The following is a 66,542-nucleotide window of genomic DNA, read 5'->3' as shown; positions in this document are numbered from 1 at the left end:
CTCCTGCTCCTCCTCCTGCTCCTCCTCCTGCTCCACCTCCTACTCCTCCTCCTGCTCCTCCTCCTGTTCCTCCTCCTGCTCCTACTCCTCCTCCTGCTCCTCCTCCTCCTGTTCCTCCTCCTCCTGCTCCTCCTCCTCCTGCTCCACCTCCTGCTCCTCCTCCTGCTCCTCCTCCTGCTGCTCCTCCTCCTGTTCCTCCTTCTCCTGTTCCTCCTCCTGCTCCTACTCCTCCTCCTGCTCCTCCTCCTCCTGTTATTCCTCCTCCTGTTCCTCCTCCTCCTGCTCCTCCTCCTGCTGCTCCTCCTCCTGTTCCTCCTGCTCCTCCTGTTCCTCCTGCTCCTCCTCCTGCTCCTCCTGCTCCTCCTGCTCCACCTCCTCCTGCTCCTCCTCCTGCTCCTCCTGCTCCTCCTCCTGCTCCTCCTCCTGCTCCACCTCCTGCTCCTCCTCCTGCTCCTCCTCCTGCTGCTCCTCCTCCTGTTCCTCCTCCTCCTGTTCCTCCTCCTGCTCCTGCTCCTCCTCCTGCTCCTCCTCCTCCTGTTCCTCCTCCTCCTGTTCCTCCTCCTGCTCCTCCTCCTGCTCCTCCTCCTCCTGCTCCTCCTCCTGCTCCTCCTCCTCCTGCTCCACCTCCTGCTCCTCCTCCTGCTCCTCCTCCTGCTGCTCCTCCTCCTGTTCCTCCTCCTCCTGTTCCTCCTCCTGCTCCTGCTCTTCCTCCTGCTCCTCCTCCTCCTGTTCCTCCTCCTCCTGTTCCTCCTCCTGCTCCTCCTCCTGCTCCTCCTCCTGTTCCTCCTCCTGCTCCTCCTCCTGCTGCTCCTCCTCCTGTTCCTCCTGCTCCTCCTCCTGCTCCTCCTGTTCCTCCTCCTCCTGCTTCACCTCCTCCTGCTCCTGCTCCTCCTCCTGCTTCTCCTGCTCCTCCTCCTCCTGCGCCTCCTGCTCCTCCTTCTGCTCCTCCTGCTCCTACTCCTGCTCCTCCTCCTCCTGCTCCTCCTCCTTCTGCTCCTCCTCCTGCTCCTCCTCTTGCTCCTCCTCCTCCTTCTCCTCCTGCTCCTCCTGCTCCTCCTCCTCCTGCTCTTCCCCCTGCTCCTCCACCTGCTCCTCCTCCTGCTCCTTCTCCTCCTGCTCCTCCTATTGCTCCTCCTGCTCCTCCTGCTCCTGCTCTTCCTCTTGCTCCTCTTCCTCCTCCTGCTCATCCTCCTGCTCCTGCTCCTCCTGCTCCTCCTCCTGCTCCTCCTCCTGCTGCTCCTCCTGCTCCTCCTCCTCCTGCTCCTCCTCCTGCTCCTCCTCCTGCTCCTCCTCCTGCTCCTCCTCCTGTTCCTCCTCCTGCTCCTCCTCCTCCTGCTCCTCCTCCTCTTGCTCCTCCTCCTGCTACTCCTCCTCCTGCTCCTCCTCCTGCTCCTCCTCCTGCTCCTCCTCCTGCTCATCCTCCTTCTGCTCCTCCTGCTCCTCCTCCTGCTCCTCCTGCTCCTCCTCCTGCTCCTCCTCCTCCTGTTCCTCCTGCTCCTCCTCCTGCTCCTCCTCCTGCTCCTCCTGCTCCTCCTCCTGCTCCTCCTCCTGCTCCTCCTCGTCCTCCTGCTCCTCCTTCTCCTGCTCCTCCTCCTCCTGCGCCTCCTGCTCCTCCTAGCTCCTCCTGCTCCTCCTGCTCAACCTCATCCTTTTGCTCCTCCTCCTGCTCCTCCTCCTGCTCAACCTCGTCCTCTTGCTCCTCCTGCTCCTCCTCCTCCTGCTCCTTCTCCTGCTCCTCCTCCTGCTCCTCCTCCTGCTCCTCCTGCTCCTCCTCCTGCTCCTGCTCCTCCTCCACCTGCTTCTCCTCCTCCTGCTCCTTCTCCTGCTCCTCCTCCTGCTCCTTCTCCTGCTCCTCCTCCTCCTGCTCCTCCTGATACTCCTCCTCCTGCTCCTCCTGCTCCTCCTCCTGCTCCTCCTCTTCCTGCTCCTCCTGCTCCTCCTTCTCCTGCTCCTCCTCCTGCTCCTCCTACTGCTCCTCCTGCTCCTCCTCCTCCTGCTCCTCCTCCTGCTCATCCTCCTGCTCCTCCTCCTGCTCCTTCTCCTGCTCCTCCTCCTGCTCCTCCTCCTGCTCCACCTCCTGCTCCTCCTGCTCCTCCTCCTGCTCCTCCTCCTGCTCCTCCTCCTCCTGCTCCTCCTGCTCCTCCTGATCCTCCTCCTGCTCCTCCTCCTAATCCTGCTCCTCTTCCTCCTGCTCCTCCTCCTGCTCCTCCTCCTGCTCCTCCTCCTGCTCCTCCTCCTGCTCCTGCTCCTCCTGCTCCTCCTCCTGCTGCTCCTGCTCCTCCTCCTGCTGCTCCTCCTCCTGTTCCTCCTGCTCCTCCTCCTGCTCCTCCTCCTGCTCCTCCTCCTGCTGCTCCTCCTGTTCCTCCTGCTCCTCCTCCTGCTCCTGCTCCTTCTCCTGCTCCTCCTCCTCCTCCTGCGCCTCCTGCTCCTCCTAGCTCCTCCTGCTCCTCCTGCTCAACCTCATCCTTTTGCTCCTCCTCCTGCTCCTCCTCCTGCTCAACCTCGTCCTCTTGCTCCTCCTGCTCCTCCTCCTCCTGCTCCTTCTCCTGCTCCTTCTTCTCCTGCTCCTCCTCCTGCTCCTCCTCCTGCTCCTCCTGCTCCTGCTCCTCCTCCTGCTCCTCCTCCACCTGCTTCTCCTCCTCCTGCTCCTTCTCCTGCTCCTGCTCCTCCTCCTGCTCCTCCTCCTCCTGCTCCTCCTGCTACTCCTCCTCCTGCTCCTCCTGCTCCTCCTCCTGCTCCTCCTCTTCCTGCTCCTCCTGCTCCTCCTTCTCCTGCTCCTCCTCCTCCTGCTCCTCCTACTGCTCCTCCTGCTCCTCCTGCTCCTCCTCCTGTTCCTCCTCCTCCTGCTCATCCTCCTGCTCCTCCTCCTGCTCCTCCTCCTGCTCCTCCTCCTGCTCCTCCTCCTCCTGCTCCTCCTCCTGCTCCACCTCCTGCTCCTCCTCCTGCTCCTCCTCCTGCTCCTCCTCGTCCTCCTGCTCCTCCTTCTCCTGCTCCTCCTCCTCCTGCGCCTCCTGCTCCTCCTAGCTCCTCCTGCTCCTCCTGCTCAACCTCATCCTTTTGCTCCTCCTCCTGCTCCTCCTCCTGCTCAACCTCGTCCTCTTGCTCCTCCTGCTCCTCCTCCTCCTGCTACTTCTCCTGCTCCTCCTCCTGCTCCTCCTCCTGCTCCTCCTGCTCCTCCTCCTGCTCCTGCTCCTCCTCCACCTGCTTCTCCTCCTCCTGCTCCTTCTCCTGCTCCTCCTCCTGCTCCTCCTCCTGCTCCTCCTCCTCCTGCTCCTCCTGATACTCCTCCTCCTGCTCCTCCTGCTCCTCCTCCTGCTCCTCCTCTTCCTGCTCCTCCTGCTCCTCCTTCTCCTGCTCCTCCTCCTGCTCCTCCTACTGCTCCTCCTGCTCCTCCTCCTCCTGCTCCTCCTCCTCCTGCTCATCCTCCTGCTCCTCCTCCTGCTCCTTCTCCTGCTCCTCCTCCTGCTCCTCCTCCTGCTCCACCTCCTGCTCCTCCTGCTCCTCCTCCTGCTCCTGCTCCTCCTCCTGCTGCTCCTCCTCCTGCTCCTCCTCCTCCTGTTCCTCCTCCTCCTGCTCCTCCTCCTCCTGCTCCTCCTCCTGCTCCTCCTCCTGCTCCGCCTCCTACTCCTCCTCCTGCTCCTCCTCCTGTTCCTCCTCCTGCTCCTACTCCTCCTCCTGCTCTTCCTCCTCCTGTTCCTCCTCCTCCTGCTCCTCCTCCTCCTGCTCCACCTCCTGCTCCTCCTCCTGCTCCTCCTCCTGCTGCTCCTCCTCCTGTTCCTCCTTCTCCTGTTCCTCCTCCTGCTCCTACTCCTCCTCCTGCTCCTCCTCCTCCTGTTCCTCCTCCTCCTGTTCCTCCTCCTCCTGCTCCTCCTCCTGCTGCTCCTCCTCCTGTTCCTCCTGCTCCTCCTGTTCCTCCTGCTCCTCCTCCTGCTCCTCCTGCTCCTCCTGCTCCACCTCTTCCTGCTCCTCCTCCTGCTCCTCCTCCTCCTGCTCCTCCTCCTGCTCCTCCTCCTGCTCCACCTCCTGCTCCTCCTCCTGCTCCTCCTCCTGCTGCTCCTCCTCCTGTTCCTCCTCCTCCTGTTCCTCCTCCTGCTCCTGCTCCTGCTCCTCCTCCTGCTCCTCCTCCTCCTGTTCCTCCTCCTCCTGTTCCTCCTCCTGCTCCTCCTCCTGCTCCTCCTCCTCCTGCTCCTCCTCCTGCTCCTCCTCCTCCTGCTCCACCTCCTGCTCCTCCTCCTGCTCCTCCTCCTGCTGCTCCTCCTCCTGTTCCTCCTCCTCCTGTTCCTCCTCCTGCTCCTGCTCTTCCTCCTGCTCCTCCTCCTCCTGTTCCTCCTCCTCCTGTTCCTCCTCCTGCTCCTCCTCCTGCTCCTCCTCCTGTTCCTCCTCCTCCTGCTCCTCCTCCTGCTGCTCCTCCTCCTGTTCCTCCTGCTCCTCCTCCTGCTCCTCCTGTTCCTCCTCCTCCTGCTTCACCTCCTCCTGCTCCTGCTCCTCCTCCTGCTTCTCCTGCTCCTCCTCCTCCTGCGCCTCCTGCTCCTCCTTCTGCTCCTCCTGCTCCTACTCCTGCTCCTCCTCCTCCTGCTCCTCCTCCTTCTGCTCCTCCTCCTGCTCCTCCTCTTGCTCCTCCTGCTCCTCCTGCTCCTCCTCCTCCTGCTCTTCCCCCTGCTCCTCCACCTGCTCCTCCTCCTGCTCCTTCTCCTCCTGCTCCTCCTCTTGCTCCTCCTGCTCCTCCTGCTCCTGCTCTTCCTCTTGCTCCTCTTCCTCCTCCTGCTCATCCTCCTGCTCCTGCTCCTCCTGCTCCTCCTCCTGCTCCTCCTCCTGCTGCTCCTCCTGCTCCTCCTGCTCCTCCTCCTGCTCCTCCTCCTGCTCCTCCTCCTGCTCCTCCTCCTGTTCCTCCTCCTGCTCCTCCTCCTCCTGCTCCTCCTCCTCTTGCTCCTCCTCCTGCTACTCCTCCTCCTGCTCCTCCTCCTGCTCCTCCTCCTGCTCATCCTCCTTCTGCTCCTCCTGCTCCTCCTCCTGCTCCTCCTGCTCCTCCTCCTGCTCCTCCTCCTCCTGTTCCTCCTGCTCCTCCTCCTGCTCCTCCTCCTGCTTCTCCTGCTCCTCCTCCTGCTCCTCCTCCTGCTCCTCCTCGTCCTCCTGCTCCTCCTTCTCCTGCTCCTCCTCCTCCTGCGCCTCCTGCTCCTCCTAGCTCCTCCTGCTCCTCCTGCTCAACCTCATCCTTTTGCTCCTCCTCCTGCTCCTCCTCCTGCTCAACCTCGTCCTCTTGCTCCTCCTGCTCCTCCTCCTCCTGCTCCTTCTCCTGCTCCTCCTCCTGCTCCTCCTCCTGCTCCTCCTGCTCCTCCTCCTGCTCCTGCTCCTCCTCCACCTGCTTCTCCTCCTCCTGCTCCTTCTCCTGCTCCTCCTTCTGCTCCTCCTCCTGCTCCTCTTCCTCCTGCTCCTCCTGATACTCCTCCTCCTGCTCCTCCTGCTCCTCCTCCTGCTCCTCCTCTTCCTGCTCCTCCTGCTCCTCCTTCTCCTGCTCCTCCTTCTGCTCCTCCTACTGCTCCTCCTGCTCCTCCTCCTCCTGCTCCTCCTCCTCCTGCTCATCCTCCTGCTCCTCCTCCTGCTCCTTCTCCTGCTCCTCCTCCTGCTCCTCCTCCTGCTCCACCTCCTGCTCCTCCTGCTCCTCCTCCTGCTCCTCCTCCTGCTCCTCCTCCTCCTGCTCCTCCTGCTCCTCCTGCTCCTCCTGATCCTCCTCCTGCTCCTCCTCCTAATCCTGCTCCTCTTCCTCCTGCTCCTCCTCCTGCTCCTCCTCCTGCTCCTCCTCCTGCTCCTCCTCCTGCTCCTGCTCCTCCTGCTCCTCCTCCAGCTGCTCCTGCTCCTCCTCCTGCTGCTCCTCCTCCTGTTCCTCCTGCTCCTCCTCCTGCTCCTCCTCCTGCTCCTCCTCCTGCTCCTCCTCCTGCTGCTCCTCCTGTTCCTCCTGCTCCTCCTCCTGCTCCTGCTCCTTCTCCTGCTCCTCCTCCTTCTCCTGCGCCTCCTGCTCCTCCTAGCTCCTCCTGCTCCTCCTGCTCAACCTCATCCTTTTGCTCCTCCTCCTGCTCCTCCTCCTGCTCAACCTCGTCCTCTTGCTCCTCCTGCTCCTCCTCCTCCTGCTCCTTCTCCTGCTCCTTCTCCTCCTGCTCCTCCTCCTGCTCCTCCTCCTGCTCCTCCTGCTCCTCCTCCTGCTCCTCCTCCTCCTCCACCTGCTTCTCCTCCTCCTGCTCCTTCTCCTGCTCCTCCTCCTGCTCCTCCTCCTGCTCCTCCTCCTCCTGCTCCTCCTGCTACTCCTCCTCCTGCTCCTCCTGCTCCTCCTCCTGCTCCTCCTCTTCCTGCTCCTCCTGCTCCTCCTTCTCCTGCTCCTCCTCCTCCTGCTCCTCCTACTGCTCCTCCTGCTCCTCCTGCTCCTCCTCCTGTTCCTCCTCCTCCTGCTCATCCTCCTGCTCCTCCTCCTGCTCCTCCTCCTGCTCCTCCTCCTGCTCCTCCTCCTCCTGCTCCTCCTCCTGCTCCACCTCCTGCTCCTCCTGGTCCTCCTCCTGCTCCTCCTCCTGCTCCTCCTCCTGCTCCTCCTCCTCCTGCTCCTCCTGCTCCTCCTGCTGCTCCTGCTCCTCCTCCTGCTCCTCCTCCTAATCCTGCTCCTCTTCCTCCTGCTCCTCCTCCTGCTCCTCCTCCTGCTCCTCCTCCTGCTCCTCCTCCTCCTCCTCCTGCTGCTCCTGCTCCTCCTCCTGCTGCTCCTCCTCCTGTTCCTCCTGCTCCTCCTCCTGCTCCTCCTCCTGCTCCTCCTCCTGCTCCTCCTCCTGCTGCTCCTCCTGTTCCTCCTGCTCCTCCTCCTGCTCCTGCTCCTCCTCCTGCTCCTCCTGCTGCTCCACCTCCTCCTGCTCCTTCTCCTGCTCCTCCTCCTGCTCCTCCTCCTGCTCCTCCTCCTGCTCCTCCTCCTCCTGCTCCTCCTGCTCCTCCTCCTGCTCCTCCTGCTGCTCCTCCTCCTGCTCCTCCTCCTGCTCCTGCTCCTCCTCCTGCTCCTCCTCCTGCTCCACCTCCTCCTGCTCCTCCTCCTGCTCCTCCTCCTCCTGCTCCTCCTCCTGCTCCTCCTCCTGCTGCTCCTCCTCCTGTTCCTCCTGCTCCTCCTCCTGCTCCTCCTCCTGCTCCTCCTCCTGCTCCTCCTCCTGCTGCTCCTCCTGTTCCTCCTGCTCCTCCTCCTGCTCCTGCTCCTTCTCCTGCTCCTCCTCCTTCTCCTGCGCCTCCTGCTCCTCCTAGCTCCTCCTGCTCCTCCTGCTCAACCTCATCCTTTTGCTCCTCCTCCTGCTCCTCCTCCTGCTCAACCTCGTCCTCTTGCTCCTCCTGCTCCTCCTCCTCCTGCTCCTTCTCCTGCTCCTTCTCCTCCTGCTCCTCCTCCTGCTCCTCCTCCTGCTCCTCCTGCTCCTCCTCCTGCTCCTCCTCCTGCTCCTCCTCCACCTGCTTCTCCTCCTCCTGCTCCTTCTCCTGCTCCTCCTCCTGCTCCTCCTCCTGCTCCTCCTCCTCCTGCTCCTCCTGCTACTCCTCCTCCTGCTCCTCCTGCTCCTCCTCCTGCTCCTCCTCTTCCTGCTCCTCCTGCTCCTCCTTCTCCTGCTCCTCCTCCTCCTGCTCCTCCTACTGCTCCTCCTGCTCCTCCTGCTCCTCCTCCTGTTCCTCCTCCTCCTGCTCATCCTCCTGCTCCTCCTCCTGCTCCTCCTCCTGCTCCTCCTCCTGCTCCTCCTCCTCCTGCTCCTCCTCCTGCTCCACCTCCTGCTCCTCCTGGTCCTCCTCCTGCTCCTCCTCCTGCTCCTCCTCCTGCTCCTCCTCCTCCTGCTCCTCCTGCTCCTCCTGCTGCTCCTGCTCCTCCTCCTGCTCCTCCTCCTAATCCTGCTCCTCTTCCTCCTGCTCCTCCTCCTGCTCCTCCTCCTGCTCCTCCTCCTGCTCCTCCTCCTGCTGCTCCTGCTCCTCCTCCTGCTGCTCCTCCTCCTGTTCCTCCTGCTCCTCCTCCTGCTCCTCCTCCTGCTCCTCCTCCTGCTCCTCCTCCTGCTGCTCCTCCTGTTCCTCCTGCTCCTCCTCCTGCTCCTGCTCCTCCTCCTGCTCCTCCTGCTGCTCCACCTCCTCCTGCTCCTTCTCCTGCTCCTCCTCCTGCTCCTCCTCCTGCTCCTCCTCCTGCTCCTCCTCCTGCGCCTCCTCCTCCTGCTCCTCCTGCTCCTCCTCCTGCTCCTCCTGCTGCTCCTCCTCCTGCTCCTCCTCCTGCTCCTGCTCCTCCTCCTGCTCCTCCTCCTCCTGCTCCACCTCCTCCTGCTCCTCCTCCTGCTCCTCCTCCTCCTGCTCCTCCTGCTCCTCCTGCTCTTCCTCCTGCTTCTCCTCATCCTGCTCCTGCTCCTCCTGCTGCTCCTCCTCCTGCTCCTCCTCCTCCTGTTCCTCCTGCTCCTCCTCCTCCTGCTCCTCCTCCTCCTGCTCCTCCTCCTCCTGCTCGTCCTCCTGCTCCGTCTCCTACTCCTCCTCCTGCTCCTCCTCCTGCTCCACCTCCTCCTGCACCTGCTCCTCCTCCTGCTCCACCTCCTCCTGCTCCTCCTCCTGCTCCTGCTTCTGCTCCTCCTGCTGCTCCTCCTCCTGCTCCTCCTCCTCCTGTTCCTCCTGCTCCTCCTCCTGCTCCTCCTCCTGCTCTGCCTCCTACTCCTCCTCCTGCTCCTCCTGCTCCACCTCCTCCTGCTCCTCCTCCTGCTCCTCCTCCTCCTGCTCCACCTCCTGCTCCTCCTCCTGCTCTTCCTCCTGCTGCTCCTCCTGTTCCTCCTCCTGTTCCTCCTCCTGCTCCTCCTCCTGCTCCTCCTCCTCCTGTTCCTCCTCCTCCTGCTCCTCCTCATGCTGCTCCTCCTCCTGTTCCTCCTGCTCCTCCTCCTGCTCCTCCTCCTCCTCCTGTTCCTCCTCCTCCTGCTCATCCTCCTCCTGCTCCACCTCCTGCTCCTCCTCCTGCTCCTCCTCCTGCTGCTCCTCCTCCTATTCCTCCTCCTCCTGTTCCTCCTCCTGCTCCTGCTCCTCCTCCTGCTCCACCTCCTCCTGCTCCTCCTCCTGCTCCTGCTCCTGCTCCTCCTCCTGCTGCTCCTCCTCCTGCTCCTCCTCCTCCTGTTCCTCCTCCTCCTGCTCCTCCTCCTCCTGCTCCTCCTCCTGCTCCTCCTCCTGCTCTGCCTCCTACTCCTCCTCCTGCTCCTCCTCCTCCTGCTCCACCTCCTCCTGCTCCTCCTCCTGCTCCTCCTCCTCCTGCTCCACCTCCTGCTCCTCCTCCTGCTCTTCCTCCTGCTGCTCCTCCTGCTCCTCCTGCTCCTCCTACTTCTGCTCCTCCTGCTCCTCCTCCTCCTGCTCCTCCTCCTGCTCCTCCTGCTCCTCCTCCTGCTCCTGCTCCTCCTCCTCCTGTTCCTCCTCCTGCTCCTCCTCCTGCTCCTCCTCCTGCTCCTCCTCCTGCTCCTGCTCCTCCTCGTCCTCCTGCTCCTCCTTCTCCTGCTCCTCCTCCTCCTGCGCCTCCTGCTCCTCCTAGCTCCTCCTGCTCCTCCTCCTGCTCAACCTCATCCTCTTGCTCCTCCTCCTGCTCCTCCTTCTGCTCAACCTCGTCCTCTTGCTCCTCTTCCTGCTCCTCCTCCTGCTCCTTCTCCTGCTCCTTCTCCTCCTGCTCCTCCTCCTGCTCCTCCTCCTGCTCTTCCTGCTCCTCCTCCTGCTCCTCCTCCTGCTCCTCCTCCACCTGCTTCTCCTCCTCCTCCTTCTCCTGCTCCTCCTCCTGCTCCTCCTCCTGCTCCTCCTCCTGCTCCTCCTGCTCCTCCTCCTCCTGCTCCTCCTGCTCCTCCTGCTCCTCCTCTTCCTGCTCCTCCTGCTCCTCCTGCTCCTCCTCCTCCTGCTCCTACTGCTCCTCCTGCTCCTCCTCCTCCTGCTCCTCCTCCTGTTCCTCCTCCTCCTGCTCATCCTCCTGCTCCTCCTTCTGCTCCTCCTCCTGCTCCTCCTCCTGCTCCTCCTCCTCCTGCTCCTCCTCCTGCTCCACCTCCTGCTCCTCCTGCTCCTCCTCCTGCTCCTCCTCCTGCTCCTCCTCCTCCTGCTCCTCCTCCTCCTGCTCCTCCTGCTCCTCCTCCTGCTCCTCCTGCTCCTCCTCCTAATCCTGCTTCTCTTCCTTCTGCTCCTCCTCCTGCTCCTCCTCCTGCTCCTCTTCCTGCTCCTCCTCCTGCTCCTCCTCCTCCTGCTCCTCCTCCTGCTGCTCCTCCTCCTGTTCCTCCAGCTCCTCCTGCTCCTCCTCCTGCTCCTCCTCCTGCTCCTCCTCCTGCTGCTCCTCCTGTTCCTCCTGCTCCTCCTCCTGCTCCTCTTCCTCCTGCTCCTCCTCCTGCTCCTCCTCCTGCTCCTCCTCCTGCTCCTCCTCCTGCTCCTCCTCCTGCTCCTCCTGCTCCTCCTCCTGCTCCTCCTCCTGCTGGTCCTCCTGTTCCTCCTGCTCCTGCTCTTGCTCCTCCTCCTGCTCCTCCTCCTGCTGCTCCTCCTGCTCCTCCTCCTGCTCCTGCTCCTCCTCCTGCTCCTCCTGCTCCACCTCCTCCTGCTCCTCCTCCTGCTCCTCCTCCTGCTCCTCCTCCTGCTCCTCCTCCTGCTGCTCGTCCTGTTCCTCCTGCTCCTCCTGCTCCTCCTCCTGCTCCTCCTCCTGCTCCTCCTCCTGCTGCTCCTCCTGTTCCTCCTGCTCCTCCTCCTGCTCCTCCTCCTGCTCCTCCTCCTCCTGCTCCACCTCCTCCTGCTCCTCCTCCTGCTCCTCCTCCTGCTCCTCCTCCTGCTCCTCCTCCTGCTCCTCCTCCTGCTCCTCCTCCTGCTCCTCCTCCTGCTCCTCCTGCTCCACCTCCTCCTGCTCCTCCTCCTGCTCCTCCTCCTGCTCCTCCTCCTGCTCCTCCTCCTGCTGCTCGTACTGTTCCTCCTGCTCCTCCTGCTCCTCCTCCTGCTCCTCCTCCTGCTCCTCCTGCTGCTCCTCCTGTTCCTCCTGCTCCTCCTCCTGCTCCTGCTCCTCCTCCTGCTCCTCCTCCTCCTGCTCCACCTCCTCCTGCTCCTCCTCCTGCTCCTCCTCCTGCTCCTCCTCCTGCTCCTCCTCCTGTTCCTCCTCCTGCTGCTCCTCCTGCTCCTCCTCCTGCTCCTGCTCCTCCTCCTGCTCCTCCTCCTGCTCCACCTCCTCCTGCTCCTCCTCCTGCTCCTCCTCCTCCTGCTCCTCCTCCTGCTCCTCCTCATCCTGCTCCTGCTCCTGCTCCTCCTGCTGCTCCTTCTCTTGCTCCTCCTCCTCCTGTTCCTCCTCCTCCTGCTCCTCCTCCTGCTCCTCCTGCTCCTCTTGCTCCGTCTCCTACTCCTCCTCCTGCTCCTCCTCCTGCTCCACCTGCTCCTGCTCCTCCTCCTGCTCCACCTCCTCCTGTTCCTCCTCCTGCTCCTGCTCCTCCTCCTGCTGCTCCTCCTCCTGCTCCTCCTCCTCCTGTTCCTCCTCCTCCTGCTCCTCCTGCTCCTCCTCCTGCTCCTCCTCCTGCTCCGCCTCCTACTCCTCCTGCTCCTCCTCCTGCTCCACCTCCTCCTGCTCCTCCTGCTCCTCCTGCTCCACCTCCTGCTCCTCCTCCTGTTCCTCCTCCTGTTCCTCCTCCTGCTCCTCCTCCTGCTCCTCCTCCTCCTGTTCCTCCTCCTCCTGCTCCTCCTCCTGCTGCTCCTCCTCCTGTTCCTCCTGCTCCTCCTCCTGCTCCTCCTCCTCCTGTTCCTCCTCCTCCTGCTCCTCCTCCTGCTCCACCTCCTCCTGCTCCTCCTGCTCTTGCTCCTCCTCCTGCTCCTTCTCCTGCTCCTACTGCACCTCCTGCTCCTCCTTCTGCTCCTCCTGCTCCTCCTGCTCCTGCTCCTCCTCCTGCTTCTCCTGCTCCTCCTGCTCTTCCTCCTGCTCCTCCTGCTCCTCCTCCTGCTCCTACTCCTCCTCCTGCTCCTCCTGCTCCTCCTCCTTCTGCTCCTCCTGCTCCTCCTCCTGCTCCTCCTCCTCCTGCTCCTCCTGCTCCTCCTCCTGCTCCTCCTCCTGCTCTTCCTCCTGCTCCTCCACCTGCTCCTCCTCCTGCTCCTTCTCCTCCTGCTCCTCCTCTTGCTCCTCCTCCTCCTGCACCTCCTCCTGCTCCTCCTCCTGCTCTTCCTCTTGCTCCTCTTCCTCCTCCTGCTCATCCTCCTGCTCCTCCTCCTGCTCCTCCTGCTCCTGCTCCTGCTCCTCATCCTCCTGCTCCTCCTCCTGCTCCTCCTCATCCTGCTCCTGCTCCTCCTGCTGCTCCTCCTCCTGTTCCTCCTCCTCCTGCTCCTCCTCCTCCTGCTCCTCCTCCTGCTCCTCCTCCTGCTCCGCCTCCTACTCCTCCTCCTGCTCCTCCTCCTGCTCCATCTCCTCCTGCTCCTCCTCCTGCTCCACCTCCTCCTGCTCCTCCTCCTGCTCCTCCTCCTGCTCCTGCTCCTCCTCCTGCTGCTCCTCCTCCTCCTCCTGTTCCTCCTCCTCCTGCTCCTCCTCCTGCTCCTCCTCCTGCTCCTCCTCCTGCTCCACCTCCTACTCCTCCTCCTGCTCCTCCTCCTCCTCCTGCTCCACCTCCTCCTGCTCCTCCTCCTGCTCCTCCTCCTGCTCCACCTCCTGCCCCTGCTCCTCCTCCTGCTGCTCCTCCTGTTCCTCCTGCTCCTGTTACTCCTCCTGCTCCTGCTCCTCCTCCTGCTCCTCCTCCTCCTGTTCCTCCTGCTCCTCCTCCTGCTGCTCCGCCTCCTGTTCCTCCTGGTCCTCCTCCTGCTCCTCCTCCTCCTCCGGCTCCACCTCCTCCTGCTCCTCCTCCTGCTCCTCCTCCTGCTCCACCTCCTGCTCCTCCTCCTGCTGCTCCTCCTGTTCCTCCTGCTCCTGTTACTCCTCCTGCTCCTGCTCCTCCTCCTGCTCCTCCTCCTGTTCCTCCTGCTCCTCCTCCTGCTCCTGCTCCTCCTCCTGCTTCTCCTGCTCCTCCTCCTGCTCTTCCTCCTGCTCCTCCTCCTCCTGCTCCTCCTCCTGCTCCTACTCCTCCTCCTGCTCCTCCTCCTCCTGCTCCTCCTCCTCCTTCTGCTCCTCCTCCTGCTCCTCCTGCTCCTCCTCCTGCTCCTCCTGCTCCTCCTGCTCTTCCTCCTGCTCCTCCACCTGCTCCTGCTCCTCCTGCTCCTTCTCCTCCTGCTCCTCCTCTTGCTCCTCCTGCTCCTCCTCCTGCTCCTCCTCCTGCTCTTCCTCTTGCTCCTCTTCCTGTCCTGCTCATCCTCCTGCTCCTCCTCCTGCTCCTGCTCCTCCTCCTGCTCCTCCTGCTCCTCCTCCTCTTCCTGCTCCTCCTCCTGCTCCTCCTCCTGTTCCTCCTCCTGCTCCTCCTGCTCCTCCTCCTCCTGCTCCTGCTCCTGCTACTCCTCCTCCTGCTCCTCCTCCTGCTCCTCCTGCTCCTCCTCCTTCTGCTCCTCCTCCTCCTGCTCCTCCTCCTGCTCCTCCTGCTCCTCCTCCTGCTCCTCCTCCTGCTCCTCCTCCTGTTCCTCCTCCTCCTGCTCCTGCTCCTCCTCCTGCTCCTCCTGCTCCTCCTCCTGCTCCTCCTCCTGCTCCTCCTCGTCCTCCTGCTCCTCCTTCTCTTGCTCCTCCTCCTCCTGCGCGTCCTCCTCCTCCTAGCTCCTCCTGCTCCTCCTCCTGCTCAACCTCATCCTCTTGCTCCTCCTCCTGCTCCTCCTCCTGCTCCTCCTCCTGCTCAACCTCGTCCTCTTGCTCCTCCTCCTGCTCCTCCTGCTCCTTCTCCTGCTCCTTCTCCTCCTGCTCCTCCTCCTGCTCCTCCTCCTGCTCCTCCTCCTGCTCCTCCTCCACCTGCTTCTCATCCTCCTGCTCCTCATCCTGCTCCTCCTCCTCCTGCTCCTCCTGCTCCTCCTCCTGCTCCTCCTCCTGCTCCTCCTCCTCCTGCTCCTCCTCTTCCTGCTCCTCCTCCTGCTCCTCCTGCTCCTCCTTCTCCTGCTCCTCCTACTGCTCCTCCTGTTCCTCCTCCTGCTCCTCCTCCTGTTCCTCCTCCTCCTGCTCATCCTCCTGCTCCTCCTCCTGCTCCTCCTCCTGCTCCTCCTCCTGCTCCTCCTGCTCCTCCTGCTCCTCCTGCTCCTCCTGCTCCTCCTCCTCCTCCTAATCCTGCTCCTCTTCCTCCTGCTCATCCTCCTGCTCCTCCTCCTGCTCCTCCTCCTGCTCCTCCTCCTCCTCCTCCTGCTCCTCATCCTGCTCCTCCTCCTGCTGCTCCTGCTCCTCCTCCTGCTCCTCCTCCTGTTCCTCCTGCTCCTTCTGCTCCTCCTCCTCCTGCTCCTCCTCCTGCTCCACCTCCTCCTGCTCCTCCTCCTGCTCCTCCTCCTGCTCCTCCTGCTCCACCTCCTCCTGCTCCTCCTGCTCCTCCTCCTGCTCCTCCTCCTGCTCCTCCTCCTGCTGCTCCTCCTGCTGTTCCTCCTGCTCCTCCTCCTCCTGCTCCTCCTCCTGCTCCTCCTCCTGCTACTCCTCCTCCTGCTCCACCTCCTCCTGCTCCTCCTGCTCCTCCTCCTGCTCCTCCTCCTGCTCCTCCTGCTCCTCCTCCTGCTCCTCCTCATCCTGCTCATCCTTCTCCTGCTCCTCCTCCTCCTGCTCCTCCTCCTGCTCCTCCTACTGCTCCTCCTCCTGCTCTTCCTCCTTCTGCTCCTTCTCCTGCTCCTCCTCCTGCTCCTGTTCCTCCTGCTCCTCCTCCTGCTCCACCTCCTCCTGCTCCTCCTTCTCCTGCTGCTCCTCCTGCTCTTCCTCCTCCTGCTCCTCCTCCTGCTCCTCCTCATCCTGCTCATCCTTCTCCTGCTCCTCCTCCTCCTGCTCCTCCTGCTCCTCCTCCTGCTCCTCCTCCTGCTCCTCCTCCTGCTACTCCTCCTCCTGCTCCACCTCCTCCTGCTCCTCCTCCTCCTGCTCCTCCTCCTGCTCCTACTCCTGCTCCTCCTGCTCCTCCTCCTGCTCCTCCTCATCCTGCTCATCCTTCTCCTGCTCCTCCTGCTCCTCCTCCTGCTCCTCCTACTGCTCCTCCTCCTGCTCTTCCTCCTCCTGCTCCTTCTCCTGCTCCTCCTCCTGCTCCTGTTCCTCCTGCTCCTCCTCCTGCTCCACCTCCTCCTGCTCCTCCTTCTCCTGCTGCTCCTCCTCCTCCTGCTCCTCCTCCTGCTCCTGTTCCTCCTGCTCCTCCTCCTACTCCTCCTGCTCCTCCTCCTGCTCCTCCTGCTGCTCCTCCTCCTGCTCCTCCTGCTCTTCCTCCTCCTGCTCCTCCTCCTGCTCCTTCTCATCCTGCTCCTCCTCCTGCTCCTCCTGCTCCTCCTCCTGCTCCTCCTGCTCCTCCTCCTGCTCCTCCTCCTCCTGCTCCTCCTCCTGCTCCTCCTCCTGCTGCTCCTCCTCCTGCTCCTCCTCATGCTCCTCCTCCTGCTCCTCCTCCTGCTCCTCCTCCTGCTCCACCTCCTGCTCCACCTGCTCCTCCTCCTGCTCCTCCTCCTGCTCCTCCTGCTCCTCCTGCTCCTCCTACTAATCCTGCTCCTCCTCCTCATGCTCCTCCTCCTCCTCTTCCTCCTCCTGCTCCTCCTCCTGCTCCTCCTCCTGCTCCTCCTGCTCCTCCTCCTGCTCCTCCTCCTGTTCCTCCTCCTGCTCCTCCTCCTGCTCCTCCTCCTGCTCCTGCTCCACCTCCTCCTGCTCCTCCTCCTGCTCCTGCTCCTCCTTCTGCTCCTCCTGCTCCACCTCCTCCTGCTCCTCCTCCTGCTCCTGCTCCTCCTGCTCCTCCTCCTGCTCCTCCTCCTGCTCCTCCTCCTCCTGCTCCTCCTCCTGCTCCTGCTCCTCCTCCTGCTCCTCTTCCTGCTCCTGCTCCACCTCCTCCTGCTCCTCCTCCTGCTCCACCTCCTCCTGCTCCTCCTCCTGCTCCTCCTCCACCTGCCCCTCCTCCTGCTCCTCCTCCTGCTCCTCCTCCTGCTCCTCCTCCTGCTCCTCCTCCTGCTCCTCCTCCTCTTGCTCCTTCTCCTCCTGCTCCTCCTCCTGCTCCTCCTGCTCCTCCTCCTGCTCCTTCTCCTCCTGCTCCTTCTCCTCCTGCTCCTCCTCCTGCTCCTGCTCCTCCTGCTCCTGCTCCTCTTCCTGCTGCTCCTCCTCCTGCTCCTCATCCTGCTCCTCCTCCTGCTCCTCCTCCTGCTCCTCCTCCTGCTCCTCCTGCTCTTCGTCCTGCTCCTCCTCCTGCTCCTCCTCCTGCTACTTTTCCTGCTCCTCCTCCTGCTCCTCCTCCTGCTCCTCCTCCTGCTCCTCCTCCTCCTGATCCTCCTCCTGCTCCTCCTGCTCCTCCTCCTGCTCCTTCTCCTCCTGCTCCTTCTCCTCCTGCTCCTTCTCCTCGTGCTCATCCTCCTGCTCCCCCTCCTGCTCCTCCTCCTGGTCCTCCTGCTCCTCCTCCTTGTCCTCCTCCTGCTCATCCTCCTCCTGCTCCTCCTCCTGCTCCTCCTCCTCCTCCTGCTCCTCCTCCTGCTCCTCCTCCTGCTCCTCCTTCTGCTCCTCCTCCTCCTGCTCCTCCTCCTCCTCCACTGTAGGGAGGTCGGGAGGCTCCTCCTCCTAAGAACTTCGTTAGATTTATTGGCTGGTTGGGTGGCCATAATAAGTTTGCGAGGTCTGAAACTCCAGGCCAAACATAAACAACTTTCCGTTATCTCCGAAAAAGTAAGATGGATTGATGGCCAAGCTGTGGAGGTCTGGCTAAATTCATAAGATGTCCATTGTTTCACAAGAGATAGCATGAATCGTATAAGAAATACATTATTAATTCTTTTACACTGGTCCATGCATACAATTAGTATATTAGTGGGCTACGTTACAGAAGGAGAAGATCAAGGGAGGAGGTGAGGAGAGGAGGGCCGGGTTGCCCGGAGCCCAGAGAGTGCCCAGAGGGGCCAGAGAGCCAGGGGCAACTCTGATGTTTATGTTGGCTGGATAGCATGTGCTCCCGTGCATGTGAGGTTGCTCTCAACAGAAGTCGTTCCTTGCACGAGAATGGCTGAAACGCTGAGTAACCACTCAGAGGTATAGTGGTTAAGCAGTGGAGATGGTATAGTGGAAAAACAGTGGAGATTTCTGAAGCAAAGTTTAAGATTTGCAGTTGTCAAATTATATTGAGCCGATCCATATGGCAAGTGAAATAAAGAAGACTTGAAGTGTGTTGCTAAAAAAATCTTGGAGCAAAGAGAGGATACATGTGTGCCTCTTGGAGAAGGAAAGGCATTGCTCAAAACTGTGCTGCAAGGTCACGTGCCATGAATCACATGAGTTTAAAAAACGTGACTGTAAACCAACAAGCTTGTGAATAATTATCATGGTGTTGGATACTGAAGGAAAACCATCGTGCTACGCATCGTCAAAGCACAACAACACCTGACATTTGAGAAGTATAATTTCATCGTTCTACACATCGTCAATACCCTACAATACCTGGAAAGTCACCAGCTGCATCAAGCATCTGACTGTTGTATTGTTCGAAAGACACTGTGTGTAACGACTTTACATCCACCGGCACAGCGGATTTCTAAACGCCTGCCATGTCACCTTCTCAACACTAGCGTCAGAGACCGTCTGATACAGACTGAAAGCTGATTTCCTTTGTTAAACTGTTTGTCTTTTCATGAATGTCATATTGTGCACTGGGTTATGCCTTATTAACCTAAATTCTGAATTTAGCTATTCATGTATATATATTACAGTATCACATATTCTTTGGACCAAGTGTCAATTGCCTATTTGATGACTGGTACACTGATTATTTTTTACAAATAAGGGACTTGTTTTATTTAAAATGTGTCTGTGTGTGTGGTTGAACACTGTAACAAATCCATGCGTTACATGTGTAGTGTTGCAGTGCCGACCGGGGCAAGGCCTATGATACAATCAGTAGACCAGGGCTCTGGATTGTTATTCGTGTTTTCAGAGTTCCTTACCCTCTGCTCACAATGACTAAGAACCTTCACCATGGTGGGCAGGCCCGGATAAAGTTGCGTGCCCGGGAGTCAGAGCAATTTCCTGTTTACAGTGGGGTGTGACAGGGATCTACAGTGAGGGAAAAAAGTATTTGATTCCCTGCTGATTTGTACGTTTGCCCACTGACAAATAAATCATCAGTCTATAATTTTAATGGTAGGTTTATTTGAACAGTGAGAGAGATAATAACAACAAAATCCAGAAAAACGCATGTCAAAACTGTTATAAATTGATTTGCATTTTAATGAGGGAAGTGAGTATTCGACCCCCTCTCAATCAGAAAGATTTCTGGCTTTCAGATGTATTTTATACAGGTAATGAGCTGAGATTAGGAGCACACTCTTAAAGGGAGTGCTCCTAATCTCAGCTTGTTACCTGTATAAAAAAACACCTGTCCACAGAAGCAATCAATCAATCAGATTCCAAACTCTAAACCATGGCCAAGACCAAAGAGCTCTCCAAGGATGTCAGGGACAAGATTGTAGACCTACACAAGGCTGGAATGGGCTACAAGACCATTGCCAAGCAGCTTGGTGCGAAGGTGACGACAGTTGGTGTGATTATTCGCAAATGGAAGAAACACAAAAGAACTGTCAATCTCCCTCGGCCTGGGGCTCCATGCAAGATCTCACCTCGTGGAGTTGCAATGATCATGAGAACGGTGAGGAATCAGCCCAGAACTACACGGGAGGACCTTGTCAATGATCTCAAGGCAGCTGGGACCATAGTCACCAAGAAAACAATTGGTAACACACTACGCCGTGAAGGACTGAAATCCTGCAGCGCCCGCAAGGTCCCCCTGCTCAAGAAAGCTCATATACATGCCCGCCTGAAGTTTGCCAATGAACATCTGAATGATTCAGAGGACAACTGGTTGAAAGTGTTGTGGTCAGGTGAGACCAAAATGGAGCTCTTTGGCATCAACTCAACTCACCGTGTTTGGAGGAGGAGGAATGCTGCCTATGACCCCAAGAACACCATCCCCACCGTCAAACATGGAGGTGGAAACATTATGCTTTGGGGGTGTTTTTCTGCCAAGGGGACAGGACAACTTCACCGCATCAAAAGGACGATGGACGGGGCCATGTACCATCAAATCTTGGGTGAGAACCTCCTTCCCTCAGCCAGGGCATTGAAAATGGGTCGTGGATGGGTATTCCAGCATGACAATGACCCAAAACACACGGCCAAGGCAACAAGGGAGTGGCTCAAGAAGAAGCACATTAAGGTCCTGGAGTGGCCTAGCCAGTCTCCAGACCTTAATCCCATAGAAAATCTGTGGAGGGAGCTGAAGGTTCGAGTTGCCAAACGTCAGCCTCGAAACCTTAATGACTTGGAGAAGATCTGCAAAGAGGAGTGGGACAAAATCCCTCCTGAGATGTGTGCAAACCTGGTGGTCCAACTACAAGAAACGTCTGACCTCTGTGATTGCCAACAAGGCTTTTGCCACCAAGTACTAAGTCATGTTTTGCAGAGGGATCAAATACTTATTTCCCTGATTAAAATGCAACTCAATTTATAACATTTTTGACATGCGTTTTTCTGGATTTTGTTGTTGTTATTCTGTCTCTCACTGTTCAAATAAACCTACCATTAAAATTATAGACTGATCATTTCTTCGTCACTGGGCAAACGTACAAAATCAGCAGGGGATCAAATACTTTTTTCCCTCACTGTATGTGAGGAGTCTGTGGGTCGCAACATCGCGTACGGCTGGAAGTAGGACATTCCAGACTAAGAGGGTTCATGATGGCAATGTCAACGACACTGAACCAGCCAGCACAACTCACTGCCAATAACACATATCCACATAATTCACTCTTAAGCAATTGTTCAATCAATTAATTGAATCACTACAATTAAAACCAAAGAATCTCCCAGAACAAACACTTCGCACTCTCCTCCGTCAGCCACCTGCATCGACAATAGAAACGCATCAGTCCAGCAGTGGATAAAACCTGGCGTTGGAGGTATGGGGGGGGCGGCTTACACTTGCGGTGGACAGCAGGGGGATGGCTGGATGCAGTAGCCATCGCAGATCAAGCAGTAGAACTTGTCATCGACTGCCATTCGCCAGGGTAATGGGCCTCTCCTACACCCACACACATCACACTGAGCGGCACACACGTCACACCGAGGAGCACACACGTCAAACCAAGGAGCACGCACATCACACATCCAGCGGCACGCACGTCACACACCGAGGAGCACGCATGTCACACACCGAGCAGGTTGCACAGGTCTCCTTTATCAAGACAAACGTGGAGCAGATTACAACTACAACTCTACGCCTGTCACAATGCCCCCCTCTCCCCCCCCCCCCAGTTTATGTGGGGCCGCGGGCCTCGCTCCCCCCCTTCGCGTCAGCCCCCCCTAATAAATGGTCCGGTTGCATTGTGAATGCACCACTCGAATGACGTGCAGTCCCGTGGCGCACTGTAACGGGCTCGTGATTTACTCACTAAAATTAAATGTAAAAAAATAAAAACGATCCCAAGACATTATTTAAAATAAAGTATGGCCATCGTGTGTCAGCATCACAGGCGAAAATTGGCATGTAAAAAAAAACTTCACTCCAAATCACTCAATTGGGATTGCTCGCAGCAAACAGCACCTGACCTGCTTGCAGGTTAGGTGCTGAATAACCGTGTGTCACACAGAGAACAGTTGCCACTGAGGGTGCCCTTTTCAAATGCTTGAGATGAGATTTGATTATCGCGTGTAACTATGCACACTTAAAATTTTGTATAAACGAACTATTATCGTTTCAGGTGGCAGGGTAGTGCAGCGGTGATCTTTGACCCTCGCAACAAGAAGGGCCTTGGTTTATTATCCGACTGGCACTTTAAGGAGTTTTCTACGTTCTCCCCTTTATTCTGTATAGGTTATCCAGTTTGCTCACGTAGCTAGAAAACACACTATCACAATGTAACTGGGTATTGGCCAAGCATCCCAATGCTAAAGTTACCTGCAAATTACTTCACTGGGATGACACTCGGCAGCAGAGCTGGATGATGGCATTGCTGGGGCCCTATGCCATTGTCAAGCTTAAGAGGCCCCTTCTATGAATGCCTGGATATTTTTGTCAGCAGAATGAAAATAACTGCTTTGGAGAGTCTTTTTTTCTTACCGATCTTAATTTTTTTAAACAATTATGTTAAAACTCGAAACCTCGTGTCCATTTCTTGTTTCGTATTTAGAGCCCCCCCCCCCCCTCTCTTAATGCGAGGCCCTAAGCTGTAAGTGTAGCCGGTGTGAGCTCGCCTGTGATGAATCACACGTATAATTGTGCACTCTTATTTTCTATGGGTGGCCAGGAGAATTTATTATTATTCAAGTGAATGCAATGGTGATCAGGGGATTGGACCCAGAGCCCCACGTACACAGTAGAGTACAAGGGAACGCCCACAGTACAGATTTGAGCTGACCTCCAGATTGAGAAATTGAACTGTGTTCTGACTTGGAGGGTGTTTCTGAACGCGATTGTGACCGACCCGTCCCGAAGGGAGGAGAGGGGACAGGGTGGATCGGCTGCATGAGCTTACTCTTTGGCACTGCACAGCACAACATCGCCTCCCTACTGCAAAAAACTCGGCAGGACCCTCCTGAAAATAAAAGTCTTCGGAATCAGTGAGGCCTGTCCTTCGGAGGACAGGCGTAGTCTTGGTCGTCACAAGCGAACATTTGTTTCTCCACATTAATTTGTAACCCCGGGTTACCATCAGGGCTGGGCGCTGCAAGCTTAGCTTCTTAGATCTGATGAGACTGGTAGCCGTTTTTTAAAAGGTAATTTCGGCATCTGGAGCCCAAGCATGCAACAACTTTATGCAACTTCTTGGTTCTTTCGGTAAAGTCACGTAGAATGGAAATAAAATAATAAAAATAAAACATAATTAAAAATAAAATTCTCACGACGTTTCGGCCACAACACAAGTAGCCTTCTTCAGGTGAAGGAACAGAACTGTCGGGACGACAGCGCTTCAATAACTGCTGCTAAATTTCGCAGCGTCTTTTAAGCTAGGTGGGAGAGGTAAAGCGCCTTGACAAAGGAGTTTACATATCAAACAGGATAATTTAGCATTGAAATAGCTGCGTTAAAGTGTTGGATCAGCGGGGTGGTAAAGTCAAAAATTAGCATGTAACTGGGAGATTAGCATGATGTTAATGTGAGGGATTAGCATGCGACTGGTCACGGAAATAGCTATGTTAAAGTCAAAGTTTACATATCAACAGAGGCATTTAGTATATGGACGCTAATGGACTGCAACAACCCAACTATTATACAATGAAACCGATGTGAAAAAAAAACTAAGTATAAACTACATCAATATAATAAATGTACTCAATATATTCTTCAATAAGTTGAGCTATAAACATAAACTGGGTATACACTACACTATATAATTAATACCATATAGTAAACGAATTAATACAACTAAAATATAAACTACATCAATGTTATCAATAAACTCTATATACTCTCCAATCAGCTGAGCTACTAACAATAAGTCATTATACATTACAATGCCATATGGCGAAAAAATGGGTGGCGGTTTTTTCCTTCTTTCCAACGTTAGCACCACGGAGAGCGACGAGCCTCGTTCAGACGGACGAGTCCATCCATGCTCGGAACGGAGGAGGGGGGAGAAACAGCCACGATGCGCTGCTCTGTCCTGTGTTGCGTTACAACCATGCCATAAACTAGACTACTATACATTGTAACGTTATACCTTCCATTCTAAACTACATTGTATTATATCGTATACACAGCCCAATGTAAGCTCTAACATTATGCATGATATTGATATGTCTCCAACTAAAATTTTCCAACATTACACGACTATTCACCATAATATACACTACCATAGATAAACCCACCCTTGAATTATAAAATGCGTTACTTTACACTACCCTATACTTTAGACTGTAAAATGTTAGACTTGTAATATTACACTATGTATTATTCTACCAACCCTACTGTATACCACACTGCTGTATATTCACTATACAATTACGATACTATATATTGCCTTATGAATTATGTTAAACATTACAATGATATACTATTTATTATTATATAACATGCTATAAACCATACCATTGACCGTCGTGTGAAAGGTATTAAGAGGCAGTGCCAGTGAATGGACTGCGGTCTGAAAGTCACCATAAAATACAATCAATAAAGAACCGAAATGGTTTATAACATCTTTCCAATGGTTACTAAGCCAGAATCCATCTTCTCGGTTGAAATTGTCTCTATATTTGTATATGTGGATGGCCTCATGAACGAATCTCTCATGGTAGCCGGATGGCTTGCAGAGAATGTCCGTCTTGGAGAAGTCAATGTCATGTGAGCCCACTGAATTATAACAGTGATCTGCCACAGCTGAGGTGTTCGTCCTACCATGTTTCAAGTCTGCTTTATGTTCACGGATGCGGTCCGAGATATGTCGTTTGTTTTCTCCAATGTAACTGCTACCACAGAGGCAACTTAGTTTGTAGAGGCCCGGGTACTGTATGTCTGGAACCACATCTTTTACAGACGGAACCAGATCACGGATTTTATGTACTGTGTTGAATCGGACCTGGATCTAGTGTTTATTCAGGATTTTGGAGATATTTTTTGTGACCCCCGCAATGTATGGTAAGGTGATGGTTTTGAATGGCTCCTCAAGAGGATTCTTCTTCATGGCTGGAGTGATGGCTTTGCGGATTGTGTAGTCAGAGTAACCATTAGCCTTGAGAGCTTGGTGTACGTGCTTGAGTTCACTGGCAATGTGTTCCTGGTCGGAAATGCATTGGGCACAATGGTATAGAGTCTTGATGAGGGAGTTCTTCTGGGATGGATGGTGGTGGGAATCCGGTTTTAAGTAAGCATCCGTATGGGTAGCTTTCCTGTAGACAGAGTGGCTCATTGAACCATCAGGTCTCCTTTTAATAAGGACATACACAAAGGGTAGCTTGCCATCTTTTTCGACTTCCATGGTAAATCTGATGGCTGGGTGTATGGAATTGATGTGGTCGAGGAATTGGTCTAGAGCAGGCCGGCCATGTGGCCAGATGATAAAAGTGTCATCCACGTACCTCTTCCATAACGTCGGGCGTAGAGTGGCAGTCTGGATGGCATCAGTTTCAAATTCCTCCATGAAAACGTTGGCCCCCGTGGTGCCTCACCACAAACGTGGGGCCCGGTCAGCCGCGTCGACTGTCGTGATCGCGTACAGGTGGTGAAACTGCCACACATGAACCATTATACCTTGCTGATCTCGTGTCAAGGAGAATAAATCAGCAGCCCGTCGTTAGCAATGGGAATGATCGGTAAGGGAACACATTGGGCTCTACAGAGGCACTCCACTATTATACACCACTACTATACAGTAAACATTGGGCTCTATGGAGGCCTGTCATTAAGGGATTACTCGTTAACATGGGGTGGTCGTTAAGAGGGGTTCTATTGTATAAGTTTAAATATTTAATAAGTTAATAGAGAGTACTCAACTGAGATGGCGGAGGAGTTTGCTAAACTCACAATACAAAGGCCACTGTCCCAGCCTCTGTGGTTGGACCATCTCTAGCTCCACCCACCTACCTTGATGCACCTATCTCAGGCCTATATAAGACCTTGTCTCAGCAACTTTCTCTCTCACCTGACCTGAAGACGATTGCTTGTTGCGATCGAAACGTCGTGATATTTTTATTATTTTTTATTTACGTGGCTTTACCAAAGGACCCATAGAATATAATCATAAACAGGTTACGTCCTCCAAATGGACACCCCCCTCCATTGATAATAATTAGCGGGTGACATCACTCCACATGGGGGGGGGGGGGGGGCGAGGTGCCTCCTCTCCTAAGCGTCAACTTACAAACTCACTACAAAGGCAGAACCCTCACGTAACGCGATCTCCATAAAGCTATTGAGACATCTAAGTAAAAAGAACGTCATGATGAACAAGGGATTATAACCTTCAAATGAAATAGGTCTGTCACCGCGGCCTTACAAATTGCATACAAATGGATGCAATGAATATCACTTCGCGGTCTGCTTTGCGCTTGCAAGTTTCAGATTTACTGCAATACACCCATGCTTGGACGGGCAAAAGGCTAGTAAACAAATAATCCCCTCGCCCGCTCCCCACCACGATATCACACAATGATATAGTACTTCCTTGTACAGTATACCCAATAAAGACCAAATCTAATCCCCATGATAGGTAAATTGATATACATAGAGCTTGCCGGCGATAGGTCTAAACCACGAACTATGAACTCGTGATATTCAAGGGTCTCCCGTATTTGGAGTTTGCATGTTCTCCCCATGGTCACGTTGAGATAATGACTGCTATGAATTTTCACATAAGCCACCTCGTTGAGCAATCATATGTGGCCAGGCTGCTTCTGGAAAAGAGCTATATATCTCAGTGGGCCTTACCTGGTCAAATAAAAATAGGTTGCTCACAGGAGTTTAATGGATTGCCACATCACAGGGATGTGAGGAATCGCAGAATGGAGAGGGCTTCATCCAGCAGTGGATTGAGTGTTCTTGTTGAAACGTGTGTATTTAATATTTCTCTGATGTTCTTTTAGTCTCGTGCTGATCATTCGTTCTGTTTGCCCAACATAACATTTGCCACAAGTGCAGTTAATCCTGTACAAACCTTCTGTTGATAGCTTAGGTAATACATATTTTATACCAGAAGTCGAGTTCAAGAACCATAAGTACGTTTTTATTTCAACTGAAATGTATATATACATATATAAATATACATGTCCATACAACCACGTCTCAATGTCTATGTATGGAAGAACACGCTAGTTTCTCCCTCTGTGGAGTCTCCACCACTTTTCTTTCTTCTTGTTTCCCAGCTCCTCGTCTTGGTGCTCCTTCCCTCTGTCTCCTCCTCGTTCATTCTCCTCTTCATCTTTCTCCAGCTGCCGTGTGCAGCACATGAAGCTCCAAATTGCCCAACGCCAGAAACTGTTCTTTCTCTCTCCCTTAGAAGATGGGATGTGCTTAATCTCTTTCTTCTCTTCCTGAACACTCTCTGCCCTCCAAGGTTGCTCACATCTTCCTTCCTCATTCAACACTTCCTGCTTTGTATCATCTTCAATCGTGTCGACCTCCTTCAGCTCTACCTCATTTGCCTCTAACTCAATAGCTCCTACTTCTTTTGCGTCTACCTCTATTGCCTCTACATCATTCGCCTCTACCAAAATCGCCTCACTCTCCTCCACCTCAATATCCCCCACCTCCACTTCTACCTCAATCACCTCTACGTCATTCGCCTCTAACTCATTCGGCTCTAACTCCATAACCACCTCCTGCTTGGCCTCTCCCTCAATCTCCTCTACCTCTTTTGCCACTTCCTGGATGGCATCTACTTCATATGCCTCAACCTCATTTGCCCCTTCCTGCTTTATCTCCTCCACCACGTTCTCAACTTTTTTTGCCATTTCCTGTTTGGCCTTTAGCTCATTCGTGTCTACCTCATTGATCAAGACCTGCATGGCCTTTTCTTCGATCATGTCAACCTGAATTGCCTCGACCTGTTTCACCAATTCCTGCTTTGTATCTCTCTCAATCCCTTCTACGACATTGGCCACAACCTCTTTCACCACTTCCTGCTTGGCCACTGCATCTACCTCAATCACCGCTACCTCTACCTCACTCGCCACTTCCTTCTTGGGCTCTACATCATTCCCCTCTCCCTCAATCTCGTTTACCTTCATCTCTTCTACTTCCCGAAATTTCATCTCAGTCCTTCGTAGCTTCCTATTCCTATGTTTCCTCTGAACACCATCCTCTCCTTCTTTCTTTGTCTCCACAACATTATCAACTTTCTTAGCCACTTCCTGTTTGGCTATTCCCTCATTCCCATCTACCTCACTTGCCTCTACCTCTTTCCCTAAGTCCTCCTTGGCATCTCTCTCAATCCCTTCTACGACATTGGCCTCTACCTCTTTCACAAATTCCTGTGTGGCCACTGCATCTACCTCAATCACCGGTACCTCTACCAAATTTGCCTCTACCTCACTCGCCACTTCCTTCTTGGGTTCTCCATCATTCCCCTCTCTCTCAATCTCGTTTTCCTTCATCTCTTCTACTTCCCGAACTTTCATCTCAATCCTTCGTAGCTTCCTATTCCTACGTTTCCTCTGAACACAATCCTCTCCCTCTTTCTTTGTCTCCACAATATTCTCAACTTTCTCCGCCACTTCCTGTTTGGCCATTCCCTCATTCCGATCGACCTCATTTGGCTCTACCTCTTCTGCTAATACCTGTTTTGCATCTCTCTCAATCCCCTCTATGACATTGGCTGCTATATCTTTCACCACTTCCTGCTTGGCCACTGCTTCTACCTCAATCACCGCTACCTCTGCCTCATTCGCTAATTCCCGCTTGTCATCTCCTTCTAATACCTCTACCTTATTCAACTCTACCTCATTCATCACATCCTCCAAAGCCACTGCCTCAATCATCTCTACCTCAATCGTCCCAACCTCCACCACTTCCTGCATGGGCTCTCCCTCACTCCCCTCTCTCTCAGCCACCTCTTCTTTCACTGTCTCCAGAACTTTCTTCTTGTTCTTGTGTTTCTTCCTATTACTACGTTTCCTCTGAACACCATCCTCTCCCTCTTTCTTTGTCTCCACAACATTATCAACTTTCTTAGCCACTTCCTGTTTGGCTATTCCCTTATTCCCATTTACCTCACTTGCCTCTACCTCTTCACCTAAGTTCTCCTTGGCATCTCTCTCAATCACTTCTACGACATTGGCCACTACCTCTTTCACAAATTCCTGTGTGGCCACTGCATCTACCTCAATCACCGCTACCTCTACCTCACTCGCCACTTCCTTCTTGGGCTCTCCATCATTCCCCTCTCCCTCAATCTCGTTTTCCTTCATCTCTTCTACTTCCCGCACTTTCATCTCAGTCCTTCGTAGCTTCCTATTCCTACGTTTCCTCTGAACACCATCCTCTCCCTCTTTCTTTGTCTCCACAACATTATCAACTTTCTTAGCCACTTCCTGTTTGGCCATTCCCTCATTCCCATCTACCTCACTTGCCTCTACCTCTTTCCCTAAGTCCTCCTTGGCATCTCTCTCAATCCTTTCTATGACATTGGCCACTACCTCTTTCACAAATTCCTGTGTGGCTACTGCATCTACCTCAATCACCGCTACCTCTACCTCATTCGCCTCTCCCTCACTCGCCACTTCATTCTTGAGCTCTACATCATTCCGCTCTCTCTCAATCTCGTTAACCTTCATCTCTCCTACTTCCCGAACTTTCATCTCAATCCTTCGTAGCTTCCTATTCCTATGTTTCCTCTGAACACAATCCTCTCCCTCTTTCTTTGTCTCCAAAACATTCTCATCTTTCTCCGCCACTTCCTGTTTGGCCATTCCCTCATTCCCATCGACCTCATTTGGCTCTATCTCTTCTGCTAATACCTGTTTTGCATCTCTCTCAATCCCCTCTATGACATTGGCCGCTATATCTTTCACCACTTCCTGCTTGGCCACTGCTTCTACCTCAATCACCGCTACCTCTGCCTCATTCGCTAATTCCCGCTTGCCATCTCCTTCTAACACCTCTACCTTATTCAACTCTACCTCATTCATCACATCCTCCAAAGCCACTGCCTCAATCATCTCTACCTCAATCGTCCCAACCTCCACCACTTCCTGCATGGGCTCTCCCTCACTCCCCTCTCTCTCAGCCACCTCTTCTTTCACTGTCTCCTCCAGAATTTTCTTCTTGTTCTTTTGTTTCTTCCTATTACTACGTTTCCTCTGAACACCATCCTCTCCCTCTTTCTTTGTCTCCACAACATTATCAACTTTCTTAGCCACTTCCTGTTTGGCTATTCCCTCATTCCCATCTACCTCACTTGCCTCTACCTCTTTCCCTAAGTCCTCCTTGGCATCTCTCTCAATCCCTTCTACAACATTGGCCACTATCTCTTTCACATATTCCTGTGTGACTACTGCATCTACCTCAATCACCGCTACCTCTACCTCATTCGCCTCTAGCTCACTCGCCACTCCCTTCTTGGGCTCTCCATCATTCCCCTCTCTCTCAATCTCGTTAACCTTCATCTCTTCTACTTCTCGAACTTTCATCTCAATCCTTCGTAGCTTCCTATTCCTACGTTTCCTCTGAACACAATCCTCTCTCTTTGTCGCCACAATATTCTCAACTTTCTCCGCCACTTCCTGTTTGGACATTCCCTCATTCCGATCGACCTCATTTGGCTCTACATCTTCTGCTAATACCTGTTTTGCATCTCTCTCAATCCCCTCTACGACATTGGCTGCTATATCTCTTACCACTTCCTGCTTGGCCACTGCTTCTACCTCAATCCGCGCTACCTCTGCCTCATTCGCTAATTCTCGCTTGCCATCTCCTTCTAATACCTCTACGTTATTCAACTCTACCTCATTCATCACATCCTCCAAAGCCACTGCCTCAATCATCTCTACCTCAATCGTCCCAACCTCCACCACTTCCTGCATGGGCTCTCCCTCACTCCCCTCTCTCTCAGCCACCTCTTCTTTCACTGTCTCCAGAACTTTCTTCTTGTTCTTGTGTTTCTTCCTATTCCTATGTTTCCTCTGAACACCATCCTCTCCCTCTTTCTTTGTCTCCACAACATTATCAACTTTCTTAGCCACTTCCTGTTTGGCTATTCCCTCATTCCTATTTACCTCACTTGCCTCTACCTCTTTCCCTAAGTTCTTCTTGGCATCTCTCTCAATCCTTTCTACGACATTAGCCACTACCTCTTTCACAAATTCCTGTGTGGCCACTGCATCTACCTCAATCACCGCTACCTCTACCTCACTCGCCACTTCCTTCTTGGGCTCTCCATCATTCCCCTCTCCCTCAATCTCGTTTTCCTTCATCTCTTCTACTTCCCGCACTTTCATCTCAGTCCTTCGTAGCTTCCTATTCCTACGTTTCCTCTGAACACCATCCTCTCCCTCTTTCTTTGTCTCCACAACATTCTCAACTTTCTCCGCCACTTCCTGTTTGGTCATTCCCTCATTCCGATCGACCTCATTTGGCTCTACCTCTTCTGCTAATACCTGTTTTGCATCTCTCTCAATCCCCTCTACGACATTGGCTGCTATATCTTTTACCACTTCCTGCTTGGCCACTGCTTCTACCTCAATCCGCGCTACCTCTGCCTCATTCGCTAATTCTCGCTTGCCATCTCCTTCTAATACCTCTACGTTATTCAACTCTACCTCATTCATCACATCCTCCAAAGCCACTGCCTCAATCATCTCTACCTCAATCGTCCCAACCTCCACCACTTCCTGCATGGGCTCTCCCTCACTCCCCTCTCTCTCAGCCACCTCTTCTTTCACTGTCTCCAGAACTTTCTTCTTGTTCTTGTGTTTCTTCCTATTCCTATGTTTCCTCTGAACACCATCCTCTCCCTCTTTCTTTGTCTCCACAACATTATCAACTTTCTTAGCCACTTCCTGTTTGGCTATTCCCTCATTCCTATTTACCTCACTTGCCTCTACCTCTTTCCCTAAGTTCTTCTTGGCATCTCTCTCAATCCTTTCTACGACATTGGCCACTACCTCTTTCACAAATTCCTGTGTGGCCACTGCATCTACCTCAATCACCGCTACCTCTACCTCACTCGCCACTTCCTTCTTGGGCTCTCCATCATTCCCCTCTCCCTCAATCTCGTTTTCCTTCATCTCTTCTACTTCCCGCACTTTCATCTCAGTCCTTCGTAGCTTCCTATTCCTACGTTTCCTCTGAACACCATCCTCTCCCTCTTTCTTTGTCTCCACAACATTCTCAACTTTCTCCGCCACTTCCTGTTTGGTCATTCCCTCATTCCGATCGACCTCATTTGGCTCTACCTCTTCTGCTAATACCTGTTTTGCATCTCTCTCAATCCCCTCTACGACATTGGCTGCTATATCTTTTACCACTTCCTGCTTGGCCACTGCTTCTACCTCAATCCGCGCTACCTCTGCCTCATTCGCTAATTCTCGCTTGCCATCTCCTTCTAATACCTCTACCTTATTCAACTCTACCTCATTCATCACATCCTCCAAAGCCACTGCCTCAATCATCTCTACCTCAATCGTCCCAACCTCCACCACTTCCTGCATGGGCTCTCCCTCACTCCCCTCTCTCCCAGCCACCTCTTCTTTCACTGTCTCCAGAACTTTCTTCTTGTTCTTGTGTTTCTTCCTATTCCTATGTTTCCTCTGAACACCATCCTCTCCCTCTTTCTTTGTCTCCACAACATTATCAACTTTCTTAGCCACTTCCTGTTTGGCTATTCCCTCATTCCCATTTACCTCACTTGCCTCTACCTCTTTCCCTAAGTCCTCCTTGGCATCTCTCTCAATCCCTTCTACGACATTGGCCACTATCTCTTTCACATATTCCTGTGTGACTACTGCATCTACCTCAATCACCGCTACCTCTACCTCATTCGCCTCTAGCTCACTCGCCACTCCCTTCTTGGGCTCTCCATCATTCCCCTCTCTCTCAATCTCGTTAACCTTCATCTCTTCTACTTCCCGAACTTTCATCTCAATCCTTCGTAGCTTCCTATTCCTACGTTTCCTCTGAACACAATCCTCTCTCTTTGTCTCCACAATATTCTCAACTTTCTCCGCCACTTCCTGTTTGGTCATTCCCTCATTCCGATCGACCTCATTTGGCTCTACATCTTCTGCTAATACCTGTTTTGCATCTCTCTCAATCCCCTCTATGACATTGGCCACTATATCTTTCACCACTTCCTGCTTGGCCACTGCTTCAACCTCAATCACCGCTACCTCTGCCTCATTCGCTAATTCCCGCTTGCCATCTCCTTCTAACACCTCTACCTTATTCAACTCTACCTCATTCATCATATCCTCCAAAGCCACTGCCTCAATCATCTCTACCTCAATCGTCCCAACCTCCACCACTTCCTGCATGGGCTCTCCCTCACTCCCCTCTCTCTCAGCCACCTCTTCTTTCACTGTCTCCTCCAGAACTTTCTTCTTGTTCTTATGTTTCTTTCTACTCCCACGTTTTCTCTTCATACCATTTCTCTCCCCCACTTTCTCCATCTCTTCAATCTCGTTCTCAACCTTCTTGCTATTCTGACATGTCTGCTTCACATCCTCATTATTGGTGTTGACTTCCACCTGCTGCTGCTCTTTTGCCTTTTGCTGCTGCTGCTGGTGGTGGATGATGAAGCTCTTCAGCTCGGTGCTGTTCTGGAATTCCAGCAGCTCCCGCTGATATTTGGCCTGCTGCTGTGCACAATGATCCAGCAGGATCATCTCAAGCTCCAGAATCTGGCGCTTAGCTTCTAGTCTTGTGTCAACGAGGAACCTCTTTCGCTGCCCCTTCGAGCGACGGTCTGGGGAGTCACATGGGGAGGAGAGAGCAGCACCACAATTGATTCGTTAATGGGTATTTGAGTATTTCCTGTATGATAATAGGTTTTTCCCGTTTTTACTGGCAACAAAACAGGTGTTAAGATGTTAAAACACCAAACTGAAACCTTTTACAAGGAATCATGTCTGCATTAACCATAATGCTTGTGGTCAGAATGCAAACAAAAAACATACTCTGATAATATATGCATTGTCCTTGAAACTGATTGGTCCACACCAGGGACAGCTTTCTTTTGAGCCTCGTCTCAAACGGTGTTAGACCAGAGGACGCCAAAAGGCGTATTTCCTGTATGTTATTTTGGTAAATAAACTTGTCACCATTGACAGGAATCTAACTTAACTTGAGACCGATGTAACAATGATAACACTGTAGGGAGGTCTGGAGGTTGACTCATGTGCCGGAGACACCTCCTCCTCCAAATAACTTCATTAGGATTATGGGCTGGTTGGGGAGGCCATATTAAGTTTGCGAGGTCTGGAAACTCCAGGCCAAACATAGATAAACTTCCGTTATCTCAGAAAAAGTAAGATGGATTGATGGGCAAGCTGTGGAGGTCTGGCTAAATTTATAAGATGTCCATTGTTTCACAAGAGAGAACATGAATTGGATAAGAAATACACTATTAATTCTTATACACTGGTCCATTCATACAATTAGTATATTAGTGGGCTACGTTAGAGAAGATAAAGGGAGGAGAGGAGAAGAGGAGGGTGCCCAAAGGGGCCAGAGAGCCAGGGGCAACCCTAATGTTTATGTTGGCTGGATAGCATGTGCTCCCGTGCATGTGAGGTTGCTCTCAACAGAAGTCATTCCTTGCACGAGAATGGCTGAAACGATGAGTAACCACTCAGAGGTATAGTGGTTAAGCAGTGGAGACGGTATAGTGGTAAAACAGTGGAGATTTTAAAAGCAAAGTTTAAGATTTGCATTTGTCAATTTATATTGAGCCGATACATATGGCAAGTGAAATTAAGAAGACTTAAAGTGAGTTTTGCAGAAAGAGAGACTACATGTGTGTCTCTTGGAGAAGGAAAGGCATTGCTCAAAATTGTGCTGCAAGGTCACGTGCCATGAATCACATGAGTTTAGAAAAAACGTGACTGTAAACCAACAAGCCTGTGAATAATTATCATGGTGAAGACACCTCTATACGTTGGATACTGAAGGAAATCCATCGTGCTACACATCGTCAAAGCCCGACAACACCTGACATTCGAGAAAGAAGTACAATTGCATCGTTCTACACATCGTCAATACCCCACCACATCTGGAAAGTCACCAGCTGCATCAAGCACCTGACTGTTGTATTGTTCGAAAGACACTGTGTGTAACGACTTTACATCCGCCGGCACTGCGGGTTTCTAAACGCCTGCCATGTCACCTTCTCAACACTAGCGTCTGAGACCGTCTGATACAGACTGAAAGCTTATTTCCTTTGTTGCACTGTTTGTCTTTTCATGAATGTCATATTGTGCACTGGGTTATGCCTTATCAACCTAAATTCTGAATTTAGCTATTCATGTATTTCTATTACAGTATCACATATTCTTTGGACCAAGTGTCAATTGCCTATTTGATGACTGGTACTCTGATTCTTTTTTTTACAAATCAGGGACTTGTTTTAATTAAAATGTGTCTGTGTGTGTGGTTGAACGGTGTAACAAATCCATGCGTTACATGTGTAGTGTTGCAGCGCCGACCTGGTCAAGGCCTATGATACAATGAGTAGGCCAGGGCTCTGGATTGTTACTCGTATTTCCGGAATCCCTAACCCTCTGCTCACAATCATTAAGGACCTTCACGATGGTGGGCAGGCCCGGATAAAGTTGCGTGCCCGGGAGTCAGAGCAATTTCCTGTTTACAGTGGGGTGCGACAGGGATCTACTCTGGCTGACAGATTATTTAGCATCATCTTCGACCACATAGTTCGAGAAGTTTTTTTATGGCTGTACTGGTGGATTTTTTTATATTTGCTACAGATACAATGGGAGGCTAATTGATGCCTGGGTGAGGTCAAGGGATGGCTCCCTACTGGTCAACCATGTTATGTACACTGATCATTTGAAAGTTGATGCTCACACTGAAAAATAGTTGGAGGTTCTGCTGCTAAGCCTGGAGCGTGTGACAAAGAGGTGGTGCCTTACCATCAGCCCCACCAAAACTAAGCACCCGCCTGAGTATTTTGTGTAATTTAATACCCCGCCCCTCAACTACTCTTGAGTGATGGGGTAATTGTAGAGAGAAGTTTACGTACCTGGATAGTGTGCTTATGCAAAAATTCTGGTTTGGCAGCAGAGGTCTCAAGTGGCATATTTTTTTCATCAGCTTCGCAACACTTTGGGGTATCTACCTGGTCTGTCACTCGACATAAAACGCTGGGTCTTCTTGGCCAATGTAAGAATAAATTAAAAATCTGAACCAGCTTTACACTTTCAGACTGGCCTGCCTACGATCCACCCTGGGTTTAACTAGGCTGGAATGTGTGAAGAGCTCACAGTGAGCTCCACTGGTGGGCAGGGCTGCATTGCCTGGGTCATGTAGCCTGCTTGCTCAGCCACCGCATGCCCAAGCAGCCTCTGTTTTTCCAGATAGAGGGGGCTAAATGGGCGTGGCACGGCCTGGAGAAGAGATGGACTGATGCAGTACAGGAGGATACGGAACTAAGTGGACTTGCCAAAGACTGGTACCACTGGTGTCAAGATCTGCCTCTATGGAGGAAGCTCGTGAAGGATGCTTATGGAAAGTTGGTGGCAGTTGCCCTCAAGCAAAAAAGGAGGGTGAGAGGAGCGACGCTCACAACAACAGACGGTGCACTGGATGACTAAAACGCAGCAAGTTGGCACAGTAGGATGCAAAGGTGGTGCGTCTGCCAGTCATCTCAGTCAGTCAACCCATCGCACTGGGGTCTGTCCCCTGATCTCCTGTCGGCAAGCCTTCGACACTTCAAGTGGCCTCGGAGTGCACCAGGCCTGGCACAAGCGCCATGGTGACGTCTCCGTCACTTAGTGGCGAATGAGGGCTGTTGTTGTTATCTGAGTCGGTTAGGGGCCTCCCCTAGGTCCACTCAGCCTCAAATAAGTATCTTATACGGTGTGTAAACATCGCCACTTGGGAGACAAATACGGACAAGTGTGGTGCTGGCAACCCACCCCTCGTGTGCGGTGCCGGCCGTCATAGGTGCTCACTAACAGCACTTGCTCCTACAGTGTTTCAAGGCTATACACAAGATTTCTGTCTTTGTTTGTGTCTATGTGCAGTGTCTGTATGAGTGGTTGGGAGCAGTTGTGTCTGTGGGGATCGACCTGAGTTCGATTCCCATTCACAACCATCAGTGACTAATAAATAAAACCGGTCGTGTGCCTCCCCTACATCTACTCAAACTTAAAATAGTACCTCATGCAACGTATAAACATCAACACTGGGGAGACAAAGGCATCCGGATGCGGTGCTGACCACCCACCCCATCATAGGTGCTAACTCGCTAACAGCACTTGACTCAATAGTCTGTTAAGGCTATACGGGGATCTGTCTTTGTATACAGGTGCATGTGTCTGTGTGTATGTCTGTGTGTGGAATTACAGTACTCACTTCCCGTCGGCTTACTCATCTCTCCACCCTGCAACAAAATCACAGCAGTGCACGTGAGACTCTAATCACATCACAGCTTACAACCACCACCACCATCATCATTACCGTCCTCATCATTAAACATTTCGAACAGACACACATTCACATATAGATGTTCTCTCAGATTAATGTTATCCTGATACAGCGCGCGTGTGGATGTACTCACGGAAGATATCGCCTTGAAGGCAGAACGAGAAGTCACGGATGGTCACGTTTTGTCAATAGATTTCGTTAACTGTGTTAATGAAGTGTTCAACCTCACGGATGTTTGTCAATGAGGTTTACCAAGTAATTTAACCGCGTTATCGATGTTCACTGACGACGTTGTCGAAGTGTGCTCCCGAATGCGATCTTTAAGCACACAGAGCGCGCGTCCACCTCCGTCTGTAACGATCGACCGTTGCTAAGGAAGTGACGTCACTTGTTAAGGTAACGAACCCCGGAAACCACGTGGTCCACTGTATCCTCCAGGCCTGATTAGTTACACGACTGTCAAATTTTTACTTTAAACTTTCGTAACTTGCAGGAATTCATATTTTTCGTTCTTTCGGTAAAGTCACGTAGATAGAAAATAACATTTTAAGTGAAGGCAAAAAACCCACGAGGTTTCGGTGGCAACACAAGCAGTCTTCATCACGTGTTGCGATCGAAACGTCGTGAGTTTTTTGCTTTTATTTTAATTTATTTTTATTTTATTGTTATTTTCTATCTACGTGACTTTACCTGAAAGAACCAAGAATATAGTAACAATTGTACCCTGTCGCCACGGATGAAGAGGCCGAGCGGGCTCGGTTCAACTGTTGCCAGGTACCTCCACCACTCAGCTCGCAGCACACACACACACACAGTGTCCACTATGTAAAAATCAGGCTAAACTAAACCTTTCTAGAAGTTACTAAAATAATGCTATAAAAACAATGCAACAGTGATCATAAGAAATGTGATTGAAAGTTAACAATAGCGACATATAACATATATTACTAAACCTAGCATCCTTCGCTAGCTGCTTGAGTCAATCCATAATAGTAGGAGTAACAATTATGTATGTTGATTAACTGCGAATAACCCAGTCAATAACAGATATCCATTGTAATTTACATCAATACATTACCCCCCCCCCCCGGTCTTCGTATCGGATCTGCTTACAAGCGACGACGTCACATTTATCCCCCGTCTACGTCTATTAAAGACCGAAACAGGGGAAGGATTTCACCACAAATCTGGCTGTCACCTGACGAGGCGGGTTGTTGTTGTAGTTACAGGCGAAACGTCACGGTACTTGAATTGTAAATGTTGTGGGTTTACTCTCCAACACACCGATGTGCTGAAATAGTCACTAATTGGCATGTATTGTTACGCGATCTAACCCAAACAAACAAAAACACCCTCTAATAAGTCAATATTTGTATTAATTCCATGAATGGACCTTGGCATGGGACTGTGCGGATTGAGAAGTTATGGATGCAGCTTCTGTTTGTGCTGCCATCAGAATGACCAACAAATAAATAAATAATACACACGGATTGGTGACTACAGTACTAGACCCCCAGTGCTTTTATATTTAAAAGTGTATGTGCTTTGTGGTTGCTTTATTGCACGTGTGTACGTACTGTGTAACACTTGTTTGAACGCAGGTGATGGGGTTGTCCATGTTGGGTGTCATTACAGCCAAAAACAAGCAGCAGTACGAAGACCAGGACGCCGTGGCCGACCATGAGGACGGAAATTGGCCTCGCCCGGTCACAACGTACGACAGCAGTACAGGTTTCCCTCCACACATGCACACACCTACGAGTTTCCCACTACAGAGACGAAGATCCCCCATATAGCCTTAACAGACTGTTGTGGCAAGTGCTGTTCGCAAGCACCAATGAAGGTCGGCATGGTATACCAGGGGGTAGGTGGCCAACACCACACCCGGCCGCCTTTGTCTCCCAAGCGGTGATGTATACACACACCGCTCCAGGTATTCATTTGAGGTTGAGTCGACCCAGGACCAGTTCAGATAAATAATTGTAATTGGTGTTGGCCATGAGCGGGACTCCAACTCGGATGTTTGCGGGGTTCGGAGCGTAGCGTACTATCCACTGCGCCACTGCTACCCTCACATAACGCACACAGAAACAACACACAGGGACCCACATGCACGGACACACAGGGACCTGCTCAACATTGAAATGTGCAGCCCTTGTGTGGCGGCCTGTGTTGAATTTGGGCGTTCATCTCGTCACCCATACAAAAGGTCTCGACACAATCAATGGCAGTCCCCCTTGCCCTGCCTGGCACGCACATCGGGCCAGTCACCCCACGCACAGCGCACACAACGTGCGCGTCGCGTATGCCAAATCAAGAGTCGTCCCCGAGTGTCCGGCAAATTGGACCGACCATCCCGGGCCCCGCGCTTCGGGGGAGGCCCCACGTGTAGACATCAGTGTCACATGTAATGCTTCCGGTTTAGTTTGAAGGCATCGGCGGGGGCCCCACGCACCCCCTATGGACGGCCCTGGTCAAAGCACACGGCAGCGCGGAGCACGCGCGTCACGCGCACGGGCCACGTGCGTCACGGGTACGTGACATCTACAAGGCAAGCACCTGCATCGCGTGGTCATCACTTGTAAGGCATGCCCTTTGGTCATGGGACGTGCGTAGTGCGTGCAACACGGGGCACATGTATGTCACACATGCGCATCGCAATGTGATGTCATGTGTACGTGGACATTTGAATCGCATGTAGCTGTCTGGTGGGCAGGACGGATCTACGCGTGGGCAAGTAAGGGGGTGGCTGAGTAAGACTGATACGGAGACACGTCAAGCCACACACTCACCACACACTCGCCGGCACACTCACACACACCACATTCACCGCACACTCACTTACCGGCACACTCGCACACCGGCACTCACTGCACACTCACACACCGCACACTCACCACGCACTCACTTACCGGCACACTGACTGCACATTCACACACACCGCTCTCACCACGCGCTCACTTACCGGCACACTTGCTGCACAATCACACACTCACTGGACCCTCACTGCACTCTCACCACGCACTTACCGGCACACTGACTGCACATTCACACACACTCACCGCACACTCACTTACCAACACTCTGACTGCACTCTCACACACACCGCACTCACACCGCATTCACACACACTCACACACACTCACACCGCACTCATTCACTCACTCACACTCACTCACACACACTCACACAAATTTACACACAGTCACCGCACACTCACACACACTCACACTCACCGGCACACTCGTGTGCAAGCACACTAGTGAGCTTCCACAAAATGTGCTGCACATTAGTGAGGCCACACACCAGCAGGTTTACACATCAGTGAGCTTACACACTAGTGTGCACACACACAGTCGTAAGCTTACAGATTAGATAGCGTACACACCAGCTCACCGGTGAGGTGAGCTACACACTGGTGAGTTAACACACCCACCTGTTTACGTGCGCAAAGCTCTTAACCCTAAACCTAACATATCCCAAATGTCATGGCTAAAGTTATTTTACACACGCACGTGCATACGCACGCACGTGCATACACGCATGCACACATACGTGCACACAAACACACATGCACGCACATGTTTAAACATATACAATTCCATGGCGTTGGACTTGAGACTCCCAGAAGTGGAATCAGGACTCCTGAGTGTGCGATATAGCTCAGTGGGCCTTACTTGGTAAAATTGAAATAATTAATTTAGTTTCAGGATGTAGGGTTCTGAAGATATTTCATCTTTCAGTCCTTTCTGACCGTTTGAGTGTGGGTGAGTGAATGACAACTACTTATGCATTTTTTGTTATTACAAATACAAGCATTTCCAGCTATTGACATGAAATGTATTGACTCTGGAAGATGATGGTGATACAGGTGGTGGGTAGCGGTAGTGTAGCGTTTGGCACGCTGCGCTACGAACCCGGCGACCCGAGTTAAATTCTCGCTCATGCCCAACGCAGGTAACGACTCTCTGAACCGGTCATGGGCCTCCCCTAGGTCGATTCAGCCTCAAATGAGTACCTGGTGTGGTGTAAACATCACTACTGGGGAGACAAAGGCGGCCGGGCGTGGTGTTGGCCACCCACCCCTCGTGTGCCATGCTGGCCTTCACAGGTATTCGCTAACAGCACTTGCCCCAACAGTCTATTCGGGCTATACGGGGAGTCTTTACTTTGGTGGTGATGGTACAGATGGTGATTGATTATACAGATGGTTAGGATGATGATAATGATACATTTGGTGATGATGGTGGTGATGATGGGACTGTAAGAGTGGTCCTTGAAGATATTTACTGTGTAATATTAAGACACTAATATAAAATGTAATCATTAAAGCACAATATATAACATTTGTAATTTCTGTTGAAAGCATGTGCTTATAATGGTCACGTGTATTTGTACGTGGTTGTGCATGAATGCACGTGTTTTTTATTTTCTGTATTAGGTGCTTGACGACAGCACTTGGCCCAACAGTCTATATTGGTTGTACAGGAAATCTTTGTGTTTTGATTTATGAATGTTCCATTCACGAAATTTAGGGAAAACGAAATTGACAAATTAAGGATACTTTTCGACTTACGAAATAGGATTTCAGCGGAAACAATATATCACATGGCACGCGCCATGAGATCATCAAGCAAGAAGCTGTCATCCATCCACGACAGTGTCACGGTATCCCCATAGTGCAAAAGTAACGCCTCGTCACCTCTCCAGTCATTCCAACATGCAGATCTTTTGGTGAGTTCCTTGAAGATGTTAATTATTTTTGTTTTAAATTGATTATTATTCAACCGTTGTAATATTTGTTCTTTATTATTTTTTGCATTGTGAAATATTGGTGTTTATTTTGGGTTTATAGTAGAAATGACTGAAACACATCGCAAGTTTTTCGTATTCAATTAATGGGAAAAGCCATTCCGATTTACGATATTTTGTTTTGCCTGCGTTTTTCGAAGAACGCATCCCTTTCGTAAGTAGAGGCATACATGTACAGGAATCCATTGTCAACCGCTAGATTTTAGTGAACACGGATTGACTACTGGACACCTGTTTACTAACCACGAGCATCTCGCTTTGAGTATTCGCGAGTCGCGCCGAGTCGTGAAATCAAAACAACACGATGTACCTTATGGGTGGGGGGGGGGGGTTCTTGTATTTGTTCTTGTATTTGTACGAGCTGTTGTTTGTTTATGTTATTGATGTTTACGGGGAGCGTTAGTGCAGCGGGTTAGCGAGCTGTACTATGGAGCCATAAATCCTGGCATTATTCCTGCTCACGGCCAACACCAGTGGCAATTATCTGAACCATTCCTGGACCTACCCTCGGCCTCAAATGAGTACTTGGTGCATTGTGAAAACATCAGCACTGGCAGAGACAAACCCCATATGCTGTGCTGGCCTGCATAATTGCTCATAACGGCACTTACCCCAACAGTGTGTTACATGGGGGGATCTTAGTCTTGGCGTGTAAGTGAGTTTGTGGACTTTGCATGTTCTTCCCCTGTTGTGCACGCGTTTTCTCAGGGTTCTCAGCTTTCAAAAAAGAACAACCAATTCTAACAGTGAGATTTTACTTGCAAATTACTTAAACAGGGATTACACACCGTGGCAACATCGCCCCCTTCTGTGAAAGCTGGACAGGACCCTCCTGCAAAAAAGTGAGACTTCCCTGAATAAACAAATGTAGCACGGTAATCTTTGAAATAATAAAATAAACTATTCACCCCTAGAGTGGACAGGGTAACGAGGGCGATCCTAGCAAGTGAGGGAGCTGTACTCGGACGGAACGGACGACGGCTCCCAGCCGACCTCTTTGCCTTTGTCGATCTTGTCATCGTTGGAGTCCGGTCTCAGCTCTGCGAGGATCGCCTCAAACGTGGGGCGCTCTAACGGCGTGTGGCTCCAGCAGTGGTGCATCACCTTGCGGCTGTGGGGCGAGGGGAGGGTGCGGTGAGGGTGCGAGGAAGGCGAATCGTGCACAAGCTCGGACTGCGCTTTCACCTCTTCCAGTGCGCGTTCGTTCTCAGAATGGTTGAATGAGTGCCGATGATGTTAATGACGTCACGGAGGGGGATGAAGGGGGTCAGGTGGCGAGGGGGGTGAGGGGGGGTGAGTAGGGAGAGGGTCATGAAGGCATAAAATTCCTACAGTATGGATTCACACAGCGGCGTCTAAATGCCACCGCATCTCCATACGTAGCGCAGAAACACTGGTCATGTTTATCTCGTAGAGAGAGAAGCAGTCTGTGGGTCTCTATGTGAGGAGTCTGTGGGTCGCAACAGCACGTACAGCTGGAAGTAGGACATTCCAGACTAAGAGGGTTCATAATGGCCGTGTCAACGACACTGAACCAGCCGGCACAACTCACTGCCAATAACACATATCACATAATTCACCCTTAAGCAATTGTTCAATCAATTAATTGAATCACTACAATTAAAACCAAAGAATCTCCCAGAACAAACACTTCGCACTCTCCTCCGTCAGCCACCTGCATCGACAATAGAAACGCATCAGTCCAGCAGTGGATAAAACCTGGTGTGGGAGGTATGGGGGGCGGCTTACACTTGCGGTGGACAGCCGGGTGGTGGCTGCATGCAGTAGTCATCGCAGATCAAGCGGTAGAACTTGTCATCGACTGCCATGCACCAGGGTAAGGGGCCTTTCCTACACCCACACACATCACACACCGAGCGGCACACACGTCACACCGAGGAGCACGCACGTCACACACCGAGCAGGTTGCACAGGTCTCCTTTATCAAGACAAACGTGGAGCAGATTACAACTAAAACTCTACGCCTGTCACAATGCCCCCCTCTCCCCCCCCCCCCCCAGTTCATGGGGTGGCGCGGGCCTCACTCCCCCCTTCGCGTCAGCCCCCCCTAATAAATGGTCCGGTTGCATTGTGAATGCACCACTCGAATGACGTGCAGTCCCGTGGCGCACTGTAACAGGCTCGTGATTTACTCAATACAATTCAACGTAAAAAAGTAAAAACGATCCCAAAACATAATTTAAAATAATGTATGGCCATCGTGTGTCAGCATCACACGCGAAAATTGGCATGTAAAAAAAAACTTCACTGCGAATCACTCAATTGGGATTGCTCGCAGCAAACAGCACTTGACCTGCTTGCAGGTTAGGTGCTGAATAACCGTGTGTCATACAGAGAACAGTTGCCACTGAGGGTGCCCTTTTCAAATGCTTGAGATGAGATGTGATTATCGCGTGTAAATCTGCACACTAAAATAAAAAAAATTATAAGCGAACTATTATCGTTTCAGGTGTCAGGGTGGTGCAGCGGTGATCTTTGACCCTCGCAACAAGAAGGGCCTTGGTTAATTATCCGACTGGCACTTTGCGGAGTTTTCTACATTCTCCCCTTTGTTCTGTATGGGTTATCCAGTTTGCTGACATAGCTTGAAAACACACAATCACAATGTAACTGGGTATTGGCCAAGCATCCCAATGCTAAAGTTACCTGCAAATTACTTCATTGGGATGACACTCGGCAGCAGAGCCAGATGATGGCATTGCTGGGGCCCTATGCCATTGTTAAGCTTAAGAGGCCTCTTCTATGAATGCCTGTATATTTTTGTCAGCAGAATGAAAAAAACTGCTTTGGAGAGTCTTTTTTCTTACCGATCTTTATTTTTTAAACAATTATATTAAAACTCGAAACCTCGTGTCCAATTCTTCTTTCGTATTTAGAGCCCCCCGCCTCTTAATGCGAGGCCCTAAGCTGTAAGTGTAGCCGGTGTGAGCTCGCCTGTGATGAATCACACGTATAATTGTGCACTCTTATTTTCTATGGGTAGCCAGGATAATTGTTTATTTAAGTGAATGCAATGGTGATCAGGGGATTAGACCCAGAGCCCCACGTACACAGTTGAGTACAAGGGATCGCCCACAATACAGATTTGGGCTGACCTCCGGATTGAGAAATTGAATTGTGTTGTGATGTGGAGGGTGTTTCTGATCGCTATTGCGACTGTCCTGTCCCGACGGGAGGAGAGAGGACAGGGTGGACCGGCTACATGCGCTTACTCTCCGGCACTGCACAGGACAACATCGCCTCCCTACTGCAAAAAACTCGGCAGGACCCTCCTGAAAAAAAAAGTCTTCGGAATCAGTGAGGCCTGTCCTTGGGAGGACAGGCGTAGTCTTGGTCGTCACAAGCGAACATTTGTTTCTCCACATTAATTTGTATCCCCGGGTTGCCATCAGGGCTGGGCGCTGCAAGCTTAGCTTCTGAGATCTGATGAGACTGGTAGCCGTTTATTAAAAGGTAATTTCGGCATCTGGAGCCCAAGCACACAACAACTTTATGCAATTAAAAATAATAGTGTAATCTAAGACTATAATTGTTGTCTGCTGTGAGTATGTTCTGTACTCAGGGCCCCGAATGTTTGTGGCAAGTGAAAGTTTGTCTCAGCAAAATGTAAGATTTCTCACAGCACGCCGTATGACCACACGTCGCTCTGCACCTTGTAGAGCCCATGGAACATGCTTTCTGGAGACATCCACTTTACAGGCAGAGGCACCTAACGGACATGACCGCATGGCCACAAGCACAACAACAATACGTTCAGTAAATTCAGTTCAGGGCGATGCTTCGCGATTCGTCATACGTTTTTTGCGTGAGGCCACATTCATCTGGCGAAATTAGCCCTCCACTACCCTGAAGAGTTAAATGTGTAGTGCCGGGCCTAGAGAGGCACGGTGTGCGGTGTATTGACATCGCGGATACCACTATGGTGTGGGTGTAGTACCGGCGCTAGAGGGGCTCGGTCAGCGCTGATTGATCCCGCTGGATGGCATCACGCTTGGCGTGCAGTGCCAGCCCGACAGGATAGGGTGTGGGAATGCCGGCCGTAGGAAAGGGGTTACTAAAGGCCATGGCACTCTGGTTGACCCGAGAGGACACGTGACCGGTTAAGTCTACAAATGGGCCCCAAGTGGGGGCTAGGGGTGGTCACGTGGTCAGGGTCCAGATCCTGCTGCTCGAGGATTCTAGAAGGTGGTCGTGGCCAAGGGCGGAGCCAGCCACGCCACAGAGAATATAAGCTGGGCCCCCAGAGGGACTGGCGTTGTTGTTCATCCTGAAGAACCTTTGTCTACGTCTACGTTCTACCGAGTCTCCAACACGTGGACCTGGACCCGAGCTGTGGTCCCGGTCTGTCGTAGCTAGTCATGTTGTAATTAGTGTAGTTAGCCTGGTGGTCACCACCACAGGTTATTCTGGGCCAGAGTTACCCCGTGTACCACATGGTGGGGGGGGGGGAGGGGGGGGTGGAGGATGGCGATTTGTGAAATTGCCCCATATTTTGAACTGTCGGCAGAGCAGAGAGATTGAATCCAATTACCGACCTCTGGATTGCAAGTCCAGGGTGGGGGAGCCATTGTACCACCGTGTGTGGCAGCACCCCTCACTCTTTTTTCTTAGGGGCTGTGCAAAATAAAAGAAAAACATTGAGTACAATTAAAGTGATGGGCCATCTATCCCGATGATGGTGATGACATTGGCGATACTGATAATGATGCTGATGATGCTAAGTAAGGTTACGGACTCACATTGCCCTTCACCACGTAGTTGGGGTCAGTCTGGACGTTCCGTGCCAGCCCAAAGTCGCAAATCTTGGCGATGTGTCCATGCGTTACCAGCAAATTCCTTGCAGCCAGGTCGCGGTGGATGCACTAAAAAAAAGAAAAAAATTCCCTGTGTGGCCTTCAACAAACTTGGGGCAACTTCTGTGAAGGTCGGCCACGGTACACGATGGGGTGGGTGCCCAGCACCACGCTCGGCCGCCTTTGTCTCCCCAGTGTAGATGTTTACACACCGCACCAGGTACTCATTTGAGACTGAGTCCACCTGGGGAGGCCCAAGACCGGTTCAGATAATTGTCACTGGTGTTGGCCGTGAGCGGGAATCGAACTCTGGCCGTTGGGTTCGTAGCGCAGTGAACTAACCACTGAGCGACCACTCGCCACCCAGACAGACATATTAAGGGCAACAAAGACGTGCACCACAGACACAGTCACATACAAAGACACAGTTAAACACGCACAGTCACAGAGACACAGTTAAACATACTCTTTGGTTCTTTCGGTAAAGTAACATAGGTATAAAATAAAACAAATCACGACGTTTCGGGCGCTAAACCCTGTTTGTTTGGTATGCTTCTCTCTCTGTGTCCCCTGTTGTATCTGTGTTAGTTCCCCCCTACTTGTGTGTATGTATATACATCTGGGGTTATGTGTTTCCTCTCTCTCGTAAATTTAGCTCTTCTGTACCTGATCATGGCTGCTTGTGTTGCAACCGAAACGTCGTACGCTATTATGTTATTTTATTATTTCTTATTTATACGTGACTTTACCGAAAAAAAAACAAAGAGTAATTCCTGCAGTCACGAAAGCTTTGAATCAAGTCTGTAGTGCCTCTTGTTAAACAGTGCTTCAGTTAAACAGGAACATTAATAAATCCAGCAGGCATGACTTGAAAAGTAACACATTTACATTTTGGGTGGCACTCTAAATCGTCCGGTAAATCGTGTCGCCAATTATAATTTCTGCGTTTATCTGCGCGTGTCTGTGTACCCCCAGTGGAGGATTACGTGCGCAGCTTGCTGGACAACCCTGAGTTGATTGACCGTCCGGCACTGGCCTCGGAGCAGGTGAGACTCCGTATGCGTGCATCAGCTCTGCCCCCCCTTCATATTTATGGTGCGGGCCTGTACCCTTGTCCGACCCCTCACTTCCGCGTTGCATCCAGCTGCCTCACTTAAGAAAGGGACACTTGCCTTGCGCTGAGTACGACGTTTCACTGGTTGTAATCGCCAGGGAAAAGATATACTCGATTTGTAAGTGTTGTGGGTTTACTCTCCAATACACTGGCGTGCTGCATTAGTAACTAATTGACACGTTTTGTTTTACGTAGCAAACCTTACTAATTGGCTGTACCGGGTTAACTACACACATTTACGCGCTCTTACCCAAAAAACCTTTATTATGGATAATATTGGTCGCGAAAGAATACGTGTTAAACAGCTCCCTTTTAGAACGTCTCATCCTCACCAGCAATGGTCAATCAATCAAATAAATCCTAGATTTATAACGTGGCATATTTAGCAAAAAGCAGAGACAGAAGGATGAAACTCTAGAGGTAGCTCTATGATATCCGCTTTTGTGGAACGTTCTCTAACACGGATGGCCGTACTGCTCTGAGATAAATCAGACTGGATCCTTCGTCTCGTTACGTGATGGCGGTTGCAAAATTGTTGTTGACGCGTGCATGTGCCGTGCGTGTGCTGTGTACGTGTGCAGGATGTGGTGGAGTCCCGGGTAATCTTCCCCGAACATCTCCCGCTGTCCCAGCTGCAGCAAGGTGTGCGCTCCGGCCGGTTTGTCCAGGGAACCTTCCTTGCGAGTCGGGAGAATTACCTGGAGGGGACTCTGAGTGTGCGAGGGGACGGTGACAGTGATAAAGAGGTACACGTTTCACAAGCCTGCGTCTGGAAGGAACAATGCTGTTCGATCGTATCTGTGTGAGTTTTCAAAACAAATTTATAATGAAGCAGTGGAATAGCGTTCTTGGCATGAGCAGTATCTCTTAACCTTTACTGCAAGGCTGCAGTAAAGGTTAAGAGCTACTGGGCTAAAATATTTGTATTTTGAACGTCTTTTGCACCCTACGTAGGTGTTGTAGCCTGGCTCCTGCCCCCGCGGCCTGTGGGTCCTGGTGCAGTTACACTGCCTGCACACTCGATAGCTACGCCACCACAACCACAGTATATACGTTAATTGTGACTACTTTAATAATAGGGTTTTTCCCTTTTTTTCTGGCAACAAAACTGAAACCTTTTACAAGGAATCATGTGTGCATTAACCACAATACTTGTGGTCAAAATGCAAACAAAAAACACACTATGATAATATATGCATTGTCCTTGAGACTGATTGGTCCACACCAGGGACGGCTTTCTTTTGAGCCTCGACCCAATTGGTGCGAGACCAGAGGACGCCAAAAGGCGTACGCATATATTGCAAATATTATCAGTGTGTTTTTGTTTGCATTTTGACCACAAGTATTGTGGTTAATGCACACATGATTCCTTCTAAAAGGTTTCAGTTTTGTTGCCAGAAAAAAGGGGAAAAACCCTATTATATTTTGGTACTGGCAAAGGAGGTCTAATGATGTTTGTGACTACTTTGTTAACAATATGAATGGTCTATTTCCACCTCCAAAATGTAACGTTAAATAACAATTAGGTACATTGGCCCTTTGTTGGAAAAAAAACCCAGTCCAGAAATTGCCCTGCTTGAACATATGTTACTGAAAAACATTGGGTTCAGAAGATTCATGGGCTAATAGTCCTACATTTTAAATTGTTTATTCGTGGTATTAAAACTCTTGTACAGTAAAACCTTGGATTGCGAGCATAATTCGTTCTGGAAACGTGTTTGTAATCCAAAGCACTCGTATATCAAATCACTCGTATATCAGTTGTGATCACGTGACGCTCGGCAGTACAAAGCTGCTCGTATTGCAAGACCCTCGCTCGTTTATCAAATTAATATTTATTAAAAATTTTGCTCGTCTTGTAAAACACTCGCAGACCAAGTTACTCGCAATCCAAGGTTTTACTGTATATGCTGCTCTCTAACAGCACTTGGCCCAGCGGTCTGTTAAGGCTATACGGGGGATCTTTTTTGTCTTTGTGCAGGTGTTGATCCAGGGGCTGCAGCATTTAAACCGCGCGATGCACGACGACATCGTGTGCGTGGAGATGTTCCCCGAGGAGCGCTGGGTTGCCCCCTCCTCGCTGGTCCTGCACGATGAGGGCGTCGCAGTTGACGTTGCAGAAGAGAATGAGGAGGATGTGGTGAGTGGAGCGTCAACACTGCCGAACCAAAATCAAACCCAGACACCTGCAGTGTGCGTGTCTCTCTCACCGTGGTCGCATGGATTTTTCTCCAGGTCCTCCGGCTTTTCCCTCCACAGTTACAATCTGACATGCACTTAGAGTATTTGCCTGCTATCAATTTCAAATGTGATAAGATACTTCATTGAACGATCATTTGTGGCCAGGTCACTTAAAAAGAGCTATATAGCTCTCAGGGTCCTTACCTGGTAAAGTTAAAATAGTTTATAGTTTTTAAATAGTTTTAATATAGTTTAAACAAAGAATAACAACAAAGACTCAACCACTTCAAGAGAGACCTTAAACATAATGAACACCGTGTGACCAGACAACAATCCGCATTAGAGATGCTGTTAGCTTGATTTTGCGTTTATTAAATTACTTTACATTACATTACTTCAAAATCAAGTCAGGAGTACTAATCATTTCGTACTATTTTTGTATGTACGTAGGGGTTATTTGACCATACTTCGGTGCGGGTTGGTGAAGGGGGGGCATAGATCAGCATAGAAGAACAGGACAACAGTTCATTTTGCTGTACTGCGCTCTGCTGCCAGCCATTTTGGCGCAGAGCCTATACCACCTGTTATGCATATCCAGGCTCAACACGGCGTCGCTTCCACGGTCTGAGCTCCTTTTTAGTGTTTATTTTAATTAACTTAATTAGAACTCAAGAGATCAGGACACGTATCATTTGCGAGAGTGACCTGGGTCACAGGGTGGCCTCTATATTGAAAACTAATTTCTTTAGAACTGCTTTTTGTATTTAGATTGTTGTCCTTTCCGCGCACCTCCGATTAGCATGGTTGACTGTGTACGGTGCGAAATAAGTTCTACATGCATACATACCACAGTGACAAAATGCAAATCATAATAAAGTACAGCAATCAAGTTAATTTAAATTGGCACGAAAACAACCGTGGTTTATGAAAAGTCGACAATATTGCACAAACATAAACAAGTGTTAGATATTAAATCGCATGTAGTGCAAGTTGGCTTGGGCAGATTATTTATAGACTGATCATTGCACAGTTATACTTATAAAAACGTTACGTAAACATTAAACACATATAGGGTGACTGATGTGCTAAGCAGGTAAGAGAAAATGTCAATCAGTGAAATCATAAAGAATCGAGAGATTAAGCATCAAATTGTGAATTAGATGGGAGGGTAACCTTTGTTGTAGATAATATTGGTCGCCAAAGCCTACTCATTTTTTTTTTACGTGTGGTATCTGATGGGCGTGTTCCGGTTGATTCTATCAATTGCCAGAACTGTTTTAACTTATCAATATTTACGGAGGACTCCTCACTGTGATTTTTGTCATTTTAACAAAGCGTCAGTCTCATTATTGACATTGATGAGACACAGCATGAAACCACATCCGCAGGTTAAGTGCTATTGTTTTGGATTGCTCCTTCCCCTTCAAGCCAAATTGGATTGTGTTATGTAGTGAGTTGGTTTAAAAATAGTTATTTCATTATTTCAGTGTGTCAGAGAGAAGCTACTGTGGTGAGTGCTCATTTGAGTTTGCGGTGTCATCTCCCGGTGCTATCCCAGCTGCTGCTGCTGCTGTCGTCGCTCTTGTTTAGATTACGCAACACGATGTTTGTCCTTTGTTTTGGTCTCCAGCTGAAAGCCGAAAGTGGGAAGATGCGTCGGCCCACTGGCAAAGTGGTTGGCATCATCAAGCGGAACTCGAGGCCGCTGTGCGGCATGCTCATGCCCAGCCCAATCAAGGAGGTGGGCTGATCTGCATGTGTGTGTGTACGTGTGGGGAGCGGTGATGTAGCGGTTAGCGCGCTGCGCTACGAATCCTGGGACCCGAGTTGGATTATATTTATCGCTCATAACCAATAAACAGCGGCAAATGTCTGAACCTGTCTTGGGCCCTTCCCTAGGTCGACTCGGCCATAAATGAGTCTCTGATGTGGCATGTAAACATCAGCGCTGTGGAGACAAAGGCCCACCCCGTCGTTTGCCGTACCAGCTTGAATAGGTGTGTGCTGACGGCACTCGCCCAAACAGTTTGTTGAATGCCTTACTGGGGGCTCTTTGTGCGTGTTGCAGGCCACTTGCCACCTGTTCACGCCCGCGGACCGCCGCATGCCACGAGTGCGGGTGGAGACAAGACAAGCAGTGTCCCTGCAGGCCCACCGCATCGTGGTGGCCATCGATGGCTGGCTGCGACACTCCCGCTACCCGAACGTACGACTGCACCGTGACGCCCCGCACGCCGTGACACCTCACCCGTCCGTCCCGTGGTCGGCATCGTCGGGCTCATCCTTCTGTCACTTGACGCGCGGCCACGCATATGCAATACAGCCGTCGAACCCAAAACACGAACGGTGACACGGTGAATTGGAAGTCAGTGTGGATGAGCTGGCACCACTGTGATTTTTTTGTTTGAAAGCATGGCAAACTCACCTGTGATTCAACCTAGGTTATTAAGGTGTTGTAAGTTGATAGTCTTAGCCCAGTCACCAATAACTGCACCAAAAACGATATTAAATTTGGTCGTGCACTTCGATTGTTTAATTTCCATCTCTGAGAAAACTACTGCTTTTGACTGCCATGTGATGAACATTACTTTGATTGGCAGAGTGGTTGGAAAAGCACTGCCCCCCTACAATTTGGACCGCATTTCACTTCATTGGATCTTAGAAGTAGCTCTGTTATGTCTGCTCCTGTGGGTCGTCCTTGACCACGAAGGGTTTGTATAGATTGCTTGTCTTGTGTGATACCATTAACACAATGAGAAACAAAATTGGTGAAAAGTTAAATATATTGTTAAGATGTATTCTTTGGGTTGTATCTTTGTTTAAACAGATGCCGGTTAATATTCTACATAATGTACGTTAGGTACCAGGTTGGCATTGTGGTTGTGCTTTTCATACCTATTTGCCATTGCACAACCGAGCGGCACCATGGCTGGCACGGTTTTGTAGGCTGCAGGTTGTTTATCCACTGCAAAAGCAGATCCATGCCATGGACGGTCAATGCTTTGAACAATTCTAGGCACATGCAAATGACGCTGTGGTGCCAGGTCCCCTTTTTGTACCGACTGCCGTCACACAATTAACGTGTCGCTAGCCCCGCCCCTGGCCCTGCTCGGCTTCCGGATAGATTTGGATGCCTTGTGGGGCCAGCATATCACGGTTTGGTTCTGGTTCGACACGGCAAAAAGCCAGTGGGTGACCACAGACACCTCGAGAGCTCTGCGCTGTCTGGGTTCCAATGTACCAGTGGAAAAGGGATACCGGTGACGATTGGCCACGTATGTGCATATGCATGTTGAACTTCTTCCGTACCATACGTAGACAACCGTGCTAATCGTCGGTGTGCTTGTGCAGGGCCATTTTGTGCGCTCTCTGGGCGAATGTGGGGATAAGGAGACGGAGACAGAGGTGCTGCTGCTGGAGCACGACGTGCCACACCAGCCCTTCAGCCAGGCCGTACTTGCATGCCTGCCCCCTCCCACGTTCAGCATCACAGCAGAGGTACGCATGAGACGTGTGACGATATGTCAATTCATCGATTGAGTTCAATTCTTACGCCTGCGGTGTGTTGGTGTGCTTGGTCGTGCATGTGAGAATCCTTTACTTCAATGTTCTTTATTACAAGGCCCACGGGCCACTGGTGGCCCCTGGGTGGCCTTTGGTGTGGCCCATGACGTGTGGCCCCCGACGTATAGGCCCCCGACAATAGACAAATGCGAAAACACCCCCCATCATCATCATCGTGCTGTCAAACCTCAACAGTTTCAAGATGTTTAGCCTGCGTAGAATACCTTCTAGAGGGCCTCTTTGGAGCTGTCCCTCCAGTCGAGGTCCTTCCGCTGCACTGGCATGAACGAGAAGCCACGGGGCTCTACACCTTTACCGCAGACCGTATATAGAAAAGCCGTCGACCTGAAAGAAAGTTGATGGCTCGGACACATCATCGTAAGAAGAGAGGAAATTCACATCGGAGGAAGGAAGGCGACGGACTTATGGAAGCACCAGGGCGGAGACCCGAGAGGCAGGCTTCGAGAGATGCGGATCGAAGTGGTGAGCCAGGATGTGGAGGACTCTGCAGTAGCCGTGGAGATGGTCCAGTACAGAAATGAATGGAGCAAGGGGACTACAGACTTTTTTCCTATAACGCTGTACTTGCGTTCCTGAAGAACACCGAATTGTGGAATAATCGCATAATAAATAATATAGGGTAAAGCACAATCCGCGATAACACGTGAGATGCGTACGCAGGCTTAACAAAGACTTCGGGTACGTGAGTAGCATCTAGAAGCATCCAGAAGCATCCCGCCTTGTGTGATGCTACACCGAGGCAACCGTACAACCGCTTATTCTGCCTCGCACAACGCAGTTCTGTTCACTCGATCGCCTTTTATCCAATTCGCATCCATGTTATGAAAAAAATGTGTTCCCTAATGCATTCATCGCATTATATCTAATTCACGATATGAAAACACGCAGAGTTATAGGAGAACGGACTGTACTTTCAAAATATTCAGTCGCCTATTGAGAAGATAGAACGCCATTAGAATGAAGTTGGTTTACCCATGTATGGCTCACCCTGTGTTTTGTTTGTTGTAAGTCAGCGTTTTGTTGAACCTGGTGCTGTGTGTGTCCCGTACAAGGACCAGGCTGGCAGGGAGGACCTCCGTGCGTTGTCCATCTGCAGTGTGGATCCTCCAGGCTGCACAGACATCGACGATGCCCTACACTGCAAACCGCTCGACAATGGGAACACCGAGGTATTCATTTGGTGGTGGTAATCGTGGTCACGGTTGCGGTAATTCGTGCCTACTCCTTTCATGGTTTTGTCAATGCTAGCGGAGGTGACAAGGGGAGTTTAGTGGCACAATGATAAGTGCACTGCACATTCATCCTGTCAAGCTGGTTTAGTTCCAGTCATGGCTAACACCGGTACAGAGTGATATCTAAAAAAACTGCCCAAGTTCTCCTCTTCACCACCTGCATTGACCATCGTAATAAAGCAAGGTCAAATGACAATCGCGACCCATTACGGCATGGAGAAGCCCTCATCCTGCAGTGGATTGACAAAGGGGTGGACAATATTCCTGTTATTAAGTTTCCAAACATTGTTGCCTTAGTGCCTGTATTCTTGGTCTCTGCTCGGCTCAGGACTGACTTCAACATGGCTCGGTTCTGGCTTGATCTGCTCCGTTGCTTCCAAAGAAGTATGCGTGGCTCAGCTGTGCCTTGGCTCAGGCTCAGCTCACAGAAATTCTGAGCGTGGCTGGGAGCATGCAGAGATATACAAGGAGGCACAAGGGACACGGAGGCTCAGGGCTGGAACCATGCTTAGAGGCAGCTCGGGTTTTAAGCGTTGCTTTGATGTGGCTTATTGAGAATTAGAATCAGAATATTTATACTGGAGGAATCCGATGAGCTATAAAGCTATTTTTCACATGTCCAGTAGAGGCGGGTAAGAACGTTACAACAACAAACAGTACAAAAACATCATAGTAGTGCAAAGTACAAGAAAGATCAACAAATAACACAAACAAATACAACGAAACCATCCCCATCCTACCAGGCAAAGCCCACTAAGGTATTGATTTATTTTTGATTAGTGACCTGGCCACAAATGAATAGCTCAACAAAGTGGCCCATCATTTGGACATTTATAGCAGCCAAAATAATAGAAATAATCTCAATGCATGTTGCGCGAGAGCCAAGCCTGAGCCAAGCAATGGCTAAGACCCCACTGGCCTAAGTGTCCACGTCACTGGCCGAATGCCTGGTTCACAATGAATGCACCAGGTAGTAATGGGTGTGCATTTCATTTGACATTATTGTGCTTTGGTTGGAGTGGCTATGGTGGAGGTTATGCATGCATGTGGAGTGAGCGACTTCCGACAGACGTCTAGTAGAAGGCGTCTTTTTTATTAAAAGCACACAGGGCGATACACTTCGTAACGCGGCTACACCTAGGCTGTACAAGCACGCAGCCCATCTCCGTCCTGCGTAGCTATGCTGGCTGGTTGACGAGCGTAGCGGCGGAGACAGAGCTGCTCTTGCAGAAGAACCAGCCACGTGGTCGAAGACGAAAAGATGACGACGGTAGCGACGCAACCAGGACCCAGACCCCACGCTAACAGCCCCGAAGTTCTGATTCGGTGCTCTTTATATCTGCCTGGAGTGGCCAAGCTCCACCTCTGGCCACGCCCCCTTTCTAGAACCTTCTAGGCCCTTCGGGATGGTTCCTGGAGCTTCTCGACTGAGTCCGCCGTTGACCTTTACCCCAGATACGCCCCTTCATAATAAGGCATTATGTAATGCAGCTATAACCTTAATTACCCTTACAGGCCGGCAGGTATCACCCTGTCATTACACATCCATGCATGTGAGGGTGGTGACGGTGTATTAATGTGTGTTCTAGGTTGGGGTATACATCGCCGATGTGAGCTACTTTATCCAGCCGGGGAATGCCTTGGATGAGGAGGCATCTCTGCGTGGTACCACAGTTTACCTGTGTGAGAAGGTGAGATGTGGATTTCTTCTTGCCACAATATCAAGTGTTTTACGACCCGCCGATTTCATCCTTTCATTCTTAACTTTACGACATGATGTAAAATATTATGATGTAACGATCATCGCGGTACCAGTTTCCCCACAACTGTAATTGTATTTGACATTTTCACCACATTTTTTTGTGCTTTTCAGTACTTCCCGTATGAATAACGATAACTTAAAAATGAATTAGAATTAAAAAATGTGCAACAACAATGCTAAATATCTCTCATGATGTTTTAAACGAGGTGATTTTTGTGGATTTCTTATCATATGATGTACCGTGACATCATGAGCGGCAGGCTATCGGCGCAGTGGTAACACTCGTGCCTTGCAGCAAGGAGACGCTGGGTTTGATTACTCAACTCTTGTGCCTTTTTGCTTGCAGTTTTGTTTGTTCTCTCCCCCGTTAGTGAATGGGTTTCCTCTGGATTAATCAGATTTCCTCTAAATAAAACCCATACAATCTTAATTGGCATTCGCGAAAACATCCCCTTGCTGAACAGTTACCTACAGGTGACTTAATCATGTGTGGGTTTGCTTGCAAAACACTCGTTGAGTAGGTGCATATGTATTTGCCAGATTGTGTTTATTGACAGAGAAGTGGTTGCGTTTATGTGTTTGTGCGCCTGCAGAGGATTGATATGGTGCCAGAGTTATTGAGCTCAAACCTGTGTTCCTTGAGATCCAACGTCGACCGGTGAGATGCACCAACAACTGTTAACTCGCGAGTGCGCACATTGCAACCCATACTCAGCAGCTAACGTGCGTTGTTGCCAGGTGCACATGTAATCCCATGATGCGTGGCACTGTTAAAGTGTCATTGTACAGATCCACACAAGCATGTGTACATACATAAGCAGCCAAACCAGGATGGCACAATGGTAACACGTGTCTCACAGCAAGAATGGCCTAGGATTGATGCCCGACTTGGTTGCCTTTCCATGTAGATTTTGTATGTTCTCCCTCTATTTAGTAGGGTTGACTCCAGGTTATCAGGTTTCCTTTCATCGCTAACATAAACGTGTTATTACTGCTATGATCCTTAACCAAGAAAAGCCTCACTGAATCTCATACATTCGGTAGGGTACTGCAAAGCTTTTGTAGTCGAACAATGGTTGCTACATATATATTCCAGTTGAGTAATTTGTAACAACCCAAACCGGTATTTGGGCAAACATCCCGCTGCTGAAAGAATGACTCGAATACCAAAAACTTGGCAAGACCCTCCTGAAAAAGAGTCTTGAGACTTTGCGAGGCTTTTCAGAGTGAACACCCTGCACCACTCCAATGATGACGACTCCGCCACTCGACGGTGAATGGCGACGGTGCATGTGCTGTGCGCTTGCAGGCTGGCGTTCTCGTGCATATGGGAGATGACTCCAAAGGCTGAGATCGTGAGCACACGTTTTACCAACAGCATCATCAATTCCAAGGTGATTTCCCCCCCCCCCCCCCCACAGACGTTCAGTTTTTGTAAAACTCTCGTTTGCTTTCACGTGTATTGTATCGGTGCCTTGCTATGTTAGTGCAGTTGAGGTTTCCGGATGGCTGAGAGGTCAGAGCGTTGAGCTTGCACCTCTGGGTTCACAAGTGGAGCGAGATGAACCGGGTTCACAAGTGGTAGTATGTATGTTGAACTTCTTTTGCGCCGTACGTAGCCAACTGTGCTAATCGGAGGTGCGAGGTAGGACATGAAAGTAGTGAGTTGATGGTCTCTGTCCGGTCAACAATCACTGCACAAAACGCAGGTTTTTTTTAGGTTAGATCGTGTAAATATGTAAATGTCTCATTAAACCCACCCCCACCCGACACAGCCAACTAATAAAGGTTGTCACGTAAACAGAACATGCCAATTCGTCACGAGTACAGCACACGGGTGTGTTGTACCAGTGACGAATTGGCCACGTTCTGTTTATGTGACAACCCTTACTAGTCGGCTGTCGGGTGGTGGCGGGTTTAACGACACATTTATGTATTTACACAATCTAACCCAAACAACCTGTATTATGGATGATATTGATCACGAAAGCCTACGTGTTAAACTCACTGCACAAAAGACCACCAAATTACATTGCACTAAATTTGGTTAAATTCCAGCTTTGAGAATTCAAAAAATATCAATTTTGCTGTCTTTGGGTGAGCGTAACCCTGAGTGGTCATCGGGAGCCACGTAGACATCTGTTGAGTTCTGGCTTGGGCTTGGATCAGGCGTGGGCATTGTGTAATTGCGAGGACCCCATGGTTCACCCGTGGTGTGTTCATCGTATCCCCGCAGGCGTCTCTGACATACGCAGAGGCTCAGCTAATGATTGACGACGCCGGGCGGAAGGACCCGGTCACCAGCAGCTTGCGTGGCCTCAACTCCCTGGCCAAGATCCTCAAGCAGAGGCGCATTCAAAACGGGTAACTCATTGTCAAGATCCTCATCCCCTCCACCGCCTCTGGAGCGCTGAGCAGTATTAATGGGTGCACCACATTTAGTCGATTGGCAGGTCGCCTGTGGCGCGGTAAAGTGTGGTTACTCCCGTGTCTTCTAAGACATCCGGCCAGCGTAGAAGAGTAGGCTAAAATACATTGAAAGGGACTGTAAAAGGGTGTATCTCTAGAGGGGCCCCCTCTTATGGGAGCCCCCTTCTTCCAGCAGTGGCTTGAGCAAGCAATTGCAAGGCTGCACCTGTAGCTTTTTTTTGACCCCATGATGCATGAGGCTTGGGTGAATACCATGCACAAACAAGTGTTACAGGATTCATACTCTTTGTTTTTTTTTCAGTAAAGTCACGTAGGTAAAACTATAAAATAAAATAACAACTAAATTAAATCACGACGTTTCGGGCGCAACACAAGCGTCCTTCTTCAGGTGGGACAACCACAGCCAGAAACAATTGCTGAAGTGGGCAAAAAAGGGCTGTTGTAACAAGAGGCTATATAGGTAAGAGAGTGGGGGGGAGCAAGGGGGGAGAGATAGAGAGGGGGGGGGGTGTGGGGTAGGGGAAGTGGGGTGCTGCTAGAGGGATTAAAGGGGCGAGCACGGCAAAATGCCGGGGGGGGGGGAAGTGAGCGGGGCTGGGAGTGGGAGGCTGAAGAAGCTGGAGATGCGGAAATGAAGGCAACAATAAAGAAGTTAAGGTTTTACCTGGTTAATAACATCCTTCTAGATTGGAGTGTTACAGGCTGCTGCGGGGCTACATTGTGGGCAATAGAGGACAATGCAGTGACATAAATTGTTTTACTCTACTTAATGCTCACATGTCTGTGCTCCCCCACCTTTGCCAACGCGTACTGACCACCACGGTTAAGTACGGTAAAACCACCCCACGACCCGCATGACATGGGGCGGCCCTCATCCAGCAGTGGATTGACTTAACGAGCTGTGCATGTTCAACTCAAATATCTGAGTTTGTGAAGTGTCTTATATTAAGATTCTGTGTTGTTTTGGCCGGACATGATAATCGCTCATGTCCCTTCTCCACCCGTAGGGCATTGACTCTGGCATCCCCTGAGGTCCGATTCCACATGGACAGCGAAACCCACGACCCGATCGACCTGCAGACCAAGGAACTCAAGTGAGTGTCGTCAACAAGACACCTCCCATGACTGCAATCCGACTGTTGTGCAGATCTCTCTATCAGAATCAAAATATATATTTCTACTGGAAGAATCCGATGAGCTATAAAGCTATTTTTTCACAGATGTCCAGTTGGGGCAGGTCACAACGTTACAACAACAAACAATACAAGCACACGTTAGGATTGCAAAGTATTGGAAAGGTAAACAAATAACTTAAACAAATATACAAATAAAACTAAACTATTTTTATTTTACCAAGTAAAACCCTGACCACAAATGATAGCTGAACAAAGTGGCTTATCGCGTGGGAAATTTATTATCAGCAAAATAATCTAAGATAAAGATTCTTGACCCTTGTGGTTGATGTGTTGTGGTGGCGGAAACTGGTGCGTGTACACAGGGAGACCAACTCGATGGTGGAGGAGTTCATGTTGCTCGCCAACATCTCCGTGGCGGAGCGCATCGTAGGCGAATTCCCCGAGTGTGCGCTGCTCCGACGCCATCCGGCACCTCCGCCTTCCAACTACGACATCTTGGTGAAGGCGGCAAAATCAAAGGTAGAGTTAGAACCCCTTTTAACGACCACCCTTGTTAACTAATCGCTTAACAACGGGCCTCCATAGAGCTCAATGTGTAGGTTTAACCGACCATTTCCCTGTTAACGACGGGCTGTTGTAGGTACAGTAAATATGAATTAATGCCACGTAGAAGGGAAACAATAAAATAATAAAAATATAAAACGATAAAATTCTCACGACGTTTTGACTGCAACACAAGCAATCATCATCAGGTGTGAAAACCACAACAAGAAAATTTGAAAAAAAGTGGCGGTTATTTTTAACGTTAGCACCACGGAGAGAGATTTGACAGTTTGTTCAGATGGACGAGTCCATCTATGTTCGGAAAAGAGGAGGGGGGAGACAAAAAATAATGGATGCGTTCTGACAGCCACCTTAAGCACGATCAATCAAGACCCGAAATGGTTTATCAAATCTCTCTCCGTGGTTCTAACGTTAAAATAACCGCCACTTTTTTCACATTTTCTTGTTGTGGTTTTCACACCTGATGATGATTGCTTGTGTTGCAGTCGAAACGTCGTGAGAATTTTATTGTTTTATATTTTTATTATTTTATTGTTTCCCTTCTTCGTGAATTTACCGAAAGAACCAAGAATATGAATCCCTGCAGTCACGAAAGCTTTAAATCAAAATGAATTAATGCATTTATTAACAGTGTTTATTTTAATATGATGTGTTTATAATGTTAGTATCTTTATGTATTAATATCCATTGTTTAAATATTATAAAGTACGTTTTTTGGGTGAACAAGGGAAACTTTCGATGCTATCGGACCGAATTTAACTTTTAACACGTATTTCCTATACTCGCTTAATGACCAAATCCTTTAATGCTCGGTTTCGTGGAACCAATTACCGTCTTTAAGAGGGGTTCTACTGTCTCTAGATTGCTGTTAACCTAACTTCAATATCATCCTCCTCGTAAGGAATTCAGAGGTCGCCGGGTGGCTCAAATTTTTGTTTGAGGTCTTTTGGTTTAACTGGGTGAGAACTCAAGAGACCATGAGTCTCATTTGCAAGGGTCACCTGGGTCACCCTATGACCCAGAGATTACAGCCGGGACCCTGGCTTCAAAATCCAGCAGCCGCATTGAACATACTGTGTTATCAAGTGTAGGGAGTTGAAGGACTCGGCTCGTTTCCCAGCTACTCCACAGAAATAAGCAACAAAAAACCATCACGATAAATGTAGTACTGTATTTAATTTTAGATAAATTCCAGCACTGAAATGTTGAAATATCAGGTCGACTTATTGTGATGAACATTATGCTCAAAATGGGTGGGAATGTGCTACCCCCTACTGTGAAGCAGAGGTGTCTTGAAACGATGTCACTATTGGCCTGAGCAAGCAATTGCAGGGCTGCACTTTTTACCTTTATCTTGAGATGTAGCCGTATAGTTTCCACTCGCCCTTAGAGGCAGAACAACTCAAAAGGTGTGACGAACCACAGACAACGCTGGAAGGCAGCCAGGCACTGTGCCAGATGTAGATTAATCCACTTGCTGTACTGCCTTCTCCTGGCAAGCCAGGTTATGGAAACCTGAATGCCCACAGGAAGTGCGCTGAATAACGTTTTCTTTCCAATACACCACAACCCTTGCTGCTTCCCCAGCACTGAACTACAAGCCATGTGTGGGATAGTCACCTCACAAACGCCGGTGTGCCCGATTTTTTTGCGCAGAACATCGAGATCCAGGTGGACTCGGCTAAGGCGTTGGCCGAGTCCCTGGACCGGGCGGCGGTGCCGGGAGCGCCACCATACCTCAACACTCTGCTGCGCATCCTGGCCACGCGCTGCATGATGCAGGCCATCTACTTCTGCTCCGGCATGGAGCCCGACACCCACCACTACGGGCTCGCCACCACCATCTACACCCACTTCACGTCGCCCATTCGACGGTGACGTGCTCTGGCGTCAGGCACACGCGTGAAATCGACCTTCGCGATTATTGAGGGGACTATGTTGTTGTCTTGGTGTGGTCTGGGACTGTGCTGCCTTTCCCAAGTTTAGGAATTTATTTATTAATTGATGTACTTATGCAATGTTAACTTGTCATTATGGCACACCTCCGATTAGCACGATTGGCTACGTACGGTGCGAATGAAGTTCAACATACAACTTGTATATATTTTTTCTATTATTTACTTTTAGTGATTTGTTTACCTTTTCTATTCTTAGCACTCCTATCATTTACCTACTGGACGTCTGTCAAAAAGGGCTTTTATCGCGAATCGAATTTCTCCAGGATAAAGATTCAGATTTTGACTTATTTTTCTAAAAGGTCCTATAAACGGGAAGTTTGGCCAATTCCTTAAATGGTTGTTTGGCTTGTGTTGGAGAAAAACTAGAGGATCCGGAGAACACCAACGCCTAGAAGGAGGGTGACAGTGTTCCACGTGCAGAATCAAGAATCCATTGCCGTGTTGCAGCGGCGGCCAAAAGTGAATTGCAATTCTGCCATGGATCGCTAACGATTTTGTTGTGGATCTTAAATAAGAACACAGATATGAGCAGGCAGCAATTTGCGTTACATCTGATGACAAATAAAAAATCCTCAACAAAGAATTAAATTCATACATTAACAAAGATAATTTCCACCAGCAGATGGTGCTAGAACGTGGTATATCCAGAGTACAGTATTCTATCACAGCGTTAAATCCACCTGAGTCATTGTTTGCGTAGCTTTCTGGTGGATCGTGAAACCCGCTGAGATCCACCAGAATGAATCGCGGTGCTTGGTTGATTAATACCGCTGCTCCGTTGGCATCTCGTGGCCATACCGCAGCCTGTATCTACTGTAAATTTAATCTTCATATTAAATAGAGGCTACAACAAATGTTAATATTGTTGTTGTTGTCTCCCTGTACCGTTACAGATACTCGGATGTGATTGTGCACCGGCTGCTGGCCGTGTGCGTGGGCGCCGACCCCACGTACCCGGCGCTCACCGACAAGCAGAAGCAGCAGCAGCTCTGCAACAACCTCAACTACCGACACAAGATGGCGGAGTACGCCCAACGCTCGTCTGTAGCTTTCCACACGCAGGTGGGAGGCGGAAGTGTGGGCCACGTGGAGCTTGCACGGCGTGTGCTTAGGCACCTGATAATGCGTCCATTCGTCTCTTGAAAACCATTTGTAAGGTCACGAAAGCAGGCATCGTATTGTGCGTGTAGTCAGAATCAATTGTTTTCTATTCGCACGCTTGCGTGTGGTGGTGCCGTGGCTGTACTGATTAGCTACACTTGACATTGCTTTTCAGCATTCTTCTGTGTTTGCTGAAAAACCTAGTCACTTGGCACATTTGCCCATGATGTGACAACGTTATTTGATTGGCTCTGTCAGTTGATGGAGGATTATAGTCAATACAATTGACATTGTACCTTCACGATTGAACTCAAAATAATCCCCATGACATGATGCCAATAGCACAACTGGAATAAATTAGCGGGGGGATGCGGAAAAATACCTTAAATTTTGTTAAATAATTATGGGCTTGGTAAGTGATGCGCGTGTGTCTGCTCTTTGCCACGTAGCGGTGATTAACGGCTGTTGTTGTTGTGGTCTCAGTTGTTCTTCAAGAGCAAGGGAGTGGTGAGCGAAGAGGGCTTCGTGCTGTTTGCGCGCAAAAACGCCGTGGTGGTGCTCATTCCCAAGTACGGCTTGGAGGGGACGGTTTTCTTTGACTCCAAAGATCTCAAGCTCAACGTTACCTTCGACGAGGAGGTAGGGCATGTGTTCACTTAACCGGGAGGCATTGGCATTTCCCGAACGGCTGAATTCTGCATTTAAACCCAGGACTGGCTTAATGCACTGGGACCCAAGCCCCCTGACCATCTCTCTACGATTAGGTTTCTATCAGACACACAGACACTTGGTTTAAGGTGGAAGAACGCAGTGAGATACGAAGCTCCGTTTTTTGTTGTCATTTGGCAGTGTGGACTATTACAGAGGAAGTTACACCGGTGGATACATTAGAGCCGGATGGCTCACAGGGCTATACCAAAATAAACTGAAACTGAATTAAATTATGTAAATGCGTTTCAAATATAAAACGGTCACAATTAAATATGCTTTGGAAATAACTGCCATGATGGAGCCCGTATTGTCACGGAGAGGACATCACATTAAAAATACAGTAAAATCCCTCAGATCCGGAAGAATTATAAAGAAAATCTAATGCTTTCTGTAAACAATGAGAAACTCGAAGGGCAGAAAAGTACTTGTAGAATAAAAACAAATGAGGGAAATAGTAGTTGATGCAAAAAGTGGTCTCTAGATGGCAAAAAGCACATTTGTGACTAGTGGATCCGGTCCTTTCCAGCATGCCTTGCATGCCACATTACATTGTCACTCTGCGTGGATAATGCACACAGCCTAATTTGGACCAGAAGCTCAAAAGGGTCAACATTTGCAGCCATATTTTAGGTATGTTCTTAACTGCAATTGTACACTCCATATAATCTAAGGGGGGTTGCATCTACTCCTTAATGATGGCCAAATAAGGCTTTAAAATTCCTTGGCTGGCCCGCACATCACGATCCCTCGGTTGGTTTGGTCATTGCAGCCATCGGCTTTTCATGCCTGGTTTTCAGCTCGCGGTGAGGTGGCCCAAGCGGTATTGCATTCGCTGTGTGTTGTGGAGGTTTGCGTTTCAAACTCGGTGGCCACTCCGGTTAATACTGTGGTGTGTGTTAAGCGTAAAATATTTACAGGCAATCCGCTTTAACAGTGGACGTTAAAAGATCCTGTAACGTTATTCGTGTGCCAGCATCATGGTCCAAGGTTGGCAAATTACATGCAAATTACTTATTTGGGGAGCACATCAATCGTTCGCCTCCTTTTACAAAGACGTAGCAGTGACCTTGAATGCAAACGTTTTGAGAATCAGTGAGGCTTTTCTGAGTGACCCATGTAATAGTATGAATAATAACGTTGGGTTTACGTCAATCCATGCTTGTGTGCAGGGCACTTGGCAGAGAGCAGTCAGCGGTAGTGTAGCGGTTAGCGCTCTGCGCTACGATCCCGGCGACTTGGGTTCAATTCCTTCGCACGGTCAACACCAGTGATGATTATCTGAACCGGTCCTGGGCCTCCCCTAGGTTGACTCAGAACTCAATTGAATGCCTGGTGCAGTGTGTAAACATCGCCACTGGGGAGACAAAGGCGGCCGGGCATGGCGCTGGCGACCCACCCCCTTGTGTGCCGTGCCGGCCTTCATCTGTGTTCCTCGCCAATAGCACTTGCCCCAACAGTCTGTTAAGGCTACATTGGAGATATGTCTTTGTGTTTTGTGTCGGGCCCCACGCTGTGCGTGGATGGCATCGCACTGAACATGTTCAACCGCGTGTGCGTGCGCATGTCGCTGGATTCGTCCAACCTGCAGCACCAGCGGATCCGCATGCACCTCGTCCGCCCGGAGGTACTCACCGTGCGGCGCGACGCGCAACCTCGGAATACCACCGAATTGTATTGTGACCATGCTGCTGTTGCTGCTTGCTGCGCCAGCAGTAGTGCACAAAAAAACAAACGCTCGCCGCATCGGAACGTCAGCGGGCCGAAAATTAATGACACAAGCCACAGCATAGCGCTTGTTGCCATGCAACCCAAACTGTGGGACCGTATCGTAAACCCATAGAGACACAGATATACATAGGAGATACAGAGAGACCCATTATGATTCCTCGAGATTCATAGAGACTAATACAGATACATAGCAGTGCATTAAAAACAAGCTCCTGTACGATTGTGGCCATGCAACCCAAACTATGGACCACATTTTACACCACTGTAGTCTGCGCTCCTTCAATGGAGGGGGTGGCAAGATGACACAAACTCTCTCCTGAAGCTCTCCCGTGGCTATCAGACCCATCCATTGGCATTTAGCCCCTGAACGTAATACCCTTATAACACAGGAATAAAATATAAACTCTGGTCTTGGATGGAAAAAATATATGTATAGCTAGCATTTTGAGCTGCAGTCTGTTGTCCTATACCTCCTGTAACTGGCAAATTGGATATAACGCGATGATGAATGTATGAAGGAACGCATTTTTTGTATAACGCGGATCCAAACTGGATATAACTCGGTTGAATGAATGGAACTACGTCGCGCGAGTAGGAATAAGCGGTTGTAACGGCTGCCTCGGCGTAGCATCATACAAGGCGGGATGCTGCTGGATGCTGCTAGATGCTACCCAAGTTCCTTAGTCTTTGTTCAGCCTGTGTTACGCATCTCACGCGTTATTGCGGACTGCGCTTTACCCCATATAATATATTATTTATTATAACACGATTTTTCCAAAACGCGGTGTTCTTGAGGTACGCAACTACCGTATTACAGAACAGACTGTATATCCAAAGACTATGGGACACTATCCCTACCTATATCAGTTGTGACTGTTCGTGTGTTTAAATCCAGCTTGAAAACGTCGTTATTAATTGGCTTTTCCTGGATTCTGATTGGTTATTACTGTGAGGGGAATCATTATGATTAGCTTTTATTGCATTTTGCATGCTGTGTAAAGTGTCAGTATCACTGTCATTATTGTCATTATTGGCTTTTACTTTATTTCTATTGGCTTATATCTATACTTGAGTAGTTTTTTAATGTCCAGTGCTTTTTTGAGATATTTCGATATGCAAGGTGTTGTATAAAATAGATTTTTATTATGGCCCTAGTTCATTGCACAAGAAGGGCCATTATCTGAAACGTGACCTATTTAAATGATCGTTTGGGGCTGTTGTTGATGAATGCGAGTTCTCAAGATACCAAGCTAAGTCAGGGTGTGGGAGCCTTGGTAGATATCAGATTTCTTAACAAAACT

The 66,542-nt window shown here is 50.7% G+C and overlaps 1 protein-coding gene across 2 annotated transcripts; it reads left to right on the top strand.

Annotated features, from left to right (window-relative positions):
• The first annotated feature begins 36,514 nt into the window (after window positions 1-36,514).
• LOC142924764 (exosome complex exonuclease RRP44-like) lies at window positions 36,515-62,757 on the top strand. Of its 2 annotated transcripts, XM_076067570.1 has the most exons (4): window positions 36,515-36,887; window positions 37,749-37,827; window positions 46,715-46,785; window positions 47,435-47,995. In XM_076067570.1, the coding sequence occupies exons 2-4, from the start codon at window positions 37,794-37,796 to the stop codon at window positions 47,657-47,659; spliced, it is 330 nt and encodes a 109-aa protein (XP_075923685.1). In that variant the 5' UTR covers window positions 36,515-36,887; window positions 37,749-37,793; the 3' UTR covers window positions 47,660-47,995. The 2 variants fall into 2 exon arrangements, 1 of the variants encoding a protein (XP_075923685.1); XR_012941846.1 differs by lacking the exons at window positions 46,715-46,785; window positions 47,435-47,995 and adding an exon at window positions 62,595-62,757 and having other exon boundaries at window positions 37,749-37,844.
• Window positions 62,758-66,542: the final 3,785 nt, after the last annotated feature.

The sequence above is a fragment of the Petromyzon marinus genome, chromosome 16 (genome assembly GCF_048934315.1).
Source record: "Petromyzon marinus isolate PM22_M1 ecotype Great Lakes invasive population chromosome 16, UKy_Petmar_22M1.pri1.0, whole genome shotgun sequence".
In the NCBI taxonomy this organism is placed as follows: Eukaryota; Metazoa; Chordata; class Hyperoartia; order Petromyzontiformes; family Petromyzontidae; genus Petromyzon; species Petromyzon marinus.
The sequence above is the reverse complement of the archived record's forward strand: the minus strand, read 5'-3'. Positions and strand labels throughout refer to the sequence as shown.

Coding starts and splice junctions, on each gene's coding strand:
- LOC142924764 (XM_076067570.1), top strand. CDS start 37,794: ATGAGGACGGAAATTGGCCTCGCCCGGTCACAAC. Junction 37,828..46,714: donor TGGCCTCGCCCGGTCACAAC/GTACGACAGCAG, acceptor GTGTACCCCCAG/TGGAGGATTACGTGCGCAGC. Junction 46,786..47,434: donor CGGCACTGGCCTCGGAGCAG/GTGAGACTCCGT, acceptor GTACGTGTGCAG/GATGTGGTGGAGTCCCGGGT.